The sequence below is a fragment of the Mesoplodon densirostris genome, chromosome 3 (assembly GCF_025265405.1).
Source record: "Mesoplodon densirostris isolate mMesDen1 chromosome 3, mMesDen1 primary haplotype, whole genome shotgun sequence".
Classification (NCBI taxonomy): domain Eukaryota; kingdom Metazoa; phylum Chordata; class Mammalia; order Artiodactyla; family Ziphiidae; genus Mesoplodon; species Mesoplodon densirostris.
This window is the reverse complement of record NC_082663.1, coordinates 25,219,839-25,291,927: the sequence shown is the minus strand read 5'-3', so window position 1 is coordinate 25,291,927 and position 72,089 is coordinate 25,219,839. Positions and strand designations below refer to the sequence as shown.

Genomic DNA, 72,089 nt, shown 5'->3' with positions numbered 1-72,089 from the left:
TGTGCATTGTTGGCATAAGGGAACGTGGGTGATATTTATATATTGATTTTGTATCCTGCCATTTTATTGAGTTATTTTATTAGGTTTAGCAGGTGTGTGTGTTTGTGTGTGTGTGTGTGTGCATGTGCTACCTGATAACAGAGTTAATTTTCCTACTTCCTTTCCAATTTAGATGCCTTTGATTTCATTTTCTGCCTAATTGTTCTGAATAGGACTTCCCATGCTATGTTAAATAGAAGTGGCAAGAGTGGACATCCTTGCCTTATTCCAGATCTTAGAGGAAATTTTTTCAGCCTTTCATGATTGAGTATGATAGCTTTAAGTTTCATATCAATGGGCTTTGTTATGCTGAGGTGCATTGCTTGCATACCTAGTTTGTTGAGAGTTTTTATCATGAAAAGGTGTTAATATTCTTAAATGCTTTTTCTGCATCTATTGGGATAGTTGCATACTTTTTCCCTTTCATTCTCTTAATATGGTATATTGCACTAACTGATTTGCATATGTTGAACCATTCTTGCATCTCAGAGATAAATCCCACTTGACCATGGTGTATGATCTTTTTAATGTTTTGCTGAATTTGATTTGTTAGTATTTTGTTGAGGATTTTTGCATCTATATTCATCATGGATATTGGCCTGTGGTTTTCCTTCCCTGTGATATCTTTGTCCAGCTTTGGTATCAGGGTAATGCTGGCCTAATAAAATGAGTTTGAAAATGTACCCTCTTAAATTTTTTGGAAAATTTGAGAAGGACTGACATTAATTCTTCTTTCAAAGTTTGGTAGAATTCACCAGTAAAACCATCTGGTCCTAAGCTTTTCTTTATTTAGAGTTTTTTGATTATTGATTTGATAAGCATACTACTTTAATATCTCTTCAGACTTTTTATTTCTTCATGATTCAGTCTTGTGGGTTATATTTTTTCTGGGAATTTATTCATTTCTTCTAGGTTATCCAGTTTGTTGGCAAATAATTGTTCATAGTAATCTCTTAGGATCATTTTTTGTGTTATTAGTTGTAAAGTCTCATCTTTCATTTATGATTTTATTTATTTGGATATTTTCTCTTTGTTTCTAGTTAGTCTAGCTAAAGTTCTGTCAACTTTTAAATTTTTTTCAAAGAAGCCACTCTTAGAATTGATTTTTTTCTATTCTTTTTCTATTCTCAATTTCAGCCTTGAGACAGTGAGTGCAAATTTCTTCCTTGACATTATGGACAACATCAGAGACATTGAGATCAAGTGTTAGGGATAAAAGAATCGGCTTTGGTTTTGACAGATTTCTGACACTTACCAGTAAAAGCCATAGTTATGTTATTAAATTTTAAATATATCCTTTTATTGGTCTGGATAGCTCCATATAGAGCAAGGAGAATGAGCATTGCTATTATAGTGACATAAAGAAAGCAAGGAACAAAAAAATGGCTTGGTACTTAGAGAAAGAAATCAACAGTTTCCAGTGATTTTTAAAACATTGTTTAGCATGTGAGAGCAATTATTGGGTGCTCATTGTACCTCTTTCCCTCCCCTGGGATAAGCTGAGAGCTGGAGTTTTTCGACTGCTAGCTCTGTACTGGCCTGGAGGGAATGGTCATGGTGGCTGCCAGTCTGAGCCAACATCTCTCTTCTCACCATCCCTGGGTGGCTACAATATTGACTTTTCCTCTCAAGATTCTGAGACAGGTTAAACAGAAGTCAGTCCTCATGGTAGCCACTGGAAAAGTTGGGGCATTGGACACATGATACAACTCTTTCCCTCCCAAGGATGAGCTAGATCTGTGGGGTTTGCACAGATAGTAGGCACTGTGTGGGAGAAGGATTATGGCAAGAGGGTGTCTGGAATGTCCCTATTGTTCTTTGCTTGTTTGTTTGAATGTCCCTATTGGTTTTGATGTGGCTGGTTTTACACTCACCCAGGGTGCAGGGACCTCTTAACTAGGTTCTGGATTTCTCAAAAACGGAATATGTTTATGCATTATTGTTGAATTGGTGTATTTGTGATGAAAATGGGGGTTGAGGGCTTCCTATTTTACGATCTTGAAAGGTCAGTATCTTTTTGTCTATCTTTACATATTATTTCCAAAATTACTTCACAAAAGTGAAAAATGTGCAGTATGTTTGTGTTTCTTTCATGTGTGTGTATGTATAAAATCTATACTAAAGATAATTAACTTTTTAAATTTTAAAACATTTTCTAACACAATTTTTAAAATGACCTCATTATAAAAACTAGTCTAAGAGTCACCAATATTCAAAGTTTTCATAATTCTCTGCAGCTTAAAATTATTTGTGAATATAAGTTCTCATTAACCATTCAAATCTCACATAGAGCACAAGGAGAGATTATAGTTAAAGGAAATCTGTGTAAAATATTTGGACTTATATTACAGTTAATGACTACATTTTTCTTTTTAGTTGAGTTAAAGCAAACTTAAAAGGCTTTAAATGTCACAAAAATTGTCAAGGAGAATAATTGTGAATGGAATGAATACGGTAGAAAAAATTCATATTCAATAAGGGGAGAAACAAAAGAAAATTACCTGTCAGTGTTAGAGAAAACCCAGAACTAGTGAAACACTGACAAATAAAAACATTAAAGGTTCGAATATATAAATTTTGTCCTGTATATGAGAATGAGTTCCTCTCCTAGCATGTTTTCTGTAGCATCTGTATTTCATTCCCTTTGTATACAGCCCAATACCTACCCTAGTTCTTCCAAGCTGATTCATACTCATAGAGAACACACTTATTTTTGTAACATAACAGCTTCATCTATCTGCTTCTGATGATAGATATGGATGACCCTCATTCAAGTAATTAACCAAATGAAAACTTAACATCATGTCATTAATAGACCTTCTACACCAAAATGAAAGTAAAATCAGTTTCTTTGGATTACATGATTAAATGCTTAAGGAGTCTAAATAGTAACTAAAAAGACATGATTATTTCTACAACAACTTAACTATACTTTCTCTTACAATATACATATATTTTGGTAAAACAGCATGATATATCAATGACTATAATCACAAAAGAGAAAACATTTAGGAATTTAATAACTGACAGACCAATAGATGAATAGAGATGTAACAGCTACATCCTAAAAAAAAATATTCACTGGTACTCCATAAGATGCTTTTAAAGGAAAGATACTAGCTTTTCCAAAATGTATGAAAATGTCTTACTGATGGTGTCAGTTGTGTGTGGGTGTGTGAGAGAGAGATTTGTCTTGAAATTCTTTTAATTATTCTTTGATTTCCAACTACAGTTACAATTTTGGAGTTTGGTTCTTTTCATGGTACTGCTTCCTAATGTGACATTCTGCCTGATGTCTTTTTCAGAGAGTTACCACTTCACAGGTTGTTAGTCACAAGGCAATCTTCTGTTTGCCAGGGTCTGGCAAAATACGAGAATGAGTCACTTCACTGTAAAATGAAGCTTCTGCAAATCTTTCAAAGACTGTGTAAGTGTGTGAAGTGTTTCTATGTGTATGTGTACCTGTGTGTGTATAGTTGGTTAGCAGCTTGCCCAGTTCATTTTCTCAAACACTACTTATGAATCTTGTGGTAGCACAATAACGGCCACCATCACAACCCTCTGTGTGCCTAGTGCTGGGCTAAATATAGCCTATTTTACCTAATTTTCAAAATGCTTTTTCTGAGAAAACGATTATTGTCTGAATTTTTGTAGTGAGGAAAAATTTTGTAGTGGTCATTTGTTCATCATATATTTATTGAATGCTCACTATGTGCAAGACCCTGTATAGGCACTGGAGCAAAAGTGAACAAAAGATTCATTTATGCCTACATGTGTGTTGTCTACATTTTATTGTGACGAGATATGCAATAAACAGAATTAAAATGATTTTTATAGTCAGTTAGAAGGTGATTAAGACTGTGAAAAATATAAAGTGAGGAGGAGAGGTGGCAATCTTATATAGTGTAGTTAGGTTGATTTCAAAGAAAAGGTAGGCAAATTTTGAGAAAAAGCTTAATGAGATGAGGAAAATATCCTAGGAAGAAAAATCACCAGTAGGAAAGTTTTAAGGTGGGAGCTTGTCTGATATTTGAAGACCATCCTGGAAGACAATATATCTAATAGAGTGAACAAGGGAGAGAGTAATAGCAGACAAGGTCAAAGATGGAAGGAATAGGGAAAGTTGTAGCCACAGGTGTGCTTTTGAGTGAAGGGCTGACACAAACTTATCTATGTGCTTTTAAAGGGTCATCCTGGTTACTATGCAGAGCACATTGCTATAAGGAGACAAAGGGGGTGGCAGATATCCACGAAGTAGCTGTTGCAATAATTCAGAAAAAGAAAAAAAAAAGATAACATGGTAGTGGAGAAGATAAGAAAATTGCCCAGTTCCATGGTAAGTGCATTTGAATTCAGATCTGCCTTACTTCAAATATGCACTTCCATTCCCTGTGTGTTTGGTCCAGCAGTACTATAACTCAGCCTTGGGACAGTGAGTGCAAATTTCTTCCTTGACATTATGGACAACATCAGAGACATTGAGATCAAGTGTTAGGGATAAAAGAATCGGCTTTGGTTTTGACAGATTTCTGACACTTACCAGTAAAAGCCATAGTTATGTTATTAAATTTTAAATATTTCCTTTTATTGGTCTGGATAGCTCCATATAGAGCAAGGAGAATGAGCATTGCTATTATAGTGACATAAAGAAAGCAAGGAACAAAAAAATGGCTTGGTACTTAGAGAAAGAAATCAACAGTTTCCAGTGATTTTTAAAACATTGTTTAGCATGTGAGAGCAATTCTTTCACAAAGGGCACACTGCTTGGAATCCTTCTTATTGTTCTGTGGAGCATGGAGACTTGGCAGTTACTATACTTATTTAATTTTTGAGTGAGTGAGTAGATAACATTTCTGCACTCCAGATGAAATTTCAAATCAACACATTTGAAGTGAATAGATCATTCTTGAGAGAATTTGGAAGAGGCTATGGATACTGAGGAAACATTTAAAAAATATATCCTGACAAAGTAGAGCAATACCAGATAAACAGAATAAAATATATTCATGAATAGTTTTACTTGTTTCTGGAGTAGAAAAAAAATAAAATGTTTGATGGATTAAAATCTTCTCATATGAATTTAAGTGTATCTATGTCACCATTTTGTTTTCCAAAAATGAATACTAAATAAGTATTTTTTCAACTAATTTTATATTTCATTAGAACCATTAGGATTGTCTCCTAGAAAATCATAGTAATTAGGCATTTACTATGAGAGCATAGATATGAAATGAAAAGGAAAAGAATGTCTGCATATTTGCCTGATTCAGATGATAGTGAAGCCTCACATTTCCTGACTTTAGACAGACAGCAAGGCGGGGGGGTTACTTTATGTGCTTGTATGCTGTGGCTGTGTAAGTACAAAATCAGCACTCAGTGCATTGAAGCAGGAGATCGTCAGATAAAATTTCCTGTATTCAAAAGACAGAGCAGTTTATAAATGTATCAAGGACACACACATACACACAAACACACAGACACCTCATACTAGAAAATACTATTGGAGAACATCAATAAATACGTGCTTATACAGTTCTCAGAATTTAACTATTATGATTAAACAGAAATTCTTCTCCACTAGCATTGTTAGGAATTTCAAATTAACAATGAAAGAACTGGCTTTGGTTTTCATAGACTTCTGTGATTTAGAGAGGAATGAGAAATATATATTTAATCTCAGTTAAGTAAATAGTGATAAATGATGTCTTATTTTTCCACAGTTGTATATGCTATACATTTTTAATGCAAACTTACACACCTAAATTATTATTTCAGTTTACCCTTCTTAAGACTTCAAGAATTCCAGATCACCCATCACTGGCCTACACACAGCATTTTTTTCTTCAACCTCTATCCTCCTCTATTACTGGTTTAAACGCACCCTTTTCTTCACAGACAAAATCTACCTCCTGTCTTCATTTCCTCATTATCCATCACTACTCAACTCGTTACAGTCTGGCTTTATCTTATCAAGACTCTATTGGGGGCTTCCCTGGTGGTGCAGTGGTTGAGCCCGCCTGCCGATGCAGGGGACACGGGTTCGTGCCCCGGTCCGGGAGGATCCCACATGCCACAGAGCGGGTGGGCCCGTGAGCCATGGCCGCTGAGCCTGCGCATCCGGAGCCTGTGCTCCGCAACGGGAGAGGCCACAAAGGTGAGAGGCCCGCATACAGCAAAAAAAAAAAAAAAAAAAAAAAGACTCTATTGGAACTTGTCTCACTAAATCTCTGGGATTTTCCTAACTGCAAAGTCAGTGAATGCTTTAGTCTTGATTTTCCTTAATTTCTCAGTAGCATGTCCCTCCCCTAGATATTCTCTACTTCTTGAAAAGTCTTTCTGATGAATTTCTTGAAAAGAACACTCCTGATTCTCCTATTATTCTGATAATTCATGTTACACTCTCTTCCTCTTATATACACCCTTTATATTTTGTTTCCCAGATCTCCATGAAGAATCTTCTTTTCCATCTACTTACCCGTCTATTTCATGGGACCGTACCCATTTGTTTCTTTCATTTATTACCAAACTCAGGGAAATCCAAATGTCAATAAACAGCCTGAAGTCTAGTCCTCTAACCTGAGAACCAATATGTTTAACCCTCTGCTTAACAAGGGCTTGTGGATTGTCCCATTACCTCACACACATTTTCTCTAATAATAAATGTATCTGTTCTCTCAGAATGATCATCCTCTGGGTAATCTGTACTATAATGAACAGAAGCCCCCTCAACAATTATCCTAACTAACCAAACCAGAAACTCATCCTTCTCAGTGACCCTGCTGCCTAGTCAAGTCACAAAGTTTTGTGGATTTTAATTGGGTGCTACTCCAATCTCTCTGTCACTGTTTTCTTCAATCTCTCATCTTTTTCTAAAGACTTCTTAGTGGGATCACTGTTTTGAATCTGGATTCTCACTAACCTTTTTTAGCAGCTACACAGTAATTTTGGGTTTTAGAGAGAGAGAAAGAGAAATTGACAGAGAAGAGAGGGGCAGAGAGAGAAAGAGATTGTTCTGCTATAACACAGTAGCTTCATTTCTAAGATCGTGGGTTACCAACAATCATTATGTGAAAAAGTTTTACATTTCGGGGGAAAAAAAATGTGCTAGGGAGTTTCCAACTAGTTAAAACTCCCTTCTCCCATAAGAATTTGAATGACAGAGATTTTTTCCTATCTGTGTAACCACATTGAGAAGATCTTCAAGTTAAAGTAGCAAATGTGTTCTCTAGGGAGGTCCTTATTTGCTGGAATAAATATATTAAGATCCTTGGAATATGTTCTTGAAGGTCATAAGGTCCCCAAAGAACATGTGTTAGAAAATGTTTGTCGTTCTGCTAATCACCAGGTTTCTGTTTGCTAAGTATGCCAGCTGAGAGAGAACAATGAATTGTTTAGGCGAATTCAAACAAAATATTAGCAGCTCTTTAAATGATGAAAGACGGGAATGATAAATTATGTAGCAGAAAAAAGGAACTTTGCTGCTAGTACAGAGATTCTGAATTGGAAACGTCATGACAATTTCCATGATACAAGTATAATATGAACCTTTTACCCCAGTTACTCTCCTTCCTCTCCTCCAAACAAAGTGTTGTTGGTACAACACAAACAGTAGTCTTTACTCATTTGATCTTATCATATCCAGTTAACTTTATGTGTTCTTAATGCACAGGAGAAATACCTGTGCCATACGAGTGCATTCAAAATGGCAACATAAAACCTAGCTTTGTCTCCTCTCAATCCATACTCTGTAGTCCTCTATTTAAATTACTCCCATCTGCTGTGTGCACTTGTCTGATTTTTCCATTATACTGTACGATGCTTAGAGGAAGGACAGAGGCCATACTTTCGTCATGTGTCACACTCTCCACAACCTCCCCACTTGTTCCATCTCTTCAGAATCTAAAATAATGCTTTAGATATAGCACATCAGCAATTTTTATATCATTTTAAAAAAGTGACAAAAACCCAAGTATCTTAACTTTTAAACCCCGTTTTCTCTACTAACTCTGTTACTATTACCTCTTCTGTATGGAATAAACCAGAAAATAAAACATACATTTTCAAGCCCTTAGAATTATCTTATGGTGAAAATCAATCTACCAAAGAAGCAGAGAGGCTTCAAATATACCTTTTATCTGCTTAAGGAATAAAGCAGCCTGAAATCAAATGCTGTTTGCCTAGTTTTGGGGGAACACTTGCAAAGTTTGATGTAAAAGAATAAACATTTGGGGGAGCTGTGGTAAGCCTTAGCAACTAGTATTTCTATACTCCTTATCTTCGAAACATGATTTTTAAAAATGGATTAGCTCCGTTGCCTGCAGTACCACTATTTCATTGCTTCTAGAAATAGATCATTTGCCTGTAAAATACTTCAGAAATGTTCCACAGGTGTTATTTTGTATTCTGCAATTTCTTCTTATTATTTATAGCTACAAACATTGCATTCCCCAAAATGTTTTTTTAAGTCAAAATTCCAGTACCTCTTTAAGGGCTGTAAACCAAAAAGTATCATCACTGTCACAAATTATTGCTTCATAAATTTCCTTACCAAAACACACCTTGTGATTATTATTTAATCAGGAAATAATATGTTATTGGGTAGAAATGTCTACTATTTATTCTCTGATTTTACTAAAGAAAGTCGATTCTGTACAGAATCACATATCAAAATATAAAGAATGGTTTCTGCTCTCATAGCTCTATTACAGTCATTGTCATATATTAAGGTTTATTCTAATTCCAGACCAATACATGGACACTGCACAAAATAAATAGCTTTTTTAAAAACAGAATGAACAACATGTCTTGAAGCATGAATGAGTGATTATCATGCTTCTTCATCTCTTGGAAAATTTCTTACTGTTGCTGTTAAGTCCCAGTGAGTTATAGTTCTCTTATACACATAAAAAAGGATAATGGTTATAATCCCACTATCTGAATTTCCACTTTCACCTCTCTCTAAAGTTAAAAGTTAGCTTCCAAAGCTTTTAGAAAGCTGCTGCCCTTTTCAAACAGCATTTCTAGTACATCAGTCTTATTGATTTATTCATAGTAAATGTTACCCGCTCATTCTTTGTGTGTGAAACTGAAGAAGGCTACATAAGTGCTTCCTACACTCTGGCAACCATCTCAGATGTCACTTGGCTAAACAGTGAAAACATATTCTTTCTGGTCAGGGCAACAGTCAGGCCGGAGAGGGAATATGGGGCTCTCAGTGCCAACCCGGATAAGCCATAAATTCTAGTTTACCACCAATATCAAATGTGAAATGTTTTACCATTCCAGGAACTATTACTTCCAGAAAGTGACAGAGCCTCTCCACTAATGAAAGCATTGATCCTGAACTGAACTCTGAGTGCATGATGTAAATTGGAGGAGTCTTTCTGGAAAAATCCATTTGTGAGTCTCAAAGTCCTTCAGTTTAATATAAGTAAATTCATATCAAAAGAAATGAGTGAGGCAGCTTAATTCTACCACCCAAAGTACAAACTTACAAAGAGGAAAAAAAAAGACCTCTTTGGGTTATACTGAGATATCTCATCTCCCTTTATTTACATATTTACTCATTCATGTTATTTCTAACTTTCTAGCCCTGATTTTGCATTTCCATTTTGGCACATGGAATAAAATGCAATTTTATTCCATGTGCCAATTTATACTGAACTAAATGACTTGCTACCACCTAAAGGTTTATAAGGCAGAGAAAGCCTGCAAAACATTTATTTTTGACCAATAACCAAAGAAAATATGTAAGTTCTCCTTTTTATTGTCTTTGTTGCTTATCCATTGGAAAGAATTAAGTAGGGCCCATATTCCTAACTCCATGAAAAAGCAAGAAGCTAAGATGATTTGATCTAAGTAGTTTGATGCCCAGCACTCATTCTCTAGTTCAACATCTAGAAAGATAACAACCAAACTTATATTATGATAGACACAAATGGTGAAGTTATTATTTTCTGGAAAGCAAATACAACCAAAAATTCTCTTTATTTTTGGTCCTGACCCAATCGATCAGTGATGTGGCAATGGGGCTGGTGTGTAGTGAAGGAAGTTCTAAGCTGATTCTCAGTGCCTCACTGTTAAATATAATTTGCCACGGAGCACCTAACAGTTGAGATAAGCATTTAATATGAAGTTACAGTAACAAAGTCAATATGCTAACATGGGTAACAGAGACAATGTTTGGAAGTGAGGAAAAAATATAAAGAAAATATATTTAAAGGGGAAAATATGGTCTTCTAAGGAAGAAAGAAAAGACAAAATGAAGGTAGGAGGAAAGAAAAAGAAAAAAAATGGAAAAGAAATATAAAAGGAGGGCTTCCCTGGTGGTGCAGTGGTTAAGAATCCACCTGCCATTGCAAGGGACATGGGTTCGAGCCCTGGTCTGGGAAAGTCCCACATGCCACAGAGCAACTAAGCCCGTGTGCCACAACTACAGAGCCTGTGCTCTAGAGCCTGTGAGCCACAACTACTGAAGTCCACGTGTCACAACTACTGAAGCTGCGCACCTAGAGCCCGTGCTCTGCAACAAGAGAAGCCACGACAATGAGAAGCCCGCGCACTGCAAAGAAGAGTAGCCCCCGCTCGAGGCAACTAGAGAAAGCCCACACACAGAAACAAAGACCCAACACAGCCAAAACTAACTAAATAAAATAAATAAATTTAAAAAAATTTAGAAAAAAAAAAAGAAATATAAAAGGAAATTCAGGAAAAAGAAAAACTCTAATATATGTTATAGCAGAACTTTTTTGGGGGGCCGGATAGAGAATTTGGCAGAAAAATTGAGGAACTCCCATAGGAAAGGTAATGAAATATTAAAAACTAGAGAAATATAATTTTCATATTTTTTTTGCTTTATAATATCAGAATAAATATGTAATCTAAGTCTAGTTGTTCAATTGAACTAATTTGAAGTTCTCAGTTAACAATCCCAATAACTAATGTGAACAATGTTAACCATAACATTAGCTGAGCTGATTTTTTTGTTTGTTTCTTCTAAAGATTTCCACTAATTTTATCCTTCAAAATTTAATCCCTGGGACTTTGTTCTCAAGAAATGAAGGGTAAATTACAACCCTTCGTGGCTGTGCCGTGGTCATCCACATGTCCTATTACCACACAAAAATAGTCACATCCTCTTTTATTTTTTTATACAGCAGGTTCTTATTAATTATCCATTATATACATATTAGTGTATACATGTCAATCCCAATCTCCCAATTCATCCCACCCCCACCCCAACCCCCACCACTTTCCCCCCTTGGTGTCCATACGTTTGTTCTCTACATCTGTGTAAGAGTCATATCCTCTTAAGCAGAACAGGAACATTTTGCATAGATTCAGCTTTACACATTCAAAGGACTACAAAAAATTTATGTACACTTAAGTTGATATCATTCTGGGATATCTACAAAGGATGATGCCTCTGTCACAACTGAATGCTTGTAACACCTTTATTTGAAGAAATTCTGCAGAATTGAATTTATACAATATCTTAATTATACAAACCTAGATTGTTGGTACAGAGTTTTTACTTATATATTGTCCATCATTACTAGAACACATAATATATAAGTATTCTGTATTTATGAATGTTAGACTTTAAAAGAATGCTTTATTGGAATGGTGATTTCTTTAAACTTTGTTTACCTCACATGCTATATATATTTGGATCTTAATAAAAAGCTAATAATCAAGAATAGAAAAAGAAAGTTGTAGAGGAATTAAGGAAAATATATTCTGCAGGAACTATGCTCAAGTGAAATGATTTTTAAAATCACTGAATAATAAGTGATGATAAACTTATGTGTAAGCATGTTTTAAAAATCATCAGTGTACAATTAGGAAGAAGAAGGATGGAAATCTGTTCTCCTCTAAGACAGCTTTCTTTATTATGGATAATTCATTAGCTGGTCTAGTTTTGTTCTTATGTAAACAGAATGCTTATCTCATGAATATCATATACTATAACAACATTTTGAACTCTTACTATGTGAATGATACTAAGATCTATTAGGTCCTAAAAGATTTTGAAAATACTTCCATTCATCTTTGGCTGTACTTCCACAATATCTGTTCCAAAACTTTTCCACTTTTCTTAGTTTCATATTCACTGATATTAATTTATTGAGAAATCAAAGTTATCTAAAGTGATGTCTGTCTTCATTCTCTAGTTTCATAGCTCCTTTTTCCTACCCTCTAGCCTCAGGCCCAAAAGCATTTGCACTACTTCCAAAAACTAATTTCTGTACTTAAGTTTTCAGTTATAGCCCAAACTGAGCCCTGTATGCTTAATTTCTGATCCTCCTTTTTAACTTTTAATTTCATCTAACAGGTAAATACTCAACTAACACAGAGATAACGACTTAACCCTGATGCTGTCATTTTATGTTTAAACTACAGCCCTCCTTTTAAGTGACTAATATCTAAGGATTAATATCTCACAATCACTACATTTCCATGCTCTTTATTCTTTCCTTAACTCCCCCATCTTCCAAATTCCTTACTTTCAACTACCAAAACTATCAGGGATTCACAAATCACAAGACTAATAGTTGTTTCCAAGCCCACATTTTCCTTGACTTCCTGGAAGCCAGTTCTGTTTTCTTCTTACTCATTAAACGTCTGAGTTCTTCACGTTTTATTTCTCAGTCTTCACCTCTACTTCCTCTGCTCATGAACGAATGCAAAGTGTGTATTTCTAATTGTCTACAGCTACTTGTATATGGGTGTCTTGTCTTATTTTAACACATTACATTTATATCTAAATTCATGACCATAAAATTATGTCTTTACACTAAGGCCAATGACAAGATCAACTCCTAAGTACTAAGAACCTACTTCCCCCCCAATTCCTGGGACCCAGAACACATTAGGATGATGGCTTGCAGAAAGACACCCTTAGACCCTGACTAGAAGAAAGGCCCAAGTGCCCCTCACATTTATCACCTCTGTTCTCTGGAGGGAAGTGAGTCCTGGAGGCTTTTAGGTGGTAATAATGACCCGCTGAGGGGCAAGGAAGCCCCAGCAAGTCTGGACCCCCATGGCTGGTTCTCCTGCCCTACCCCCTGCAAGCTCTACAGTAGTAGCTGCGGGTCTCCTGCGCCAGAAGTGACCTTGTTAAAAGAGGTGGTCTCCCGAGGGGGACAGCCACCCAGGGCCATGCACATCGGCTCCAAAAGCGGCTCATGGTGAAGAGGTGCTGGTCTCTTGGGGAGCGTCTGAGCAAAGCCTAGTGGAGCGTTTGTCCTTGGTGTGATGGAGATCTTCCTCACCACCTCCATGTGCTCCAGCAACCTGCAGACAAAAGCACTGCCTGACTCAGAAACGCAACAACCTTCCGCTCCTCCTTGGAGAGGAGCTTGCTCTTCGTGCAGTCGTGGCAAAGACGCTCTTGGCGGCGGCTGCGGCGGACTGGGCATGTGCACGGCTTCCACGCAGGCTCCTCAAAGATGCGGGAGGGGCCGCACCACTCTACACGCCGGAGCTGGGCCCCAGCAGAGCGTTGTGCAACGTGTGAGCTCGGTGGACATCTGGACGACGATGTGGTCGGGAGTGCCCAGTTCATACATTTCCACCAGAAGGTAGTTGGGCATCTGCTCGTCCTCGGTGCTGGAGAAGCAGGACGTGCTGGTGGAGTGCTTCTTGCCCACCGTGTGAATTTCGTCAGTGTGCACGGTGCGGGGACCTGGGTGGAGACCTCTTTCCACAGACTCCGGGTGGCTCCTCGCAAGAACAGCACCAGTGCCGCCGGCGCCATCGCCTTGGCTTGCAGTGCCTTCCCACCACGGCCGGCCTGGCAACAAGGGCTGACTCCTTTTCCCATCTTTGTGGCGTCTGCAATCGCGCGAGGAGCCATTTTAATCTGATTGAAAGCACTGATTCCTCCTTCACTTCCAGTTTTTCTAGCCAGACGCAAAACATACCACAGGGTGGCTGAGCCCACTGCTGTCATCCCCAAGGCAGAGAGGGCATTTCCAAAGAAGCCCCTAAGCCTATAGGAAACTGGGATCCTGACGTTGCCTTCGATATTCAGCTCATCTTCAGCTGCTGGAAGCTTCTCTCAAATATATCAGTATTTGAAACCTGCATTCCGTGCATCAAGGCCAGCCGAGGCCACCCAAACACCACGGCTCCGGGGTGCAGGTAGACTTCCGCCACATCACTGTGGGGCACCACCTGGACCTTCTTTCTGTATTTGGTTCCTGGCCAGCATCTCGTGGACAAAGTTGGTCCAGGAAATGGTACCCCTGCTAGTGCTGGGCGAGATCAGCCAGCTCATGAGGACAGCGATGACAAACAAGGTGAGTAGATGCTCCCAGTACACTGGTCCTTCCTATCCTTGAGCCTTCTCTCCTCTTCATCATCTTCAAGGGTCCTCTCCTTGGATTTATCATTGTCCTTAGTCCTCTGCTTCCTACTTGAGGTGTTAAAATAGTAAGTGCCGCCTAGAAGTTTCCGCCTAGAAGTCTGACTGGATTATGGACTACATGCTTTTTCAGCAACAATCCACTGATCCCTTAAAAGGCAGGGGTTAGCAGTTGGCAGTTGCAAGCTCTGTAGCCTCAGCCCCCAGCCTAGGCAAGACCGTCCTGAGGCCTGTGGACAAAATTAAGCCCCCTCCTCACACTCGGGTGAAGAGACCCGGGTTCCAGCCTGAGCCTGGGGCCCTGAAGACACCTAGAATACAGCCCAGACCCTAGGGAAAGGACATTTTTTCTTTCTTCGTTGCAATGCTTTATATTTTTAGAGCAACCAAAAACATTTACTATAAAACCTGTTTTAAAAATGAAAATAGTAGAAATGAAAACCTCATCATGATTCACTAGATTATGACAATCCAGTTATGAGCTGCAAGAATAATCCTTGTTCTTGAAAAGTGAAAAAAAGAGAGAGAGAGAGGGAGAGAGAAAAATAACCTACATCCATGACCTTTGTGATAATATCAGTCTAACATATGCATCTTTCAAATGTAGAATGAGAGGACTGAAAGAAAGGGTCAGAAACACAATGGAAAAATTAACACCAATAATTCTTAGAATTTGGTGAAAAGAATAAATTTATAGATCAAAGAAGATCAGTGAACTGCCAGGAGGATAAGTAAAAGAAAACCACATAAAGTACAGCACACCAGAGGCTAAGGGAAAAATATTGAGATCACTAAAGAAAAAAGACATATTGTACATAGAGGAATAATGATGTGAAGAACAGTCTAATTAAAAGGGGGGTGGGCAGAGAAACCAAGAGAAAGGCCAGGACGCATTCTTAGAAAATGAAAGCATAAGGAAGACACATTCAGATGTACAAAAGTTGAGAAAGTTAAATTATAACATAACTACATAATGAAGATAGTGTGTTATTGCCTGAGAACAGAATAAATCAATAGAGAATAAAGAATCCAGGAATAGACAAACACTTATAAATTAATTATTAATTTTTTTTTCCATTTTATTATTTTTTAACATCTTTATTGGAGTATAATTTCTTTACAATGTTTTGTTAGTTTCTGCTGTATAACAAAGTGAATCAGCTATACGTATACATATATCCCCATATCTGCTCCCTCTTGCGTCTCCCTCCCACCCTCCCTATCTGACCCCTCTAGGTGGTCACAAAGCACTGAGCTGATCTCCCTGTGCAATGCTGCTGCTTCCAGCTAGCTATCTATTTTACATTTGGTAGTGTATATATGTCAATGCTACTCTCTCACTTCGTCCCAGCTTACCTTTCCCCCTCCCTGTGTCCTCAAGTCCGTTCTCTACATCTGCATCTTTATTCCTGTCCTGCCCCTAGGTTCATCAGAACCTTTTTTTTTTTTTTAAGATTCTATATATCTGCATTAGCATATGGTATTTGTTTTTCTCTTTCTGACTTACTTCACTATGTATAACAGACTCTAGGTCCATCCACCTCACTACAAATGACTCAATTTCGTTTCTTTTTATGGCTGAGTAATATTCCATTGTATATATGTGCCACATTTTCTTTATCCATTCATCTGTCGGTGGACACTTAGGTTGCTTCCATGTCCTGGCTATTGTAAATAGAGCTGCAATGAACATTGCGGTACATGACTCTTTTTGAATTATGGTTTTCTCAGGGTATATGCCCAGTAGTGGGATTGCTGGGTCATATGGTAGTTCTATTTTTAGTTTTTTAAGGAACCTCCATACTGTTCTCCATAATGGATGTATCAATTTACATTCCCACCAACAGTGCAAAAGGGTTCCCTTTTCTCCACACCCTCTCCAGCATTTATTGTTTGTAGATTTTTTGATGATGGCCATTCTGACTGGTGTGAGGTGATACCTCACTGTAGTTTTGATTTGCACTTCTCTAATGATTAGTGATGTTGAGCATCCTTTCATGTGTTTGTTGGCCATCTGTATATCTTCTTTGGAGAAGTGGCTATTTAGGTCTTCTGCCCATTTTTGGGTTGTTTGTTTTATGATATTGAGCTGCATGAGCTTCTTGTATATTTTGGAGATTAATCCTTTGTCAGTTGCTTCATTTACAAATATTTTCTCCCATTTTGAGGGTTGTCTTTCCGTCTTGTTTATGGTTTCCTTTGCTGTGCAAAAGCTTTTAAGTTTCATGAGGTCCCATTTGTTTATTTTTGTTTTTATTTCCATTTCTCTAGGAGGTGGGTCAAAAGGGATCTTGCCATGATTTATATCATAGAGTGTTCTGCTTATGTTTTCCTCTAAGAGCTTTATGCTGTCTGGCCTTACATTTAGGTCTTTAATCCATTTTGGCTCTATTTTTGTGTATGGTGTTAGGGAGTGTTCTAATTTCATTCTTTTATATGTAGCCATCCAGTTTTCCCAGCACCACTTATTGAAGAGGCTGTCTTTTCTCCATTATATATTCTTGCCTCCTTTATCAAAGATAAGGTGACCATATGTGCGTGGGTTTATCTCTGGGCTTTCTATCCTGTTCCATTGATCTGTATTTCTGTTTTTGTGCCACTACCATACTATCTTGATTACTGTAGCTTTGTAGTATAGTCTGAAGTCAGGGAACCTGACTCCTCCAGCTCCGTTTTTCTTTCTAAGGATTGCTTTTGCTATTTGCAGTCTTTTGTGTTTCCATACAAAATTATTTTAATTTTTGATGAAGGTGCCAAAGCATTTCAGTGGGGAGGTAAATTCTTTAAGCAAATAATCCTGCATCAACTGGATACACATAGGGAATAAATAAACCTTAATCCCACCTAATAACATATAAAAACATTCATTTGAGATGGAGCAAAACTAAAATGCAACAGTTAGAACCCTAAAAGTTTGGAAAAAACAGTAGTGCATTCTTTATGCACCCTGAGGTAGACAAAGCTTTCTTAGAACATAGAAGGGAATAATAAGAAAGGGAAAACATGATAAATTTGACTTCATTAAAATCAGACTTTATCCAAATAGGAAACAATAAAATACACAAGCAAAATTTATAGTTGACAAAAGCCCTGTATAAAAAATATGTAAAGTACTCTTAAGACTTAACAATAAAAAGACAATCTAAAACAATGGGTAAAAAACTTGGATACCTCACAAAGAAAGATGTACAAGTGTGCAATAAACATGAGAAAAAAGTTCAACATTATTCATAAGGAAAAATTTAATTGAAGTCAAATTTATAGATATTCACTAGAATGGCTAAAATTTAAAAGCCTTTTAACACCAAATGTTGGTCAGGATTCAGAACAACTAGTTCTCTCACATGCTGATGATCATGTAAATAATGCACCCTCTTTTTAAAAAAGAAAGTTTGGTTGCTTATTATGAAGGTATATATCTGTCTCTGAAATTCTACCATAGATTTTTACCCAAGATCAATGAAATTCCGTGTCTACAAATAGTCTGCTGCAAGAATGTCCAGAGATGCTTTATGCAAGAGTCAAAAACGAGAAGTGGCCTTGCCGTCTGTTCATAGGAAAATGCATGAATATTTTGTGGTAAAGTCATATAACAAAATACTACTCATCAATACAAATAAACAAACTACTAATACATATAAAAATAGATGCTTCTCACAAAAAATGTTGGCAAATGAACCCAATTCAAAAAATTATATGCTGTATGATTCCATTTGTAATATATTCTAAAACAGGCCAAACCAATTCATGATGGAAAAAAACAATTATAACATTGTTTACTGCTGTGGACGGTGAAGGTATTTATGAAAAACAGCCACATGTTAACTTTCTGAGGCGATGGAAATGTTCTGTCTTCGCAGTATATGCATTTGTCAAAACTCATCAAATTATACATTTAAGCTTTGTTTATTTCACTCTAATTAAATTTTATTTCAAAGAAATAAAAAAGAAAGGTAAACAGATACTGAGCTCTAGTTAGTAGGTTTCCTTTTTATTTGTTGTTTAGTGGTATAAGTTACCAATTTTGAAATATCTTCTGTTTGCTAAGTTTGAGCAAATGTGTAATGAGGACCAGATTTCTGCCTTTTTGGAAGGGAGTTAAAAATATTAAAAAGAAAAAAATATCTAGAAGATGTACTGATGTGTTGGATAAAATTAGAGACACCAATAAGAGCTCTTCAGTTCAGTAGATAGATACAGAGATATGCCTATTTTCGACTTCTGTTCACTGTTAAGGCGTAGAAGGTATGAATATACCTGGTGCCCAGTTTTGTTTTCTAAGAACTGTTGTCCATATAAAGGGAACAAGAAGTGTAGCCAATAATAGGGCTGAGCCAGAAAAAGTGAGATGCATGCTTGGGCCATCCTGTAGTGCCAGACATTAAAGAAGTGCTATAAGAATCATGGAGATATGTCAGGAGAGGACCCCATACATTCAGAGACAGGGAGAAAGAGAGAATTTTAAAGTAAAAAAGGAAAACTGTCCACAACTGGTGAGTGTGAGAAGAGCATGAAGCAACTTATCTGTAAAGTTGAAATTAAGACAAGGTGAAATGTAATAAACTATATTCCAGTAGATGTCTTAAAAATGATTGAAAGCCACTAGACTAATCTCTTCAGTGTGTCTGAACTCACCCCTGGAATTCTGACTGCATTCTTCTTTTAACAATACTTTCACAATGAATGATGCCTACTATTTCCTACATCCCTGTCACAACCAGTCCCTCAGAATTCACCTGTTTTCTTCTCCATGAGACTTTTTAGCTCACCATCTTTACACCTGACTGGATAGACCACTCAGGTGTAATTTATAAATGCTTTTCTTATGTTACTCTTACTTTTTGCTGTCTCTTGTTTTAAAACCTTTGAAGCCCTAAGGGGCAGAAATACTATTTCTACTATTGCCAACCCTAACTACTTTTCATGAGCCAAGCAGATGCTTAATATTTTCAGTCTGATTGTTTTTCATATGAAAAATCATATACTAGAAAGTTAAGTTTTTTCATGTTTGGAATTTTTAAAAACCGGAACTCATTTTGTAAATGCAAATGTGTTTTAACTTACTTTAGTTAAGTTCAAACATCAGTCAGTTCATGAGCTTACATTTGCTACTCTCTCTTGTAGAATACAGCCTCTATTATTCAGTGAAAATGTTTTCATACGTTGACTCTATTTTAATCACATTCATCAAAACTACCCAATTTCCTGGTCCTTGCCAGATATAACATGGTTTTGGTGGGCAGATAACATTATTATATGAAAGCCTTTATCTTTAGTGGGTTCTGTACTGACAGGAGGAGAGAGTATGAGCAGATGCTTGCAAACTCCAGTGGCCATCTGCTAAGCCCTGAGCAGCACCCCTGACAGGAGCAGTCTGCAGAGAACTTACTTGTAAAGCACCCACATTGTGAATGAAATGGTTTTAGTGGTCTCTGAGGCTATTGCTCTGTCACTCTTTGTCAGCACTAAAATTAATGTGGAAATAAAAGTAAACAAAGCATCTTTCCTTCCTGTGTTTCCAAAAATATATTGACTTGTTTAAACATCTAACTCTAGTGCCAACAAACATGATTTTATTATAATTGCATTTAAATCTTGATGGAAAACAGACACCTCTCCTCAGATAGCTTTTCCTCTTTAAGATTATGCATACAAGCTTAAAACTGAACTCTATTCTACTCTTCAAGGAGAAGATCCAACTTTTAAAATTTTATAGACATAATTTTCTCCCCTAGACATACTAAATGCCACATCCTAATATCTGCATATACTAATATTACCTGATAAAACCTGCATTAGTCTGCTAAGGCTAATCTAACAAAATGCTGCAGATTGTATGGCTTAAACCAGCGGTCCCCAACCATTTTTTGGCACCAGGGACAGGTTTCGTGGAAGACAGTTTTCCATGGGTGGGGCAGGGGAGGGTATGGTTCAGGTGGTAATGCGAGGTAGTTTTTCCACGGATGGGGAGACATGGGGAGTGGCAGATGAAGCTTCGCTTGCTTGCCGGCCCCTCACCTGCTGCTGTGTCGCCCGGTTCCTAACAGGCCGTGGACCACTACGGGTCCATGGCCCAGGGGTTGGGGACCCCTGGCTTAAACAACAGAAATTTATTTTCTCACCATTCTGGTGGCTAAAAGTCCAAGATCAAAGTTGGTTGATTTCCACTGAGGACTGTACAGGAAGGGGCTGGTCCAGGTCTGTCTCCTGGGCTTATAGATGGCACCTTCTCGGGGTGTCTTCACATGGTTGTTCTTTTGTGTGTGCATGTGTTCTGTCTCCCTGAACTCCTTCAGAGCCTCTTTCTCAGTAAGAGAAATAAGAGGCTCTTATTTCTCTTAATCGTGACTTCACTTTATTCCCATCACTGCTTAGGCATTGTATGGGACCACCTTCCTCAATTTCTCCTCTTTCACACATTTAATACTTCACCATTTAATGGACTCCTATTATAAGCTTGAAATAGTGTTAATTTCTGGAGAGAGAATAAATTTACCCTCATAATATATAGTTAGGAGATGACCTCTGATTGTGTTTATAGTTGTGCATCTCAGGTGGTATTGTATAGTGGCTGAAAGCAGTGATCAGTGAGCATTTAAGAAAACTGGTTTAGCTTTAGATGTGTTGAATTTGAGGAGATTGGAGTTGCGGAAAGGGAAATTATACAGAAAGGGAAAACTTGGCAACAAAGTTGCATTTCATCAGCCTACAGGTAGTAGTTGAAGTGATTTAAACACTGAAGATCTTAAAGGATTTCCCCAGCAGTTCTGAGGAGGAAGACGAGTAAAGGGCTAACGATGGAATCTTGGTGATCAGGCACTGTCCAAAAATACAGCAGAGGCTGCTCCTGAACTTTAGAATTTCAAAACTTCTTAGATTTTTTTGATATTTCAAAATAAAAATTAATTTCTAGTGTTTGGCCGATTTTAACAGCTTAGAACCTATTTCCCTGTCCTAAAAATCAAACATACACAGGTGAAAGCTGGTGTAGAATAAGTTCATTCTGATGCCTTGGTATCAAATATACACTCTAAACTTTTATCACTTTACCTTTTACCTTTATCCTTGTCAAGTCTCTCTTGTAACTGCTGAGTCCCAGTGTCCCTTCTCAAGTTTAAATTATCTCCATAAATTTTCTTCTCATCCCCTAATTCAGGACCTTTTATGAAGGCTGCTTTACTCACATCTCAGAGTCCTCCATCACTGACATATTCACTTGGGGATCTAGCTTCTCTCTACAAACTAAACTGAATCTCCACTATTGCTGGTCCCAAAGACAAGCACCCAGACAGTTTTCTTTCATTTTTTTCCCAGCTTTTTTCAGATATAATTGACATATAATGTTATGCAAGGTATACAGTGTGATGATTTGATATACATGTATATTGCAAAATATCTACCATGTTAAGGTTAGTTAATACATCCTTCACCTCACATGAGTACCATTTTGTCATTGTTTTTGTCTTGGTGAGGCCATTACAGCTCTACTCTCATAGCAGCTTTCAAGTAGGCAATATCATGCTGCTAACTATGGTCATCAGGCTGTACCTTAGATCCCTGGACCTTATTTATCTTATAAGTGAAAGGTTGTACCCTTTGACCTGTGTCTCTCTATTTCCCCGACCCCTCAGCCCTGAGCAACCGCCATTCTACTCTTTGTTTCTGTGTGTTCAGTGTTTTTATGTTTTACATATAACTGAGGTAATACTGTATTTATTTATTTTCATAGACAGTTTTCTTATAATGGGTCTAAAGGCAAATCACCGGGGAAACAGAACAATCTAAACAATTTAGATATGGGTCAATGGAAAAGATTAGAGTATTTTTAAGTCAACAGTTCTTGAACTTACATTTCTGCCTTCCATTTGAGATAGTAAAATGAAGGTCATTCTGGCTTTGGATTCTGGCTTCATATTTTTGAGAGTAGGATTCCCACCCTCAAACTTATCTCAGTACTCAAGCAAAGTAAAGGGGTCTTGAAAACTTTGCCCACTGTATCCATTATGTCTGAAAAGAAAATTGAAATTAACTCTGATGACACAAATTAGACAGAATGAGGGGGTTCTCTATCTTTCTCTTTATTAAACAGGAGACTCAAAGAAAATAATTTAATTTTTTTCCCTAAGTATTGTCTCAAATCCTAGCTTCATATGGGTGAAGATTTCTTTGGTCAAGTTTTCTTCTCAAGGAAAAGCTGTGGGTGAGGTGAGATATGGCTGTGCAGTGAGGTGCAAAAACTAAATATATCTCAAATAGACCTTTGAAGGAGAGATCTTAGTGTGATTATAGGAAAAGCAATTCTTCAAAGTTTTATGATCCTCTTTCCTGGTTAGATTGCAGTATGTGTGAAGAAAAAGTGATTGGACATTTCTTCAGATAAAAATAGTTACTTTAACTATTGAAAACCTGATTACAGTTAACTAGCAACTGGTTATTCTTCTCCATGTTATACAAATTCTAGCCCTAAACCAGTCAGTCTCAAATTTTTCATATCTATCAGTGAGTTATCACTAATCCCAAGAAACCTAGGGTTAACTGTATGTGTACACATCCACATGTACAACAACTACGTGGATAAGAATAAGCAAACAAGAACCTCAAAGCATGTATGTACTGGCTCAGTAGTAGTACCTCTCCATATAGTTTTTATCTTTTTTTTTTTTTAAGGCTGGATCTACTTCATTTTTAACACCAAAATAAAGCCAGATGAATTAAAGATTTACATATAAATAGTGAGATAAACTTCATGTATTTCTGTATTGTTTCAATTCTTTTAGCAAGCACACTTCAAAAAATGTTTGAATACAGTAAAATATACATAACATAAAATTTACCATTTTAACCATTTTTAAGTGTACATTTCAGTGGCGTTAGTACATTCACTTTGTTGTGCAACTATCACCACCATCCATTTTTCCAGAAATTTTTATATTCCCAAATTGAAACTCTGTACCCATCAAACAGCTCCCCATTCTACTCTCCCCCGATTCTACTTTCTGTTTCTATAAATTTGACTACTCTAGGTAATTCATATAAGTAGAGTCATACAGTATTTGTACTTCTGTGGCTTATTTCATTTAGCATTAATGTCTTCAAGGTCCATCCATGTTGTAGCATGTGTCAGAATTTCCTTCCTTTTTAAGGCTGAATAATATTCGATTGTAGTTTATTTATCCATTCATCTACTGATGGACATTTAGGTTGCTTCCACCTTTTGGCCATTGTGAATAATGCTGCTATGAACATAGGTAGACAAGTGAGAAAAGACAGCAGAGAGCTCTTTCCCCAAACCTCACCCTACCCCATCCCTGTCTGTAACTCAGGAACAGAGCTCTCACCAGAAACCAAATTGGCCAAAAACTTGATCTTTGACTCCTAACCTTCAAGAACTGTGAGAAAATAAATTTCTGTAATTTAAACCATATGGTTTTGATCTTATTTCACTCATTATTCTATGATGAAATTTTGTATAAATTATCATTAGAATTAGTTTTTTTTTGTGAAGTCTTTAAAAAGGAGTAATTATGGTTAAATGCTCCTTTAATTAATAGTATCTGAAAGCATTTAAAGCACTGTTCACTTATCTGTTTCTCAACAAGACAAAACAAAGCCTAACAACTCTGCTGCTGTAAAAATTAATTTCTTAGGTGTAAATGATACAGGGGCAGTTCTTCTTGATGATTGTATTTGTGTCATTCTTTAGCTTTATTCATACTTTATCTTGAACTAGCTTCTAAAATCTACCATTGAAAACAGCGTGAAAGCTGCTGAATTAAGTTCTCTAGGGTGGCCTGCTCACTTCCTCCTGAGGGAAATGAAGTATGCCTGTGGCTGTTAAAGGATGATGTTCTTTATTTATTTCTTCTGAATGTATTTCCTGGTGTAAATGGGAGAACTCAGTCCTTTCAGAAATTGGCTGAACAAATTAAATCAGAATTTTGTTCTTCCCACCTCCTCGATTTCCCCGATCCTTCTCAAAGTCTTCTTAATGGATGTTGTCCTTTGAGCCATAATTCATCTGCCACAGAACATGCAGTTTCAAGTGAGGGTAGTAATTTCCTAAGGGGACTTGACTGTCAGAGAAATTCCAACAAAAAACCTAATTTTAAACTTAATGTTTCTTATAAATCACACCCAAGAAAACAAGGGGAGTTTTCCCTTTGAATGTTATTGAAACCAAATTAAACTAAAGTAGAAGAAATTTAATGGTTGGAAAGCATGGGTTGGGACTCAGAAGAGAACATCTTGTGTTTATTTTGTTCTATTCTGTGGTAATTTATGAAGTCTTTAGTTTTCACCCCCTTAATATGTAACATCAATAATTTTATCAGGTGAACATTAAGAGATGCTATCCTCTTTAGGGTGCTACCAGTAGGTGGGCTAATGTTTAACCAGCAAAAGAAAAGAAAAAATTCCAGGAAGTCCTCTCAGTTATTTCAAGATGAAGTAAAATGAGTCAGGCATTTTTTTGATGAAAGATCATAATTATTTTATAACCTGAAATGGGAAAATCTGACCATTGATGAAGCCAAAGAGAAGACAGGACCCTCCTCCAGAAACACACATTAAATTGCTTAGGATCAGTACTCCATCTCCTTTCCCCTCCTTCAGGCATTCCTTTCTTAGATCTTTTATCAAATATCTTTACTACAAGGAAAAAATTAGGCTGGACAAATGAGTATACTGACAGTCGTTCATAATTTTTCTATTCTAGTAAAGCTTTCTTTCAAAAGATCAGCTGAAGGATAGCACCTCACCTGTAGTCTATGTAGCATTAGAATCATGATAAAGTACAAAACCTCCAGAATTTATGCATAGCTAGTATAACCCTCATTCTTGTTTTAATTAAAAACATCATACACTGATATTTGGTATTTTCACATGTAGAGATACAAATTAAATAGTTCCAGCCATTAGAAAAATTTTGATATTTGTTGCAATGAATAAGTGTTACATTGAAATACATTAAAATAAACATGTTGTATATTACTGCTCATTTCTATATTCACATGTTTATGCTTAAACATATATGGGAAGCTGTACCCATAGATAGAGACTCTGTTTCTGAGGACTAACAGACTCAGATTTCCATTTATTAGTTATATGCTTCTGGGAATGTTGCTTAGTCTTTCTAAAACTTATTTCACACTATGCAAAATTGGGGCAGTTCCAAAGGACATTTCATGTGATTTCCCTGACGATTACATAAAATCGTGTGTGTGTGTGTATACACACATATATGTAATTAAAATTTTTGTATCTTTTTTAGCCCCCTTCACCTGTTATGCACACTTCCCCCCTGGCAACAAATAATCTGTTGACACATGACAATGATAGGCCCATAGATGATTCTAGGTATAGGTTTCCACCATAGCTGTTTTTGAACTTTCACAGTTTTTAGTATTGTAAAGGATTACAGAAGACAGTCTTCACAGGGAGCTTCAAAATTTGGATACTACTAATAATCCCTTCTCTCCATCATACTTATTAATGTTAATGTGATTTTTAAAATGTTTTCACTCCTCAGTGCAATGCCTTATTTGACGCTCAGGTATAAATCCTAATTAGTTTAAACTCATTGTGGTAATATGGTAATAGGCATATGCACAACAGCATCAGTCTGGCAGTGATGCAGAGAGCAAGTCCTTTGGTAAATTCTAGGGAAATTTTCCTCATTCTCAGAAAAGTGAATCTCTTCCTCCTGCAAACTTTGTCATATTTGAATGTAACATCAGGAAATGGCAAAGTCATCTTAGAAACATGAGGAGAGCTCACTTGAGAAAAACTAAGGGCAGGATCATGAAATCAAGTGCAAAGATTAAAACAACCAACTCTGGAATAATTGTACCTTTGTACATTTTACTATGGGAGATATTTTTGGCCTTAAATTTTAATTATTTTGAGTGAAATTTATCTTATATTGAGTAGAAAGTAATTTCACCCATCCATTATTGGTACAGTTAGCTGAGGAGAAGTGGGGGGAAAAAACCTCAGTATTCGAGGTTTGGAGACTGATAATTTCATTTATCTGGTGTAAAACATTTTAAAACAATTGTTGTATATGGCTCAAAACAGAGTCTATGTAATCATCAAGCCACAGCATTAGGGAAAGTGGAAAGTCAAATTCAAGATGTTGGTGTTTGTTGGCTAGTGCCTGCCAAGCACGTGTATGCTTTTTTTTTTTGGTAAAAGTAAACAATATTTCAGACCGAAATAATTTCCCAATCTTTGGTAAATAAAATATTTTATATATTAACTATGTATTTATAATTTTCATTACCTTGACTAAATTTACTATCATAAAATACTCTGATAATTTTGTGGTCAAACATCTTCCACTCAGGGTGTGTATATATATATATATATATATATATATATATATATATATATATATATATATTTTACTGTTAAAAATACCTGTAGACTTTCGTTTGTCTCAATTAGGTAAAGTACCCATCCTCATACTAAAAACAACTAAAGAATGGTGGTTAAAATATGTTTAACTTAATCAACCAGTTGGAAAAGAGGTATAGAATATTCAGAAGCTAAAAACTAATTGAAAAGAGGATCTAGAGATGTCAGCAGAGAATTGAAGCTTTCTTTTGCCTTGAAAACATTTGATAAACCTTATTAACTTTTAGGCCACTGTGGATAAAGCCCACAGCCTACTCAAATGTGTGGAAGCTCATAAGAGACCCTTTGCCCCATTAAACTGAAATCCAAGAATAGTTCATCTTTACTGTAACAGTTAGCTGTAACTGCCCAGCCTCATTTTGAAAGTACACACAGTTCATGACTTCAAGGAGAACTGCTTGTATAAACCTTGGCTCTCAGGAATAGAATATTTTTTTTCTTTAGATTTCATAACCACAGGTCAACATCACAGCAGGTTTGCATACCAAATTCACACTGTCTGGATATCAGGCAATCTCAGGTGTACAATTTGTTGGAGGTGGTATGGCATCCATATAAAATGTCAGAAGCAGGAACAATTCTCTTCAGAGTAAACTGCCTTCAACACTGGCCTCAAATTTGTCCTCAAACAAGGCTCAAAGAAATGAGCTTATGGTGTAAACAACACAATCAAAAAAATGGGTAAGGGCCTCCCTGGTGGCGCAGTGGTTGAGAGTCCACCTGCCAATGCAGGGGATACGGGTTCGTGCCCCGGTCTGGGAGGATCCCATATGCCGCGGAGCGGCTGGGCCCGTGAGCCATGGCCGCTGGGCCTGCGCATCCGGAGCCTGTGCTCCGCAACAGGAGAGGCCACAACAGTGAGAGGCCCACATACCGCAAAAAGAAAAAAAAAAAAAAAAAAATGGGTAAAAGACCTAAATAAACATTTCTCCAAAGAAGACATACAGATAGCCAAAAGGCACATGAAAAGATGCTCAACATCGCTAATTATTAGAGAAATGCAAATCAAAACTACAATGAGGGATCACCTCACACCAGTCAGAATGGCCATCATCAAAAAGTCTACAAATAATAACACTGGAGAGGGTGTGGAGAATAGGGAACCCTCCTACACTGTTGGTGGGAATGTAAATTGATTCAGCCACTATGGAGAACTGTTTGGAGGTTCCTTAAAAAACTAAAAATAGAGCTACCATATGATCCAGTAATCCCACTTCTGGGCATATATCTGGAGAAAACCATAATTCTAAAAAATACTTGCATCCCAATGTTCATTATAGCACTATTTACAAGTGAGGACATGGAAGCAACCTAAATGTCCATTAACAGAGGAATGGATAAAGAAGATGTGGTACATATACACAATGGAATAGTACTCAGCCATAAAAAAGAATGAAATAATGCCATTTGCAGCAACATGGATGGACCTAGAGATTATCATACTAAGTGAAGTAAGCCAAAGACAAATATCATATGATATCGCTTAAATGTGGAATCTATAAAAAATGATACAAATACTCATGAATACAAAACAGAAATAGACACACAGACATAGAAAACAAACTTACGGTTACCAAAGGGGAAAGAGGGGGGTATAAATTAGGAGTTTGGAATTAACATATACACAGTGCTATATATAAATTAGATAACCAGCAAGGACCTACTGTATAGCACAGGGAACTATATTCAATATTTTGTAATAAACTGTACGGGAAAAGAATCTGAAAAAGTATAGATATGTACATAAATATATATATATATAATATATATATATATAATATATATATATATATAATATATATTATATATAATATATATATATATAATATATATATATAATATATATATATATAATATATATATAAAAAACCTGAGTCACTTTGCTATACACCAGAAACTAACAAGATTGAAAGTCAACTATACTTCAATAAAATTTTTTTAAAGTTGAAAGAAAAAATCAATGAACCAAAATGCAAATTGAAAAAAAACAGATAAAAAGATTAAAATGAAAGATAAGGAAAATGCTATTTATAAAAACTTGTGGTATACAGCTAAATGCTACTTAAATAAAAATGTATATCTTTTATGTATATAATAGGATATATGAAAGTTAGCATATACACAAAAAAACAGATTATTGAAATAAAAGAGAAAAATATAATAGAGAATATCAAAATTGCCTTAACAGTGTCTTCATTGACAGTTACCAAAATAGAAAAACATTTGGTGAGGACTAAGTGATAAAATAAGGGATTTCAAAAGAAAATGGAACAAACGGTGTTCTGCAAATGTAAATATAAAGTTATATTTACTAAAATTGATATCAGTAGAGAAGCTTGCATTTATTTCCCAGTAATTTACTAAAACTGGCCCCCAAAGAAAAAGTAATCTTGTAATAATTTATTAATATTTATATATATAAATATTTATCAATATTCTATTATCTTACAACAAATTAACAGTCCCAGATTTTGTTTCCAGTGAATTCTACCAACTCTATAAGGAGCACCTAGTTTCAAGCTTGCTTAAACTATTTCAGGACCTATATCTTATTGTATGATAAGTATAGCCTTGACCCAAAGACTGATGAAGACATAACCAAATGGAAAATTTTATGCTAATTTCATTCATGGTTATGAATGTAAAACTCTTAAGTTAGACCTTTGTGGTATGAATCATGAATCTGGAAATAAAATTGGATTCATTTCAGGAATTCAGGGTTTATTTAACCTTATAAAATTAAATAATGTAATTCACTAGCATGTTAGAGAAAAATAATTCATAATGTTCACCTAATAGGCACAGAATATATATTTTCATGAAATTTCAATCCATCTGTGATAAAAATTTAATCTAATTATAAAAGGGTATTTCCATTGCCTGATAGTCTTATCAGAATAATTAAATTGTTTAACACATTCAAAAATAGTATAAGTTTATTTTTCACTCACTTAACAGTTCAGGGTGGATTCACATTGTTGAACAGCTGTCCCTTAGTGACCTTAGGGGGCAGTTGCTTTATCTCTCAACATGTGCCTTTAAAATAGGATGACCATATAATGTGTTATTCAAAATGGGATATCTTTGGGCTTCCCTGGTGGCGCAGTGGTTGAGAATCTGCCTGCTAATGCAGGGGACAGGGGTTCGAGCCCTGGTCTGGGAAGATCCCACATGCCGTGGAACAACTGGGCCTGTGAGCCACAGCTACTGAGCCTGCGCATCTGGAGCCTGTGCTCCAGCAACAAAAGAGGCCTCGATAGTGAGAGGCCCGCACACCGCGATGAAGAGTGACCCCCCACTTGCCACAACTAGAGAAAGCCCTCGCACAGAAGTGAAGAGCCAACATAGCCAAAAATAAATAAATAAACAAATAAATGTGGGTTTAAAAAAAAAATTTTAAAAAAAATGGGATATCTTTGACAGTGACTGGCGGAACTATGAATCATTCTTTTAGAATGCCAGGTTTAAGTCATTATTACCTGAGACAAACTGAGGTAGGTGGTCATGCTTCAGAAGGATCCTTCTTTGGGCATAACAATTTGTGTCTTTAGGGTGGGTCATAGAGGGTGAAAGAATATAAATATTTTACCTGAAAAGTTTTAATGGACAGACCTGATATTATATACATCAATTTTAATCAGCTTCATTTGCTGGAACTTGTCACACAGCTTATGGAACTGCAAGGTTGACTAGGAAATTTGGTCAAATTTTTTGCTCATAAAGTAGTAGAGGATAGATTTTCATCAACAGTTAGTGGTCTTTGCTACACATAATATAGCTAAACATGGAGCAAATATTATACTTAATCATGAAATATTACAAGAATGGTAACTCAAGATAAAGAGCAAAGCAAGGATACACAATCTTATTTAATATTGTTTTGGAAATGCTACCCAGAGATAAATGAGGCAAGAGATACAAAGATTGAAAAATTATTCAAAAGTGTTATTACTTTCAGATAATATGTTTGTTTTTGTAGAAACTCCTAAAATACTATATATAAATTATTAGATGTGCAGAGTTTAACATGGATTCTGGATACAAAATTAACATTAAAAATAACATCCACACTCCAACAATAAATGTTATTAAAAATCACATAGACGATTTGCCACAGCAGCATTAATAAAATGAATATACATAACAAAAGCTGTATAAGATCAGTATGGAAATATTACAAGCCTTATTAAAATATATTAAGTAAGACCTAAGTAAATTGAGACATATAATATGTTATATGATTAGATTAGAACACTTTATATTAAGATATCAGTTCTCAAGAAGTTGTCCAATAGGTTCAGTACAATACATATTGAATAAAATCCATAATAAATAAAATCAAACAAAAATCTGCAAAGAATTTCTCTTGACAATCTGAATCATACACACACACACACACACACACACATATGTAGCAATGCATGGAAGAGCACACACACACAGACATACATGTATCAATACATGGAAGTGCAAAGAGCCCAAAATAATTAAGATACTGTTTACTTTTAGTAAAATATTTCACAGGGTTTTTTTCATAAATTACACGTGACTATATTTGTTATAATATTTTTATTCTATATATTTTATTTTCTCTTCCCAATATTTTAGAGAAATAATAAAAATGTTGGCTAGTTCAATACATCAAATATTCACGCCAAACTTCTGCATGAGAATTCTGCGAGAGATTTGACCAGGGAACAGTCAAGGATCCAGATTGATAGTATTCACCTGTAGAAAGAAAAAATGCAAATAGATTTCTCGGTTTCACAGATCTTTATCTTCAACTCATGTTGTTCTCTTGAGTTACAAACTTGTATATCAAGCTCACTCACATCTCCACGTAGAAGTTGCCTGGACACTTAAATTTGTTTGAAATTGACCACATTATGTGTACATCTTAGCTCCTCATTGCACAAGATCTAATTCAACCAGCTGTCAAAGTAGACTCCTGGATATCACTCTGGAATCTTTCTTTTCCTTTCTGCTACCATCTCTCCTACTGTATAAAAATCAATCACTTGGGCTTCCCTGATGACGCAGTGGTTGAGAATCTGCCTGCCAATGCAGGGGACACGGGTTCGAGCCCTGGTCTGGGAAGATCCCACATGGCGCGGAACAAGTAGGCCTGTGAGCCACAACTATTGAGCCTGCGTATCTGGAGCTTGTGCTCCACAACAAGAGAGGCCGTGACAGTGAGAGGCCCACACACCATGATGAAGAGTGGCCCCCGCTCGCGGCAACTAGAGAAAGCCCACGCACAGTAAAGAAGACCCAACATAGCCAAAAATAAATAAATAAATAAAAATAAAAATTAATCACTGCCAGAGGGAGGAACACTCCCAAACTCATTCTACGAGGCCACCATCACCCTGATCCCAAAACCAGACAAAGATGTCTTAAAAAAAGAAAAATACAGGCCAGTATCACTGATGAACATAGATGCAAACATCCTCAACAAAATACTAGCAAACAGAACCCAACAGCACATTAAAAGGATCATACACCATGATCAAGTGGGGTTTATCCGAGGAATGCAAGGATTCTTCAATATAGGCAAATCAATCAATGTGATACACCATATTAACAAACTGAAGGAGAAAAACAATATATGATCATCTCAATAGATGTAGAGAAAGCTTTTGACCAAATTCAATACCAATTTATGATAAAAACCCTCCAGAAAGTGGGCATAGAGGGAACCTATCTAAACATAGTAAAAACCATATATGACAAACCCACAGCCAACATCATTCTCAATGGTGAAAAACTGAAACCATTTCCTCTAAGATCAGGAACAAGACAAGGGTTCCCACTCTCACCACTGTTATTCAACATAGGTTTGGAAGTTTTAGCTACGGCAATCAGAGAAGAAAAAGAAATAAAAGGAATCCAAATTGGAAAAGAAGAAGTAAAACTGTCACTCTTTGCAGATGACATTATACTATACATAGAAAATCCTAAAGATGCCACCAGAAAACTACTAGAGCTAATCAATGAATCTGGTAAAGTAGCAGGATACAAAATTAATGCACAAAAATCTCTTGCATTCCTATACACTAGCAATGAAAAATCAGCAAGAGAAATTAAGGAAACACTCCCATTTACCACTGCAACAGAAAGAATAAAATTCCTAGGAATAAACCTACCTAAGGAGGCAAAAGACCTGTATGCAGAAAACTATAAGACACCGATGAAAGAAATCAGAGATGATACAAACAGATGGTGAGATATACCATGTTCTTGGATTGGAAGAATCAACATTGTGAAAATGATTATACTCCCAAAAGCAATCTACAGATTTGATGCAATCCCTATCAAATTACCAATGACATTTTTCACAGAACTAGAACAAAAAATTTCACAATTTGTATGGAAACACAAAAGACCCTGAAGAATAGCCAAAGCAATCCTGAGAAAGAAAAATGGAGCTGGAGGAATCAGGCTCCCTGATTTCAGACTATACAACAAAGCTACCGTAATCAAGACAGTATGGTATTGGCACAAAAACAGAAATATAGATCAATGGAATAGAATAGAAAGCCCAGAGATAAACCTACACACATATGGTCGCCTTATCTTCAACAAAGAATATACAATGGAGAAAAGACAGCCTCTTCAATAAGTGGTGCTGGGAAAACTGGACAACTATATATAAAAGAATGAAATTAGAACACTTCCTAACACCATACACAAAAATAAGCTCAAAATGTATTAAAGACCTAAATGTAAGGCCAGACAGTATAAAACTCTTAGAGGAAAACATAGGCAGAACACTCTATGACATAAATCACAGCAAGATCCTTTTGGACCCACCTCCTAGAGAAATGGAAATAAAAACAAAAATAAACAAATGGGACCTAATGAAACTAAAAGCTTTTGCACAGCAAAGGAAACCATTAACCAGACGGAAAGACAACCCTCAGAATGGGAGAAAATATTTGCAAGTGAAGCTATTGACAAAGGATTAATCTCCAAACTATACAAACAGCTCATGTAGCTCAATATCAAAAAAACAAACAACCCAATCCAAAATTGGATGGAAGTCCTAAATAGACAATTCTCCAAAGAAGACATACAGATGGCCAACAAACACATGAAAAGATGCTCAACATCACTAATCATTAGAAAAATGCAAATCAAAACCACAATGTGGTATTACCTCACACCAGTCAGAATGGCCATCATCAAAAAATCTAGAAACAGTAAATGCTGGAGAGGGTGTGGAGAAGAGGGAACCCTCTTGCACTGTTGGTGGGAATGTAAATTGATACAGCCACTATGGAGAACAGTATAGAGGTTCTTTGAAAAACTAAAAATAAAACTACCATATGACCCAGCAGTCCCACTACTGGGCGTATACCCTGAGAAAACCATAATTCAAAAAGATACATGTACCACAGTATTCATCGCAGCACTATTTACAATAGCTAGGATATGGAAGCAACCTAAATGTCTATCAACAGATGAATGGATAAAGAAGATGTGACACATATATACAATGGAATGTTACTCAGCCATAAAAAGGTATGAAATTGAGTTATTTGTTATGAGGTGGATAGACCTAGAGTCTGTCATACAGACTGATGTTAAGTCAGAAAGAGAAAAACAAATACCATATGCTAACACACATATATGGAATCTAATAAAATGGTACTTATGAACCTAGTGGCCGGGCCGGAATAAAGAGCCAGATGTAGAGAACAGACTTGAGGACACAGGGTGGGAACGGGAAGCTGGGATGAAGTGAGAAAGGAGTACTGACATATATAGATTACCAAGTATAAAATGGATGGCTAGTGGGAAGCTGCTACATAGCACAGGGAGATCAGCTCGGTGCTTTGTGACCACCCAGAAGGGTGGGATAGGGAGGGTGGAAGGGAGATGCAAGAGGGAGGGCATATGGGCATGTATGTGTACATATAGCTGATTCACTTTGTTGTACAGCAGAAACTAACATGACATTGTAAAGCAATTATACTCCAATAGGGATTAAAGAAAAAAAGAGTATTATATATTTTAGCCAACGACAACAACAAAAATCAATCACTGCCAGAAAATAGATTTGACAGTAAAATATTTTGTCATTCTTTCTGCCATTTTTAAATCCCCATGCACTGGTTCAGGCTATTATCATTTCATGATGATTACTGAGACCCAGATTTGTCTAGAGGTATGCCCCTTTAATCTGTGCTTCTCACTGTGTATAGAGTACAGTTTCTAAATCAGAATTGATGAGATCACCCCCCTTTCAATTTTCTAACACTTCAAGGGTTTTCAGGAAATATATAAATCCAATTATATAGACAGGGTAGATTAGGCTGTAGAATCAAATAAATTCCCCGAAGTATACAGTGGCTTGGTGACAGACTGTTAAATTTCTTGCTTATGAATCAGCCACATGGATGTTACTAGCTTTTTAGATAGATCCCTGCTCTATACTGATTCAGGGACCCACGTTTTTCCTGTCTTCTGGCTCTTTGTAATCTGGTTCAAGCCAACAGAAAAAAAAAATCATGAATAACATAATAAGGCACTGATGCTTTCTAAAAGCCTAGAAATGACACTCATTTTCTGTTGTCTGGAAATTAGTTCCACAGTAACATCTAGCTGAAAAGGAGCCTGAAAAATGAAGTCAGGCTGTGTGCTCAGGAGAAAGAAGAACATGGATTTTGGTAACCACTTGGCTTTGAGGATTTTATGATCTGGTCCTCTGGTCCTGCTTGCCTTACAATGTCTCTTGCCATTTCTGGCTCCCTGCAAGTCTCTTCTCTAGCCGTGATGAATTACTGCAATCCCTTACATCCTCTTTCCCCAAGACTTTTTTTATGTATTGGCATTTTCTTTTTCTTTCTTTTTTTTTTTGATTTTTTACTTTATATTGGAGCATAGTTTATTAACAATGATGTGTTAGTTTCAGGTATACAGCAAAGTGATTCAGTTATACATATACATACATGTATCTATTCTTTTTTAAGTTCTTTTCCCATTTAGGTTATTAAAGAATATTGAGCAGCGTTCCCTGTAGCATTTTCTGATTGAATTTAACTTTCCACCACAGGCCCATTGTTAGGAGCTGAGTTGTGTCTCCAAAACTCTTATTTTGAAGTCCCAAATCCAGTACCTCAGAATATAACCAGACTTGGAGATAAGCTATTTAAAGAGGTGATTAAGTTAAAATGAGACTAAAGAGTGGCGCCTAATCCAGTATGACTAGTGTTCTTACAAGATGAGAAAAAGATACTCAGGAGGCCTGCATATAGAAAGACCATGTGGTGACACACTCAGAAGGTAGCCGAGGAGAAGGTCTCAGAAGAAACCAAACTGTAGCTTTAGCTAACACCTCTGTCACTTCTGTGACTTTATGGGCTGACAGAGATGTGATATATGAGTGTATGGGTCAGCCTAAATCAGGTGAGGGTTGAGGCAAGAACAATGGAAAGAAAGTAAGAAAACAATGTGAAATTCAGACATCTAAATCCCTTGCAACCGATTTCATGACAGGAAGAGGACTGTATCTCAAGATAGCCAAATCATAATGTAAGGTGATGGATAAACTCTGATGAATAAAAGCTAATTGTTTCTACAAACTTTGAACATATACATGGTTAGCTGATACCTTCGCACATTACCCAATACTGATGCATGGTTTTTGCAAAGTGCAATTGCAGTCTTGGGGAGTGGGACCCTAAGAGCTCTGCACTATGCCTTGAAATAACATGGTTGTATTTTGCCTGAGCAGGTATAAATTATAAGATAGACACAGATTTACTAGCACTGGTAATTTAAATGTTGTAGCCATTAATGTTATTTAAGAGGTTTGGTGAATAATAGCTAACCCATTTGTACCTCTTGTCACCAGCCTTCTCTTAATCTGCTGAGTAAACAAGATCATTGAAATTTTGATTGTGAATATTTCTGTGCTACTATATTCTATGGCTTAGAACACAGATAGTTTTTTCCTGCCTGCTCTCTTAAGCAGATAAATGCATGATCTCAAAAGTTATTAGCATATCAGTGTAATTGACTGTAATAAAAAATGAAAAATCCTAATAACGTTCCTATATGTCATTCCCATAGACCTCAATTATTCAGAAGTTTCATAATGCTGCTGCTGCCTAGCAGAGTGTAACCCATTAAATATGTAACTGGGCTAAAATATAAAAGTTTCTCAAATGCTCATAGGATAAAATCATGGTGGTGTTTTAAAATTTAATGTTGCTTAACCTGCAACACAATGAATTCCTCTGCCCAGATATAAAGTTTATGGTGTGAAAGTAGAAATTAATCCATTGTGTTTTGTAAAACTGGTCACACCAAATTTTTATTTTTCTTTCTTTCTTCAACTTTTGATTTCTGCTCTAAATATGCAGTTTGCTCTAACAAAGTTTTAAAGTTTGAAAAGAAGAATGGGCATCTAATAAATTATTGTGTGTGTTATTATCACAGGTGAATAAGATCAAGAAAAATAAAATAGGGAGAAATTAAGTTGTTATATATTTCAAACTTTCACCTATCTGTCTATTGAAAAGCAAAGAACCAAGAGTAACCCAGACACATTTAAAAAAGAATAGAAAAAACTAAAGTACTTCAAAGGTAATTTCTTCATAAGCTTTATGAAAAATAAACATGTTAGTTATTACATGTTAGGTAACGTTCAACAAATTTATTATCTAACAAATATGTTAGGTAATGTGCTTTTTTATCATTTTAAAATAAGCCACATTTTTGTTATATATGCTTAATATTTTATAAAATAAAGTATAGGCAATTTTATTTGACAATGAATATGGATATATACATGAGGAAATATGCAAGTCTACTCTGTGTAGTAATCAAAATCTGTAATTTAAAAATTGTAGAAAAATATAATTATATATGTCCATGGGACTTTAACAAGACTATAGATAATTTGTATTCTAAATATTATTCTTGAAGAGAAGAGCAATATTTCCAAAATGAACTTAAACTAAGAACATTATCATATTCAGAATCCATTCTTTACTTAAAAACACTCTCATCATTTTTAGAATTTATAATGTATTTCATACAGCTGCTTTCCCTCCTTAACCTTTTTATAGATATGGGCATTTTGGAAAACATTCTGAGGGGAGTTATGTAGATGAATTGCTTTGGGCACCGAGTCACAGAAAGGTCAGAGTTCTCTGTTCTCTCCCTCCCTCCCTCTCTCCCTGTCTCTCTTTCTTTCTTTTTTTCTTCCTTCCTTCCTTTATTCTTTTTCTTTTTGTTTTAAATACAGCCTGGAAGCATAGATACGAGGGTGAGAGATGATGAGAAAAGTAAACCATTCAGGATTTGGGAGAGATTTTCTAATTTAAGATGCTCAAAGATAAATTTTCTTCTTTCTAATATAATCAACTGAGAATATCTTAAAACAGGCTAGGACAACAGTTGTTACTGGTTCATGTGGAGAGGATTAAGTCATAGGATAGTTCAATTTAGATTTCAGTAACAACATCAATCTTCATTTTCTACTTTCTTAGAAAGCAATGTTGGAAAACAAGAAAAGCCACAATATCAGTCTCCTTTCTTGGGTAAGGCAATGATATCAACAACTTTCAAATAACCTGGCCTGTGTGTTCCTTTCAAAAAATAGTACGGAATGGTACTCTTTGTATGCATTTCTGTTTGTTTCATTATATTAATACATCTTTACTTACATGGTATCAAAGTGAAAAAATTAAAAGTTATGCCAGTGCCCCAAAGGTGCACATACCTTCGTGTGTGCACATGCACATGCACACACACATGTACATACTCCCCAAATTCTAGTGTGTGAAAGATATTTTATTCCATGGCTTTTGGTTAAATGGAGCAAATCAAAGGGATTGAAGTAATAATTAAGCCCCAGTTAAAGTATTTTTTTCTCATGGAACATTTGGAAGAAATCCACTTGATTCTACCTTCAAAGAAGCAGTCATATAAAACACTTCTTCACTATCCTGGGGGTTGAGACATTTCAAAACTATGAGTAATTCATAGAATCTGTTGGCAAAATACATAAACTTCCAAAATACATACACACATGTGGACACACGTGTGCACATGCTCTTTTACTGTGCTGAAAAAGATTTATCTGAAATAAAGGTTTATGTATATTAACAGTATGCTAACTGAATTTTTTAAGGTCTGACAATACTTTAAAATTGAAATGAGAGAATCAAGGACATCAGGTTAAAATAATAAGTTGGGGACTTCCCTGGTGGGGCAGTGGTTAAGAATCTTCCTGCTAATGCAGGGGACATGGGTTCGAGCCCTGGTCAGGGAAGATCCCACATGCCTCAGAGCAACTAAGCCCACGTGCCACAACTACTGAAGCCCGCGTACCACAACCACTGAAGCCCGCACATCTAGAGCCTGTGCTCCACAACAAAGAAGAAGCCACTGCAGTCAGAAGCCCACGCACCACAAGGAAGAGTAGCCCCACTCGCTGCAACTAGAGAAAGCCCATGCACAGCAATGAAGACCCAACACAGCCATAAATAAATAAATAAATGAATAAATAAATAAATAAATTTAAAAAATTACTTTGTATTAGTTTAGTATGTTTGTGACAATTAAGGAACCAGTATTGATATATCATAATTATTAACTAAAGTACATACTTTATTCAGATTTCTTTAGTTTTGTTTAATGTTCTTTTTCCTGTTTCAGAAAACTACATTATGCTTATTTATTATGTTTCAGACTTCCTTGTTTTGATGACCTGGACAGTTTTGAAGAGTACTGATCAGGTAATTATTAGAATATTCCTTAATTGAAACATTTGTGAAAATTTTATCATGAATGGGTATTGGATTTTTCAAATAGCTTCTCTGTATTCATGAACATGATTATATGATTTTTTTTCCTTTAACTTGCAGATATAGTAGGTTAAATTTATGAAGTTTGAATGTTGAAACAGCCTTGTATACTTAGAATAAATCCTACTTTGTCTTGGTGAATAATTCCTTTTATAGTTTGTTGGCTTTGTTGAGGATTTTGTGTGAATTTTCTGAAAGAGTTTGGTCTGTAGTCTTCTTTCTTGTTATATTTGAATCTGGTTTTGTTTGTGTTGTGCTGGCATCACAGCATGAGTAAGGATTGATTCTCTTGCTTTTATCTTCTTGAAGAGATTTTGGAGAATGAACATTGTTTCTTCCTTAAATATTTCATAGTATTAATTAGTGAATTCATCTAAGTTTGGTGCTTTCTATTTGAAAGATTTTTCAGTTATTGATAGAATTTTTTTATAGGTAACAGGCTACTAATGTTACCTATTTCTCTTTGAGTGAATTTTGGTAAATGTGATATTGGTCCATTACATCTAAATTTTCAATTGTATATGCATAAATTTATCTATTATTTTCCCTTGTTAACTTTTAATGTCCACATATTAGTAGTGATAAACCACTTTTCATTTCTGATATTTGTAATTGTATCTTATCTATTTTTTGTTTGTTAGCCTCACTAGAGATTTATCAGTTTTATTCATGCTTTATAAAAAAAAAAGCTTTTGGTTTCTTAAATTTCTCTTTTTTTCTCAATTTTGTTGAGTTGTGCTCTAATTTTATTATTTCCTTTTTTATTCTTGTTAACAGTATACTAATTGAATCTTTTAAGATCTGAAAATACTTTAAAATTCAAATGAGAGAATCAAGGACATTTCCAGGTTAAAAAAATAAGTTGATAGTAGAGGACAAATTTACAGTTTTTAAAAAATTTTATACTTAATTTGCTCTTCTCTCTCAAGATTTCTAGTGCAGAGCTTAAGTTACTGTTTTCTTATACTTCCTCCTTTTTAATACATATATTTATTTGAAATTGAATCCTTTAATCTGCAGATATTTGGGAATTTCCAGATGTCTTTCAGATGTTGATATTTAGTTCAATTCCATTGTCTGAGCACTTAATTTGTATGATTTCTATTTTTTTTAATTTGTTAAGGGCTTTTATGGCCAATAATACTGTTTAGTTTTGTGAATGTTTCACGTGAGATTGAAAAGAAGGTATACGTATTATGCTATTGTTTGTATGCTGTATTCTATAAACGTCAGTTAGATCAGGTTGGTTGATAATGCTGTTCAGTTCATATCCTTATTGATTTAATTCATGCTTAACCAGTTACTGAATAAAAGGGCATTGAATTCCCCAAGTATAATAGTGCAATTGTCTATTACTCCTTTAAATTTTAACTTTAGCTGGATGTATTTAGAAGCTCTTTTGTCACATGCATACACATTTAAGATTATGATACCTTATTGGAGAATTGATCCCTTTATCATTATATAATGCCCTCTTTAAACCTGATATTCATCCTTGTTCTGAAGTTGATTTTGTCTGAAATTAATACAGCTACTCCAGCTTTCTTTTGGTTATTGTTAGCATGGTATACTTTTTTTTTTCTGTTCTTTTACTTTTAACTTAGTGGATTCTTTGTATTTTAAGTGTGGTTCCTTTACACAATGTATGTTTGGGTTAAGTTTTTATCTTTCTGAAAATCTCTGTCAATGGTGTAGTTAGGACGTTCACATATAAAGTGCTTATTGATATAGCTGAGTTGATATCTTGCATGATCAAATACATTGTATTGCTTTGTGTATAGTGCAGGTAACTTAGAACTGAGAATTCTCAAGTCCTCCCTCCTGTCCCTTGTGACTTTGCTATCATTCATGTCACTGATCTGTGTGATATACTCACTCAATACATTATTATTGTTATTGTTTTAAAGTTATCTTTTTAGATCAATTAAGAGTTTGAAAAATAAAGAATTTATTTTACCTTTATGTACTTCTTCTCCAACACTCTCCTCTTCTTCTCTATGTCATTTCTTCTTCTTTTTCTCTGCTCTTTCTTTTTTTTAGTATTAAAATTATTTTTATTAAAATGATTAAAATTTTATTTAAAAACATGGTACATATTTATTATTCCTTTACAGTGTTTCTTGAATCATCCCATTTTTTCCATTCCCACTGCCAACACTCACATATATATTCTTTTTTTTTTCAATTTGATCCATAGATGTCTTTTTTTTTTTATTGAAGTATAGTTGACTTGCAATATCATATTAGTTTCAGGTGTACAACATAGTGATTCAATATTTTTATAGATTACACACCCTCCAAAGTTACTACAAAATATTGACTCTATTCCCTGTGCTGTATATTACATCCCTGTGACATTTATTTTATAACTAGCAGTTTGTACCTCATAATCCCCTTCACCTTTTTTTTAATTTTAATTTTTTTAATTTTAATTTTTTTATTAGTTTCTGCTTTATAACAAAGTGAATCAGCCATACATATACATCTGTTCCCACATCCCTTCCCTCTTGCATCTCCCTCCCTCCCACCCTCACTATCCCACCCCTCTGCTCTTTCTTTATCTGAAAGCCCAACTGCGTATATGTTACATCTTTTTACAGTCTCACAGCTCTTGGACTTAACCGTTCTGCTTATTTATTTCTTTATTTTTCTTTGCCTTTCAGTTTGAAAAGTATCTATTGACCTATCTTCAGGTTTATGGATCCTTTTCTGATTTGTATGGAATCTACTAGCGATCCCATGAAAGACATTCTTCATTTCTGTTACTCTGCTTTCTATGTCTAGCGTGTCTTTCATTGCTCCTTAGAATGTGTACCTCTGCTTATACTACCCATTTTTGATGCATATTATCTACTTGCAACATCTGTGTCTGAGTCTCATTCTGGTGATAGCCTGGTATCTTCAGAGTATTTGTGTGTGAGTATGCATGTTTGTCCATTGTGTCATGTGTGTGTGTTTTACTTTTGGCCTGCCTTGTAACTTTTTGCTGAAAGCCAGACATGCTGCATCAGGTAAAACAAAGTGAGGGAAGTAGGACTTTAGGGTCCGGATTTTAATTTGATGAGGAACAGCACAGTATATATTGTGAGTTATAGTTATATTTCCTTGGGGCTTCATGTTTCTCTAGTGTCCTTGATTTTGTCTTTCTTCCCTTTTGGATTTCCCTGAGTATTCTTACTCAGAAAGAATATGTATTGTATCTGTAATCTTCTGTTACTACATTGAAATTTTACTGATGTGGGTAAAATATGGGTGGATGACAGACTTCTATAGTCTTCTGAATGAATCTCAGTCTTTTCATGGACCTGTATCTTAGGCCTGTGACCCTCACAATTGTTTATACAGTGGCGTAGCATTTATTCCTGTTTCCTTTTCCTTTCCCTAACTGAAACATTCCCATTCTATTTACTTAAAGCTCTCACTGCTGTTGACTATTTTGCTTTTCTTGTTAGGTGAGACAGAAAGTCTTGAGGATAACGGAATGGAATAAAACTCCCTTTCTCCTAGCTACCATAAGGCTCTGACAGAGTCTTTTCTGCTAAAGAATAAACCTTTGTCATGGAAAATGCCCTTGGACTACTTCACAATGATACTCTCCTCTCATTGCCAGAGCTATGAAGGAATCTTTCTCCAGTCTTCACTGTGAGAATTTGATGAGGTTCCTGGAGGGAGAAAGCCCATGAAGCTGTGGGCCCTTGTAAAACTCTAGCTCCCTTCACTTTCTCATCTGCATGCTACTCTACACTTATCTTCCAGCAGTTCAACAAAATTGCCATTTAAGTGTTCCTACCGGTTATGGCTCTAGTGGCTTTTCCCCCAGGTAAGCAGCTCCAGGTTGCTCTATTACTCTGGATGTAACTGTCCTCCATATTTCAGGGCAACAGTTTGTTCTCCAACTTTAGTTCTCTGATGGGTCCAAGAAAAGTCATTGATTTCCAGTTTGTCCAGACTTTATTCTTAACATAAGGGCAGGGCAGACAATTCTAAGTTCTTTACATGTTAAAGCTGAATCCAGTCAATTTGGTTACACAATGGAATATTACTCAGCCATAAAAAGAAATGAAACTGAGTTATTTGTAGTGAGGTGTATGGACCTAAATTCTGTCATACAGAGTGAAGGAAGAGAAAAACAAACACCGTATGCTGACACATATATATGGAATCTAAAAAAAAAAAAGGTTCTGATGAACCTAGGGGCAGGACAGGAATAAGAACACAGATGTAGAGAATGGACTTAAGGACACAGAGGGGGAAGAGTAAGCTGGGATGAAGTGAGAGAGTGGCATGGACATATATACACTACCAAATGTAAAAAATAGATAGCTAGTGGGAAGCAGCCACATAGCACAGGGAGATCAGCTCAGTGCTTTGTGACCACCTAGAGGGGTGGGATAGGGAGGGTGGGAGGGAGATGCAAGAGGGAGGAGATATGATGATATATGTATATGTATGGCTGATTCACTTTGTTATACAGCAGAAACTAACACACCATTGAAAAGCCATTATACTCCAATAAAGATGTTTAAAAAAAATAGGCCTATTTGGTCAAGTCATTCACTTCTCTGATTGCATATTCATTTGCAAAATGTGAAACAGCACATCTTGTATAGGTATATTGTGAGAGTTAAATTCAATGATCGATATGAAAGATTTTTGTGAATTAGTACTATATAAGTACAAAACATATGTCTTGATATTAGTGCCTTTTTATTGCATTCTGAGTTCAGAATAAGCTCTTGTTTTGTGATAGATCTATTAGATATAGATAGAAAAATCTACTTTCTTAACTCAATGATTTTATATACTATGGTATGCTGAATAGTGGCCTCCCCAAAAGGCCACATCCTAATATGTTACCTATATGGCAAAAAGAGACTTTGCAGATGTGGTTAAGGATCTTGAGATAGCGGTATTATTCTGGGTTAGCCAGGAGGGTATGATGTTAATCACAGAAGTCCTTGTAAGAGGGAGGTAGAAGATCAGAGACACTGGAAAAGAGAAGGCAATGTGATGGTGGAAACAGAAATTGGAGTGATGTTTAGAGAAAGTGACCATATGTCAAAGACTACTGGAGGCTTCTAAAAAGTAAAAATGACAAGGAAATGAGTTTTCCCCTAGATTCTAGAGGAAACCATCCCTGCTGACACCATGACTTTAGCCCAGTGTTACTGATTCCAAACTTCTGATCTCTGGAACTCAAAGAAGATAAATTTGTGCTGTTTTAAGGCACTAAGTTTGTGGTAATTTGTTACAGTGACAACAGGAAACTAATATATATACTCAGAACTAAGTAAAAACATGGTGTGGTAAATGAGTTCTGTGAGGTTTCCTGAGGCCCACAGGAATTTTCCCAAGGGTCAGTGATTTGGGGAACTTGAGCTCACAGAGTTAGGAAACAAATATCTGTATTTGGAGAAATTCTTCAAACAGAACCGAAAATGAGTTCTATTATAATATTCTAGCAAACGTCATGCTCCCCTCTCTCTCCTCTTGTTCTCTCTCTCTCAAGCTCTCAAGCTCACTTCTCTCTGTCTCTCTGTCTGTCTCTCTCTCTCTCGCTCTTTCTCTCTCTCTCTCGTCCTCTCTCCTCTTATCCTCCTTTCTTCCAAGACACACACACACACACACACACATGCATGCAAACTACCTTTTTTATAAATCCTCTCTGTGAGGGAGGCTAAGCGCTGGACTCAGGCATTGTGATGCTTTATAGGGGTTAAGTGGGGTGTTGCTAACTCTGCCACCTGTTCCCACCAACTGTTTTACCTTTGGAAGCATGGATATCTGACCCAACTATACATACAAGTATTGAGGATGGGTGCAGGAATCAAATATTTTTATATACTTGAAAAAAATCAATGTCATGAGTAACATTAATTATTTTGGTATACTCTAGCCTGCCTTTCCTTGAGTATTTTTGCCCCGAGATATTTTGATGATTGAAAAATGCACAACTTTCCCTGCTCTACCTTCCTCAGGAAAATATTTTTAAGTGCATTGCCTTAGTGACTAATCAATCATATTTTATACAAATGATCAAAAGCCTTGGAAGTTTTATATGTATATATACATATACATGTAATGGCTTTAATGAAGCAGTAACAGATATGTGAGATATCTGCAAAACCTGTAGACTGTAATTCTGTGACCTATGTTCATTTGCAGTGTTCATAATATAAATATAATTATAATGTACTCCACTTATATTATGCTTAAGTACAACACTCCCAACAAAAATATCTGCAAAGTCGACATATCAAACCCAGTGTATTTTTTTAATTACAATAAGGCATTCTTGAAGGATGACTAGTGCCCCCAAGGAATAAAATGAAGATTAGGCAAGTGTGTGATTAAAATGGAGGCCCAAAAAAGATTACATTCTCTATGCATTTATTCTCCATAGGGTGCACAGCCCCCTAAGAGTAAAACAAATACTTTCTAGAGCTGAAAGTCTTCCATTTGGAAAGAAATGCTTAAAATAACAAATTGTGTTTGTTTTATCCTCATATTTCCTTGACATATAGAAGAGTTATATTTCCTCATCACATTTCAATAAAAAGCTTCTTTTGACAAAAATTATATTTTGTCACTGCAAGGTGTATTGGACTAGAAAAATAGGACACAGAAATATATTGACACTAAAATCTATTGAAAATAAAGGGGGAAAAAGGATTGAAAAATAATGGTGTTTTAATGTAATAGTTTATTTAGAAAATTAAGTAGATCTTATTTAAATACTAATATTATTATTAGTATGTCTTTTTGTTGTTAAACATTGTAGATTTAACTATAATAGTCACCAAATGCATTGTCTCTTTACTATTCTTATTGCCATTACTGAACCATATGCTGTATCTGTACCTTGGCATCTCTATCTTTGTAAATTTCTTAATCATCTGCACACCTTTTTCTTTCTCACCAAAACCTATACTTCCTACTGCATACACTGTTTACATTATCATCTCCTGTATGTAGCTAAAGAAGAAAACCATAATTGGAAGTATATTTTTTGTTAAGTTTTTCTGTTTCTTAGAAATGGTTCATTTAATGTTCCTTCATATTTGTTATTTTTAAGATTGTTTCATGTGCTTTTCCTCTGGATTTACTTTTCTTCTAGCTGAAGTACATCTGTTTCTAGTTCTTTAAATGAGAGATCACGTATTCTAAGGTTTCAGTTTTTATATATCTTCAAGTGTCATTTTGCCTTTATTCATGAAAGGTAGACTTCTGGGTATAAAATACTGGGCTAACTATCATTTTTCTTCTCTACTTTATGCTTTGCTGTTTTTTGTTTGGTTTTTGGCTGTGTGGCTATATACTTTGAAATTATCACTTAATGATCTTCTGGTCTTGTTTTTTTGAAAAAGTTAGTAAGTAAAGTTATTCATTGGTAGACATTGTGTTCTTTATTCTTAGTATTGTGAAGTTTCATTAGGATTTCTGTATGCAAGAATTGCTTTTTATTTATTCTGCTCACTAATTAGCATTTCTTTCAAGTGTGAAAACTTGTGCTTTTCTGTAATTCTGGAAATTTCTAAGCAATCTTCTTTTCAAAAATTGCTGCTGTATATCCTCATTATCTTGTTTCTGGAAGTCCTATTAGATGACTACTAAATCCTATCATCTGTGCTCTTATTTTCTTGTTATTCTTTCAAACATGCACATACATACACATCCATATTTGAATGTGGTATAGAGTCCTGTTGGAGTTGCTCAATATTATCTATTAATTCATTTATCCTCCCATTGACCATATCTAATAGATTAGCCATTTCTTAATTTTTAATTTAAATTGTATATATTTTTAAATTCAGGGAATTTTATTGCAGTCTTTTGCAAGAGCCTTAGAATGTTTCTGTGGTTGAACATGGCTAATTTTGCTTTGATTCTAAAACTAATTTTATCATAAATGGTGACTACTTAAAATATCTGGACAATTTTGTAAAAGTCTAGTATGTAATAATGCAGAGTTGCAATCTTGCTGGTGAATGGAATTATAAAGTGTAAAGAAAAATCAGAACCTGAGTGTTTTTTAAGGAGCCCTGAAAATATTAACCTCATCTTTTGTTTTGTGTTTATTTGTTTGTTTTATAAATATTAATTTTTCAGTGTTACTGAGGTATAACTGAAAAAGTAGGGTTGTAAGGTTTTTAAAGTATACATGATGATGATTTGATATACATATACATTGTGAAAGGATTCCTCCCATTTAGTTTATTAGCACATCCATAACCTCACACATACACACACATTCAGTGAGGATATTTAAGTTCAACTTTCACGAAATTTCCATTTACACAATAGAGTGTTAGCAACTATAGTCGTCTAATGCATGTTATACATTAGATCTTCAGAACTTATTTATCTTATAGTTAAAAGTTTGTACCTTTTTAACCAACCTCTCCCTGTTTCCTATACCCCTCCAGTCCCTGACAACCAGTTTTCTAATCTCTTTCTCTGTTTGACTTTTTTTTTTTTTTTCAGTTTCCATGTGTAAGTCATACCATTCAGTATTTATCTTTCTCTGTTTGGCTTATTCATTTAGCATAATGCCCATAAGATCCATTCATGTTGTCCCAAATGGCAGTGTTTCCTTCCTTCTCATAACCCAGTAATATTCTGATGTACATATAAAGTACATCTTCTTTATCCATTCACCCACTGAGGGACACAGATTGTTTCCATATCTTGGCTGCTGTGAATAATGCTACAATAAAAATGGGAGTACATGTATCTTTCAATATCATAATTTTTTTTCTTTGGAGTATGTACCTAAAGTGGGGTTTCTGGGTCATATGGTAGTTCCCTTTTTAATTTTTTGAGGAACCTCCATATTGTTTTCCATAGTGGTTGAACCAATTTACATTCTCACCAACAGTGTAGGAGGGTTCTCTTTTCTCTAATTCCTTGTCAACATTTGTTATCTCTTGTCTTCTTCATGATAGCCATTCTGACAAGTGTGAAGTGATATCTCATTGTGGTTTTGATTTGCAGTGCCCTTATGATTAGTGATGTCGGGCATCATTTCATGTACCTCTTGGCCATTTGGATGTATTCTTGGAAAAATATCTGTTTAGTTCCTCAACCCATTTTTAAAATGGATTGTTTGTTTTCTTGTTACAGAATTGTACGAGTTCTTTATATATTTTGGATATTAACCCCTTATCTAGTATATGGTTTGCAAATATTTTCTCCCATTCTGTAGTTCATATACAGACTTCCTGCCTCTAAAATCTGTGGTGTTAACCATTATGTTACCCTATATCAAAGATTGGTTATTTGTTCTAGTTAGGCTCATTTTATGTTCAGACGTTGTTTATCAAAGCCATTGTTGGAGACTAGAAAAAAAAATAGAGTCAGAATACTTGATATAAAGCAGTTGTTTTTGACCGTTATTAATATAAGAATCACCTCTATAGCTTTAAGTAAACTGTAGTCCCTAGGTCTTGCTTCCAGAGATTCTAATGGCATTTTATATATGCAGAGCATTGTTGATAATTTTTATGTGCTAGTGGGTGTGGGGAGTGGTGGAGGAATGGAGAGAACCACAGGTATAAATGCTTGTCTGTACTAGTTGACAGGTTTTAGATTTGGGGATTATAATCCTACAAAGCATGAGGTTCCTAATCTGTGAAACAGAAATGACCAACACCTGTCTTATTACCTTGCATGATTGTGGTAATAAATAAATGAAATAATGTATTTACGACACATTTTACCAATTAGTACATACTTGCAAATAAGTTACTGTTCTTACATAGCTCCTAGATCCCTTTATCATAAAATATCAGTGTTGCTCCCAATTATGTAAGTCTAAAGCAACAAGATATAATACTCAAAGAAGATCAATACCATACTGAAGGTGTTGTTTCAGCTCTGTTAGGCATTCCTCCCTACATCTTCAACATAAATAATGCAATAGCCCCTGTTGTGGCTGCCCTTTTGAAACCTTTTCCTTGTGCTTTTTACATCAGACAAGATTCATCTTTCAAGTGTGAAGCTTCCCTATATGAAATATAGTATATGGAAGTAATGGGCAGTTAATCATATAGGTAAACTCGGTAGTTATTCTTAAACTTACTTGCTGTGATTATGTGCCAATTCTAATGTGACTCAGAATGTCAGTGTGGTAGCGATTATCACAAATTTACATTCCTTTTTTGTCAATGACTGACAAGTAGGGCACATTGTAGAAAACTGTAAAGGAATATTTATCTTTTTAATGAACTTTTTGGTGGTGTCACTCTTGAAGAATGGGTGTATTCTTTTACATTATAACTAATCCATTGTTTTACTTTTTAGCATTTCCATTTCCTTCCTAATTTAGCCTTAAGGTAACTGGTAAACAATCTTTCAATACAGATAAAATCAGCAGTGTAATCTTTTCTGTTCCTTGGTTCATTGAACAAACCATCCTTAATTTTTGAGCAAAAATCAGAGACTTTCCACTCATGAGATAACGCAAAAATTTCAATAATATATCTACTTTATTATATATGATTTGCAAGTAAATATTATAAATGCCTTCTGATCTATGTTCAAGTAAGTATAGTAGTCATTTTATCATCTTTCTAAACTTCAAGTTAGAAGATGTACACTTGTGTTTAGAAAACCACCATTGCAGATGACAGAACTGGCTTTATTTGAATGTAAAATATGCAGATATACAATTGTCCATGTCATTGCTTTAACAGGAAAGATATGTGTCATGTGTAATTGAGAATTCACATGAGCCACATTTCTGTCCAACTCATCTTTACCTATATCTGGCCCTTGGCATTCTGGGTAAAACAGTTGACTCTCTCTGTATCATTCTCTCCCAACCCCATTAGCTGTAGTATTTTGCAAAGCAGCCTAAGAGCATAAGAGTTATCAACAACATAGCCTCTGCTTCTATCACTGATTCATGTGTGTGCTACTTCATGGCAAAGCTTACCACTTTTACCATCTCATTCTCAGTTCTTCATGTGTTGAAAGCTGGCCTTTGGCTTTATTGTATAATAATGGCCAATATCAAGACTTTTCTTCCCCTATTTTTTGAAAATGCATTTTCTGTTGGCCTGTAGCCATATGCTCTTCCTGGATTAACTGAAGAAATTTCCTTAGCAATTTGAAAGCTTACTGAGCTGATTTTGTGAAAGTGCTTCATTCAATGTGTCAAGTACATGATACCGTGGGTCTTCTGGATATGAAATGTGGACTTCTGATTTGCTTTCATGAGAAGTTCATCGAAGAATGTTTCTGGGTGTTGCTGTTGTTGTTTTGTTTTGCTTTATAAAATGTGCTGATCATAACATTTTAGATAAGTGCATGAATCATGTTTGACTAAATTGCTAAAAAGCAAATGGGAGATGGCAACAAATACATGAACATTTTGTGAACAAGATGCTCCCTGTGTTAAGCTATTTCCAATGTAAATTATTCCTCCTTGGCAGTATGATTCTGTTCAGTTTTAAATTATGATGGTACTATAGAATTTTATAGTTAGCAGAGGACTTTGAAAACGTTATTTTTAACAATAAGGAACCCAACAGTGAAGAAAGAAAGCATTCAACTCACATAAGAAATACAGGTAATTAATAACAGACTGAGAACTAGTACCCAGGTCTTGTCATTTTCTGTTTAGTTTCCTGCTTTAACTTTTAAACTATTTAGCCAAGTAATCTATTTTAGAGACATATAGGAGCAACTATTTCATAATGACTAAAATGTCACATTTAATTCATTTGCTTGTTGCTTTTGCAAAACACACATACAAAAATAAAATGAAATCAAATAAACAAACAAGTATTTTGTTAGCAAATACTAACATTTGGTTCAGGGCAAATGTTTCTTGTTTTCTGTTTCATCTAAAGTAAATGTTGGCTTAGCTATATTTTGTGTAAATGGCATGTTTTTAGCACATCAATAAAATTTTATTTAATTTATGTGCTGCAGCTGTCAACTACATGCAAATCCTGTTAGTGCAGTGAGATGGAAACCTTTCCCTGAAACCTTGTTAAAAATACCTCTGGGAATTCATATTCATATCCGTTTAAGAGAGTGGATAAATAGAATCTGCCTAGCATAATTGGGGGAAAAATCAATAAGATTCTCTTATCAAATGTCCTCTTTGCTTTCTGGTTATTGTTAGCACAGTAACTATAGAGAAGGAACTATTTCTAGTCTTTAATCTGTTCTATTTATTTTCAAAATTGTATTATAGTTCTTTTAGAAAGTAAAGACAAATATCCTATGAATTTTGGATACAGATCCATTACTTCAATGGATCATCAGCCATTTCATAAGTTATCTAAGAGATGATATTGTAAAATTAACCTCTGATTTTATGGGACACTGGAGTTTAGAGAGAGTAAGTCATTACTCAAGGCTGCTCAGTGGAGAGCAAGATGAAATTTTAACCTAGGGATCTGATGCCTCCGTGCACTTTGACACTCTACTTCACCGTCTTTGATGACATACACGTCTTTGATCCATTCAGAAACATTTGATCACTTAAATAGTGCGATTGATTCAAATTGAAAGCATCTGTTGATTAAAAAGGCAAATGTATTTTTTTAAATTAAAATAAATATTAATAAATATAAATGAATAGAACACTTTTAAAGACAAATTTTAATGATAGCAAATTGACTGTATCTTGTTCAAAATTCAGCAGGTATTATTGACTTAGCTTGTGCTGCTATAAGATACCATAAAGTGGGTGGCTTATCAACAACAGAAATTTATTTTTCACAGTACTGTGGGCTGGGAATTCCAAGATCAAGGTACAGGCTGATTCAGTGTCTGGTGAGAACTCTTCCTGGTTGCCGACAACCATCTTATTGCTGTGTCTTTACATGGCAGAAAGCAAGCTAGCTCTCTGGCCTCTTCTTATAAGGACACTAATCCCATACATGAGGGTTCCACCCTCATGATCTAATTATCTTCTAAAGGCCCCACCTCCAAATACCATCACACTGGGATTCGATTTTCAACATATGAATTTTGGGGGCGACACAAACTTCAGTTCGTAACATCATGGACAAAGCTGTAGGTGAGACAAGTCCTTTTCTCTCACACCTTGAAATGGTTTACATAATCATTTAGAGACACAGCCGACAAATACCTGTGTGAGGGATCAAATAGCTCCTCTCAGAAGCAGGTGCTTTGGTGCTACAGGCCTGAAAAAAGGCACAGGTGGTTGAGCCAAAAGAGCAGGAGAGATACTAATTCTATGAACTGAAATGCTAAATAAATATGTATAGATGCAAATAAAATATACTAAACTAAAATATTTGAAATATTTAGACTTTTCTTTCACCCCATTGATAATCCCTATCGAAATAGTGAGTTAAATGATCTATTTGGAGTGTAAAGTAATGCAGTTATAATGCCAATCACTTTACCAAACTCAAATTCAAAATTGGGAACTGAAGATAGGATTTGTAAATCAGTTTTAGAAGCCTCCAAAATGCTTTGATTCTATATCTCTCTATTCCAAAATAGCCACTAAATTTGCTGAAGGCAGAATAAAAGTCGCTTAAATAGTTTGGGGAGCAGGATATATCAATAAAACTATTTTAGGAGTAGATAAATAATGTCTTTAATGTTGTGACTGTTTCTTTTTTTGCGGTAAGCGGGCCTCTCACTGTTGTGGCCTCTCCCGTTGTGGAGAACAGGCTCCGGATGCGCAGGCTCAGCGGCCATGGCTCATGGGCCCAGCCGCTCCGAGGCACATGGGATCTTCCCGGACCGGGGCACGAAGCCATGTCCCCTGCATCGGCAGGCGGACCCTCAACCAGTGCGCCACCAGGGAAGCCCTGTGACTGTTTCTTGATTATGGTGTTTTGATTATAGTGACACTCAAAAGATCAAAAACATAATCTTGTGGATATAATCCTGCAAAGTTATGTCTCCTGGTGTAATTTCTGACAGCTTTCCTTACTTAAAATAGACACTGTTATCAAATAAATATATTCCATTTCAATTACTTAATTTTTATAATATCCTTAAGAAAACAATGTGAAACATTTGATCCTTTAAATGGGTACATCATTTCTGTAGATCAAGTTGAAATAGATTAATTTAATTTTAAAATATAGTTTTAAAGTTGTAATTCAGAACTGGATATCCTTAAGTGCATTTCCGCTAATTAAAAAAAACACACAATTTTAAATGTTGGCTTTTTTTTATGATTCTGCTGATGAGAATGAAGAAAGTGCAGTTAAATGATTGTTAGCTATGGAGGCATAAAATTTGATACTATCAACTAATCAGTATGCTCAGTCATCTGTTCTCTCTTTATGTCTAAAAATGTAAAGGCATTTCTGTAATACTGCCTTCTGTGTTTATCTGAAGGTTATATTCAAATTCTTAGCTTTCTAAAAATCAAGTACACATCAGAAACTCAGAGGAATATCCCATCTATCACCACAGTTTTTATCTTCAGCAAAAGCATGTATTTTTCCTAATAAGATATTCATAGGATCTGTTAAATTCATTTTTTGAGTTCTAGATTACATCAAAATATGGCAGTAGATTTGAGTTTTGCAGATGACTGCATCAAAGAATGAATGACTGGAAACCCAACGTGCTATACTATTCCATGTCTCATGTTTTAAATAGAGAGAGGAATGCCGTAATCTATAATTTAATTCAATGAGCTTTGAAGTAGAATGGTACATACTGCTCTTCCTAGTTTAAGCAATACAGCCACAGAATTTTTATTTGACAGGGATTGGGACACCATCCCATTTCTTATTGATTTAAGTTTAACAACAGATAGACATATCATAAGAAAGGAAAACAGAGAGGGTGATAGAAATGTTACCTGGGGAAAGAATGTGTCAAATGCTCTCAAGTAAATTAAAACTATAACATTTGAGGTTTTGTCTTGTTTTGGTAAATGCTATTTTTGTTACTTTTTTTTCAAGTCTCCACTTTATAATGAAAAAAGAATTTGAGAACCTAGGCAACCTGTTAAGTCTCCTAAAGGTTTTGGTGTTTAGAACTCCCTGGTTATACTATGCACATAATGAATTGTCCCCCTTGATGTGATAAATTATGTATTAGAATAATGGACATATCAATCAGTGGAGCTGTGTAAGTGAAACACACAGCTTTTGGCAAAGCAAATTCTGCATGTTTACATTTATCACCCAAATGCCTTGACTTTGATGTAGATCTTTGAGATGCATTTATTAATCATGATTTCATTAAAAATGTCAGTAAACTAATGACTTTTATTTGTCAGAAATATTGCTGATGATATACTGCTGGTATCCAAAAACACTAATCTTCTTTTTGCTACTTAGCCTTCTGTGTGATTGTTAAACAGTAACTTGCATGAGACATCGTATTTTAGATTACTAGAAAGGTCTTGGTGTCAGAACTAATCAGATTGTTTATTTGCTGATAGCTGAATGGTGTGACTTTTTCAAGTACAGTTCCAGTTAGATGTTCACTTACATCTGTTGAAGAAGGAAGAGTTCCACTCTATGAGAAAATGAATGCTTTTACTGTTATTATGAATGGAATGATTAATGGTACAAATTGTTAACATTTTAATATATTTCAACGATTATGAAAAACTTGGTTTGAGTAAACTACTCAAAATAACCAAGTGTATTTTCCTTTATGACCTCTTTTTCTTCTATAAATAAAAATACCTATTGTGATACAAAATCTAAGCAAGTTACTCTGTGGGGAAAGAAAATTGAACTTTTCCATAGTCCCAAAGAATTTACAGTCTACTTGGCTAGACAAAAATTGTTATTATGGAAAGTGATAGACTAATAAAATACACTATATATTTGTGAAATACCTATAAATAATAAAACAAAAAATGGGAAAATGAATAATACAAAACATAGTACTGTTGCTTTAGAAAAGGAGAGAGATCTTTGTGATTTTTTTCTATAAATTATATTTAGTAGATACAGTTTATAATTAGACTAATAATTTGAAGTTCCCCAGGAGAATCTATTTCCTGGTGTTTAGAAAACAATCACTGAAGTACATTATTGAGTCAGTTTTAGGGTATGATATTAACTTTGTAAGTTTGTTTTTCTATTTTCATAAAAGGTAAATTATTATAGCTTTATTTACTAGAACTTACTTAAAGAATGACTCAGTTAATTTTCTAGGTAAAAAAATAGGTGCTTTGTGTGGTTTTATTGCTAATTAAAATCACCCAGGTGAAAAGGTTCTTAGGGTCCACGTTAAGTATCTAAGAGTCCTCAATCTGGAATTGGTGACCACATATTTTTCTGAGTAACTAGACATACACTTGGCACTTGTAAGAGCCAAGTCTCTTGCTGGATCCTGTCTGTTTCTCTCATACATTCTCTTGTTGATTTTCATAAAATGGAATTTCCTTAACACACATTTCTTTGTTGTTACACATAGATATAAACCAGAAGAAACTTATAAAGTTGAAGTGAATTGCCTCTGAAGGCAGGTCTTTGTTTTCTTTATTATAATCATTTTAATACATTTCAAGTTATAAATTAGGGGTGTGTGTGTGTGCATATATATATAGATATATATGTATATATATCTATATATATATGACTTTGATTAAAAAGTAAATACCTGCTTTTAAAAGGAGCCAGTAGAAGAGCAAGCCAGTCAGAAGGAAGAGAAAATAAAAAGGCCTGGAGGCAGGAATAAGCTTAGTGTGTTCAGGTAATTGTGATGGGGAAGGTGGGAAAGAGATTGCTAGAGTATAATGGATGTGGAAGAGTCATCGCAGTAAAAAGAGGAGCAATTGAAGAATAGGAGAGCATAAAACGACTCCTGTGAGGTGTGTCTCTTCTTCCAGGTTGCTTTCTGAAATCAGTTGTTATCTGGAGATGGTTGACTACTCCCATGTTCAGTCCACACTCAACTATATCCTTCCCAATTGATTCCAAAGTCCATCTGGGAAAAAAAGATGGTTTCATCTTTGTCCTAGGTTTCCCCTGTCCTAGCAAAGGATCTGAAGCATAATAAGTCCACAAAATGTAATTTGCTTTCTTTTTGTTAATTGGAGATCGAAGAAGGCCTTAGAGATGTAGTTGCAACCCATAATTTTATAATGAAAAGATGAAAACAAGTAGTAAGACAAATATCATTTGGTAGAGTTGGGATTATACCTTATGATTCTAGTCTCCTAATGCAGAGTTGCAACCTTACCTGACATTGTTATTAAGAGTCTAAAGGGAAATAATGCCATTTGCAGCAATATGGATGGACCTAGAGATGTCATACTGAGTGAAGTAAGTCAGACAGAGAAAGACAAATTTCATTCAACTTATATGTGGAATCTAAAAAAAAAAAAAAAGAAGGGGCTTCCCTGGTGGCATAGTGGTTGAGAGTCCACCTGCTGATGCACAGGACACAGGTTCGTGCCCCGGTCCGGGAGGATCCCACATGCTGCGGAGTGGCTGGACCTGTGAGCAATGGCTGCTGAGCCTTCATGTCCGGAGCCTGTGCTCCGTAACTGGAGAGGCCACAGCGGTGAGAGGCCCGCGTACTGGAAAAAAAAAAAAAAAAAAAGAATACAAGTGAACTTATTTACAAAACAAAAATAGAGTCACAGATGTAGAAAACAAACCTATGGTTACCAGAGGGAAAATGGGGGGGAGGGATAAATTGGGAGATTGGGGTTGACATGTACACACTACTATATATAAAATGGATAACTAATAAGAACCTGCTTTATAGCACAGGGAACTCTACTCAATACTCTGTAATGACCTATATGGGAAAAGAATCTGAAAAAGAGTGGGTATATGTATATGTATAACTTATTCACTTTGCTTGTACATCTGAAACTAACACAACATTGTAAATCAACTATACTCCAATAAAAATTTTAAAAAAAGCACACAGGAAGTGGAAAAAAAAAAGTCTAAAGGGATGAAGCCAAAATATCCCTAATAAGCCAAATAAAATTTGGGAGGGTCCAAGAAATTTTGAAAGGTCTTGAAGAGCTAAATTTAATATTAGAATTTTTAAAAAAGAACAGTTTTAAAAAAGGAAGTTTTGTTGTTGTTGTTTATTTAATCAGTTTAATGATTATCAAGTGAGAATCAGAGAAAGATGTGTTTTTCAGTTTTCATCTTGGATGAAATGCACATCATCTTGACCCCATAATTCTATTTTTCCTAAATGAATCTATTATGTTTTGTGATGAAAATATCAAGTCATCAAGAAATTAAAGAAGTATCAGCAAAGGGAGACTAGGACAGGGGTTCATTCATGGTAAATTTTCATTTTATTTGTCAGATTTTAGAAATCAGCTGTTGTAATGCATATAAAGAAAAAAAATAAATGTTTAAATATTGTAAGAATTTAATTTCCGAGAGTGTGCACTCTTACTTTTTTGGGTATCATCCTATATGTAATTATCAACCAAATGAGAATAAAATATTATTCTTTTTTTTAACATAATTTCCATGCTTGCATCATGTACAATGTAGTAAAATTAACCACCTTAGCATGTGTTATGTCTTACTAAGTATTTCATTTAAGTGTAATGGCGTAAGGAACATGACATTAGGTTGTTATAAGGGTAGTTTATGTAAACGCTTTCCATGGAAAAAAAATTTAACCTGGGCCTGAACTATGGATCAGTAAACTCCAGGTTATTTGGAAGAATATGCTTCTTATCTTGAGGCAGAAAATGCACTTTATCTTCAGGAAGCCTACGTAAGTTTTTGGCTCATATTCCTAAAGTACCCTGTTTCACTTCTGTTCTATTTGCTTAGTCTGCCTAATTTGAAAAAAAGTTTCCCTTTTCAACACAAGTGCTATTTTAATAACTCCCTTAAGGATCCAGGGAGAGAGAAAATCATCAGTCCAACTTCCTCTATGGCTTCTGTGGCAGAGAGATGAGCCTGTTAAACACTCTATGTTGATACCAAACACCTAAGGTCACTGACAGGGATTAGAGCAAGAGAAGGAGAGGAAGACTGTCTCTAACAATGTGGGAGGTGGCGGCTGTGAATGAGGCCTGGGGACTCATATCTTTGTCAGCCACACATTGTTGAAAGTGGGAATCTTGGGATGAAGCTAGAAAGAACTTCTTCAGAGCAAAAGCTGTCAGAGAAACTGAACAGTAGAATCCCTCATTTATAAGTAAGGAAATTGATGGCCGAAGAAGGTATGTTTTATATGACAAGTTTGTGACAGGTATTATACAGTTCTGAATTTATAAAAATCTGAGCCCATTGCTCTTTTATTTTGTCCATCCAACTAGTTAAAATTTAAATAGCATTTATTTATCAGGAGTCTATTTTGTGCCATTAATTTCCTTATTGGAAATTGACAGTGAGCCACAAAAACCCTGTTCCTACCCTCTTAGAAGTTACTTTATGTGAATTAGATCGACAGATATTTGTGTAGTAGCTATTAAATAGAATTTTCAAAGAAGACTTTAAAATACTGTGAATATTTTTCCTTCAAACAGATGGTACGTTAAATCACCAACAGTCAGAAACTCATTTATCCATTTTCCTCTAACCCTTAGGCCAGTTGAAAAAACAAATCTTGCAATAAAATTATGCTATTATATTCCAAGTTTAAAATTTAAAAAAAAAATCTATTTCTTGAGAAGTCCAGAATTGTCTTCCAGTAAAACCATTATTAAAACCAATATGATAATGAAAAAATTGGTAAAGACTTCGACTTCATGGAAGTTTTTCCTCCATTGAGCATTTGACTCCCATGCATAAAAGACAGAATGATAAGGAATGAATAATAACATCTTTGGAGGATGTTGCATTGCTTGAGTAATATAAGAATGCAAATTAAAAGCATGCCTCAGTTTTACACCTCACAAATTATGGTGGTGGACACAAATTCCCTGGCTCCAAACAATGAAAATTTGGTCACTGTGAATCAAATGAGGAATCAAAATATCCAAAGCTGAATTTTCACTTAGGCAATTTTGCCTATAAACTGTTCAAATTACATAGAAAGAATGATCTCAGAATTGAAAGCAATGATTTTGTCCTTAATTACTTTAATATTTAGCTTAATTTTCTGTTTTCCTTGTCCTCTAAAGATAATTACAATGAACTACCCACACTCTATTCCCACCACAAACATATGGAAACAAAGCAAAGATTCACAACTCTAAGGAAGGAACAGAACCCTGAATTAGCTTCCCACTTTCCACTGATATATTAGCCCAGTGATACTGACCTCAGTTCCAATGTTGTGTGCAGCTTTGTATGTTCTGCTTTTGTGTATTTTCTTAGACAATAAAACCAGGGTGTTCCAGATGCTCCAAAGGAAGGCTTGATAATATATTTACAGCATGCAGCCTGGATAATAATGTGGTTTGTGGATGAGAAAATGTCCAAAATTGTTACTATCATGAAGAAAAATAGAGCGGATCATTATCAGAATCACTGATGCTGCTAGAAAAAAAGAGTAGAAGGAGTATAAGATTTTATTTGCATCCGTATTTTACTTCCTGTTGATGAGTATATTATATAGGAACAAACTATTCATTTTAAGATTGCTCAGGCATTTTTGGTGTTTCACTGAAAGAAACAATACAAAGCAGGTAATTGAGAAATGTACCTATAAGAAAATGATTTATATCTGGGATATACTTAATTCTAAGTAGTACCTGATCAAGTGTTATTCCCATAACACTTTTTAAAATAATGATAACAGATGGAATTATGATAATGATTCTACACTAAAGACATATTATTTCCCTTAATAATCTTTAAACTTCCTAGAGTGTAACGCACAGTGAACAGTAATCTTTCTTAGGTTAGACCATGCACAGTGTTGTTTTCAACTTGTTTGCCCAATTTGGCAATATTATCCCTACTGCACATATCAGATGTGATCTACCAAATAACAATTAATAATATTAGGAATGCTTCTTAATGAGGAGGTTAATGAAACTGTTAAGGGAGAAATCAATGGGAGTCATATAATGAAATACAATGGATATAAATTTTCTATAGATTAAGACAAAAAAATTTAATCTAAGATAGTGGTAGGACCTAGATGAATATTTTATTAGTAAATCAATCCCATATGCACAAAAATGTAAATGATAGGCTTTGGGGGTTCAAATACTAATTTTTAATTTCCTCCTAACTATGACATTTTAAAACCCTGCACTAGCTCTGTTCTCTTTTGTTTTGAATTTCTCTTCTATTACTGATCCTCTTGTGCCTAATTCACACTATTCATGTCCACATTATCATGTTCTTGGCTGACCATGCCCTTTAATTAGTATCCATATTACTATGCACAGAGAATTCGAAGTCTCTAAATATTCAAAGTTTACAATAATTATATGTTTTTCAGTCATACTTTTCAAAAGGGTTATTTTGCTCTAAACACCATTTTTTAAATACTGCCATCAGTATTTTTGTGTGTGTTAAGAGGGACAGTTCATAATTTCTCTAATAAAAGTCCCCCAAATCTCAGTGTCTTAAAACAATTTCTAATTTCATAGTTTAATGAAGGTCAAGTGACTCTCTGAGGCATCTCCTCTATCCTTTTTTCCAAATGTTACATTTCATCTTTCTTTTTATACATAGAATGCCCTCACTTTTGCCCTAAGAGTGACAACACAGAATTTCATCATTCAGTCTCCACAGAGCAAATCCAGAATATCCAGTTTATCCAGTTTTTCTCATCAAGTCTAGATAGTTCTTTCCTGAAAAGTAACATATGAATAATTATAGACAAATTATTGCATGCATGTGCATTCATACACACACCCTAAATATCCAAGAATGTAACAGGGGAAAAAAATAACTGGAATGAAATCTCCTGCTTGGAAAGGGAAAGAATGAAAGGCATGCAGAGTTTCAGCTCACCTGATTCTTGAAATCCACAGAATCTGTATAATGATACAAGTATCCAGACTTCTTCCACTGTATGGCTTTGTCATATTGTAACTCTTTGAATAGAGAATAGAGGACATTTCAGAAATCAGACTTAAAATGTCATATTCCTGTGGCCAGAACAAAGTCACACTTAGCAGCATGAGGTAACTGGTAATATATTCTTCTTGTGTGATGAGTGGAAAAATGAATTGGTTTGAGAAAAATATAATTATATCTGCCACACCAGAATCGCTTATGTTTCTTCACCCAGGACTCTACAGTTCTGCTCTTTTTTTAATCTGAAATCAACATATTGTTCCATCTATACTATGCTTTCTTCATCAAAATGAGAGTAATATCTTTAATGTTAACTCTTTATTGCTGGAGTAATAAATTCATGATTGAATCTAAACTGGAGTTTAAACCTAAACTTAGGTTCTTAATCCCGCCTTAGACAGTAACAAGAAAAAAAACAGGATGCTTTTTGTGTAACATCATCAGTATCTTCTCTGACTACAGTGGCAAAGGGGATTTTAGAATTTGGAATTTATCTGCCCTTATCTGGAAAAGAGCAGAACTGGTTAGACAGGTTTCTTACCTGAATGCTATTATCCAACGTTAAATTTATCTAGAATTATATCTGACAAAATGTTAGTTTAGTCTTTTGGGTCAGACAAATATGCTCTTTCTACTCCACACGTGTGTTTTTCACCCAGTGTTGAATGCATTGGCTGTGAAAAGTGTATCTACAACTTGGTCCAAACCATTTCCTCTCTTATAATCTTTCTTTATGTTAAAAGATAAACTGAGCTAGATTAGAATTTTCAAGAGTTTACAAAGCTAGAGAGAGGCATGGACATATATACACTACCAAACGTAAGGTAGATAGCTAGTGGGAAGCAGCCACATAGCACAGGGAGATCAGCTCAGTGCTTCCTGACCGCCTGGAGGAGTGGGATAGGGATGGTGGGAGGGAGGGAGATGCAAGAGGGAAGGGATATGGGAACAGATGTATATGTATAACTGATTCACTTTGTTATAAAGCAGAAACTAACGCACCATTGTGAAACAATTATACTCCAATAAAGTTGTAAAAAAAAAAAAAGAGTTTACTTGATTAGATAGATTTTAATCCTGCAGTGGCCAAATCAAAAGTGACTAACAGTGCTCTGCCGACTGGAGTTATGGGAAATGCTTTCATAGGGCAGAGCAGACCCGGAGGCACAGCAAGGACGTTGATTGGCTGTAGCTTAAGTCATTGCCTTATTTAGGAAAGCCTAGTTTGCTGTTTGTGATTGGTGGTTTTTAATTTTTTTTTTTTCTGAGATATGAATGCATTTACGGAATTGACTCTGGTGTAGGTTTCGATTTGCTTATATAGGCCACCAAGGCATTAGTGCCATCTCAGTCTAATGACTTCTTGTTTAATCACTTTAACATGCAAAGATATAGGCACAATATTAACAACAAGAAGAGATGAAATCATTATTTTTAAGTTTGTTCGTATTGATCACATGGTTATGTATAGAGACATTTCCTAAGACATTTAAGTAACTGTGATGCTCTATAAAATACATGCTCTTCTGTGTTGAAGTGTAAAAATGAATGAGTGTAATCTACTGAACCAAAAATAATTTATCCCTAGACAACAGACCAGGGGTCATTACTTGATGTCATTCAGTCATATGCATTGTCTAGCACAGGATTTTCTGAATTGAGCAGGTGTCCCATCTTTGAAGTAGGGAGTACACATCAGGATTAAGTGCTTTAAAAACAGCAGTGACAAGAAGAAGTCATTTTTATACCTGATTGGAAGTTATATCTTGGAGAATGCAATGTTGAAATTAAGCTTTGTTCTGAAATTCTGAATGTAGAATCACAGCAGATCTTAATCCTGTGCTAAAATTCTCTACAGTGCTTTGAATTGAAACACTTTTGCATTTTCCAAAACATTGAATTAAAAAAATAATAAACTTCTAAATGATATTTAGATAGCTAAGTGATATCAAAGATAATCTGAAAATTAAACCTACTTCTTTATTTATATTCAGTCCATCTGAGCATAGCTTAAATTTTTCATCTAATGTCCATCCGACAACCTCAACCCATTCTGAATAAATCTCACTGTGAACAAATATTTATAATCTCTGGTAATAGCATGAGACAAATCCATTGTCTTAACCCACCATTTGGATAGTATGTCCTTGAAATTACTATACTTCTTCAAAAAAAGATCTGAAGATATTTATATACTTTCTACTTAGGAGAGTTTACAGTTTTAGTTGAAAGAAATAAATTCAATAATTAAGCCTTATCCATTTTCCTACATATTTATTTAGTCTCTAGAAATTTTTGTATTATAAAATTTGTCATTCAAAAACCTTAAGTTTCAAGAAATCAAAACATACATTGGGAAAAGGAGGAGAGTCTATTAGGAAAATACAAGGGTGTGGGACCAAGGAAGATGACACATTTTCTTTTTCACACACATGTTCCTTCTTTCCTTGCTCGGTCCATGAAGGAACTTTTTCTACTTCACAGTACACATGGTATGCGAAAAGCAACCCAAACCATGGCTTATACCTCAAATTCACTTTATGTAATCCCAGCTAACTAGAAGAGCTAGGGAAGAGATTTTACAAGAAGGGACTGTTTTGGATAAAATTTGTTCAAAAAAAAAATGAAACAAAAACAAAGAAAAAATCACTTTATTTTTCCATAGAAAGCTTGAAACTCACTGTCAAAAGCAAATCTAATTTTGTCTTCAGTTCTTCTTCCTCATAATACAAACTTTAAAGACTGCACAGATTTTTTTTATATCTACATCTATATGCAGTCTTACATAGAAGCACATATACATGTCAGTTCTAACCAAGAATAGCTTTGAAGGAATTTTCCTGGAGTGAGAAATAGAAAGTTTAGTTGGAACTAAAATTAAATAAAAGAAATGGATTAAATCTATTCTGGGCAATTTTTTGAAGCAGTTTGTTTATTTTATTGAAAAATGTCACATCATAGCTCAACAGATTGTTTTGTGTTAATCTACCATATTATTTCAACAGAGGTACTGGTTTCAAAAAATATTGCTCCATTTAAATGCTAATATAGATACCGCTATGGAGGTCTCTTAACAATTATGGGTTCTGAATACTCTAGTTATAGAATATTTGGCCTTTATAGATAAAGTTCCTTTACTTCAGTTAAAACACTGTATCTATAAAGGGAAAGTGACTTTGTCACTCTGTTGGTTCCTAATATTATTAAATATTTATTAAGATCCAACAGTACATTAAACATTTATAAAGTAAGAATAGAATAATGTTTACTTTAATTAACCTAGTATCTGAAGTCTCTTAAGGGAGATGGATGTACATTACACACTCTTATGTGTAGCTTTTCTGGTCATAGGATTCAGAATCACAGTAGCTCAGGTATGTCATCTTTTATTATTATGGAATTAGAAAAAAACACTTAACAATTTACCTAAGTCCATGATAGTAAGCTCCTTAAATTGTAGACCGATATGTCTTTGAGATTGCCCTTACTGCTTGCACAGTTGTGTTCTTTCTAATTTTTATTTTGATATTTATTCCACTAAACATTGTTGATATCCACATTGATCAAAAAGCAGTATGTATATTTATGGGTCACATTAAGATGATATAATTTCTGTGTAATGTATTGAATCACCAACTGTTAGAGCCTCATGAGACTTCTAAGATAAACTCATTCACTTTGCCAGAAAAGAATTTATGGCTTAGAGAATTTAAGATCCATTGACAGTCCAATGCTTTTATCAACCTGTCAGTTATGAGGACAGACAGACAAGTGATCTTCCTTCTATTGTTGAAATATTTCTTATACTTATATGGTAGATAGTTCACCCTTTAAAGTGAAACATTTCTCATTGATTTCAGGGTTAAATGTTACTGTTTTAATGTTAATAATATACAAATACACATAGACCAAAGACTAGAAATAAATTTCTATTCCTACTGTTTCTAACCCAATAATGGGAGAGTGGGAATGACTTCAATACTACCATGTGCCAAGAGATGACTCAACATTCTCCTAACAGTCTTCTCTTTGAATCACTGTGAAATCAGTGTGATAAAGCATGATACCATTTGGCCTCCACATTACAGGAAAGGGTTATTTGCCTATTAAGTTTGCCTTTGTTCTTTTCTTATCAGGCTGTGATATGTCCAGTGGAACTACTTGGTATCCAAAGGCTAATATAGAGACGGAAATCACCTGTTGTACTTGGTGGTGAAGATGGTGATGATGATGATGATAATGATGATGATGACGGATGTGGTGGTGGGAATGATGATCATGTTATATAACATTGATCTAGGACCTCCTATAGGCTAAGCATTGTTCTTATTATTTTAAATGTATTATCCCATTTATTTGTCACAATAGCTTTATGAAGTAGCTACTATGGTTATCCTCTTTTTTATCTCATAGAGAGAGAGGGAAAGTACCTATATTCAAACACTGCACATCTTACTGTAACATCCTCATTCATCCATTTATAGAGTGTACACTCATATTTATTAATACTCTTATCAATATATATAACATATATCTTATATACTTACATGTTTATATATATAATATATCATATGTTTATTTTAAAGAGTTTACAGTTAATTTGAAGATCTCAAAAAATAAGTTATTGAATTCCAGTTTGAGATCTTCATTTTTATATCACCAGTAGAGAGCATCTATGTGTACTATCTTGAAGTGATCACTCTTTTTTGTGTGTGTGTGTCACTGATTTTTTTAAAATAGATCTTTATTGGAATATAACTGCACAATACTGCACTAGCCTCTGTCACACAACAGAGTGAATTAGCCACATGCACACATACATCCCCATATCCACTCCCTCTTGAGCCTCCCTCCCACCCTCCCTATCCCACCCCTCTAGGTTGTTGCAAAGCACCGAGCTGAACTCCCAGTGCTATGCTGCTGCTTCCCACTAGCTATTTTACATTTGGTAGTGTATATGTGTCGATGCTACTCTCACTTCACCCCAGCTTCCCCCTCCTCCCCGTGTCCTCAAGTCCATTCTCTATGTCTACGTCTTTATTCCTACCCTGACTAGGTTCATCAGTACCATTCTTCTTTTTCTTTACATTCCATATATATGTGTTAGCATATGGTATTTGCTTTTCTCTTTATGACTTACTTCACTCTGTATGACAGACTCTAGGTCCATCCACCTCACCAGAAATAACTCAATTTCGTTTCTTTTTATGGCTGAGTAATATTCCATTGTGTATATATGTGCCACATCTTCTTTATCCATTCATCTGTTGATGAACATTTAGGTTGCTTCCATTTCCTGGATATTGTAAGTAGTGCTGCAGTGAACATTGTGCTACATGTCTATTTTGAATTATGGTTTTCTCAGGGTATATGCCCAGTAGTGGGATTGCTGGGTTGTATGGTAGTTCTATTTTTAGTTTAGGAACCTCCATACTGTTCTTGATAGTGGTTGTATCAATTTACATTCCCACCAACAGTGCAAGAGGGTTCCTTTTTCACTACACCCCTTCCAGCATTTATGGTTTGTAGCTTTTTTGATGATGGCCATTCTGACCAGTGTGAGGTGATACCTCATTGTAGTTTTGATTTGCATTTATCTAATAATTAGGCACATCCTTTCATGTGCCTCTTCACCATTTGTATGTCTTCTTTGGTGAAATGTATATTTAGATCTTCTGCCCATTTTTTAATTGGATTGTTTGTTTTTTTGATATTGAGCTCCATGAGCTTCATATTTTGGACATTAATCCTTTGTCCATTGTTTCATTTGCAAATATTTTCTCCCATTTTGGGGGTTGTCTTTTCATCTTGTTTATTGTTTCCTTTGCTGTGCAAAAGCTTTTAAGTATCATTAGGTCCCATTTGTTTATTTTTGTTTTTATTATCATTACTCTAGGAGATGGGTCAAGAAAGATCTTGCTGTGGTTTATGTCAGAGTGTTTTTCCTATGTTTTCCTCTAAGAGTTTTATAGTGTCTGGTCTTACATTTAGGTCTTTAATCCATTTTGGGTTTATTTTTGTGTATGCTGTTAGGAAGTGTTCTAATTTCATTCTTTTACATGTAGCTGTCCAGTTTTCCCAGCACCACTCATTAAAGAGGCTGTCTTTTCTCCATTGTATACTCTTGCCTCCTTTCTTGTAAATGAGTGGCCATATGTGCATGCGTTTATCTCTGGGCTTTCTATCCTTTTCCATTGATCTATGTTTCTCTTTTTTTGCCAGTACCATACTGTCTTGATTACTGTAGCTCTGTAGTATAGTTTGAAGTTGGGGAGCCTGATTCCTCTAGCTCTATTTTTCTTTCTCAAGATTGCTTTGGCTATTTGGGATCTTTTATGTTTCCATATGAATTGTAAAATTTTTTGTTCTAATTCTGTGAAGAATGCCATTGATAATTTGATAGGGATTGCATTGAATCTGTAGATTGCTTTGGGTAGTAGTCACTGTGAACGTGTTGATTCTTCCAATCCAAAAGCATGGTATATTTCTCCATCTGTTTATGTTATCTTTGCTTTGTTTCATCAGTGTTTTATAGTTTTCAGAGTACAAGTTTTTGCCTCCTTAGGTAGGTTTACTCCTAAGTATTTTATTCTTTTTTTTTTTCCCTTGGTGGTACGCGGGCCTCACACTGTTGTGGCCTCTCCCGTTGCGGAGCACAGGCTCTGGACGCGCATGCTCAGCAGCCATGGCTCACTGGCCTAGCCGCTCCGCAGCATTTGGGATCTTCCCAGACCGGGGCACGAACCTGTATCCCCTGCATCGGCCAGTGGACTCTCAACCACTGCGCCACCAGGGAAGCCCAGTATTTTATTCTTTTTGTTGCAGTGATAAATGGGAGTGTTTCCTTAATTTGTCTTTCTGATTTTTGGTTGTTAGTAAATAGGAATGCCAGAGATTTCTGTGCATTAATTTTGTGTCCTGCAACCTTACCAAATTTGTTGATTAGTTCTAGGAGTTTTTTGCTGGCATCTTTAGGATTTTCTGTGTATAGTATCATGTCATCTGCCAACAGTGACAGTTTTACTTCTTCTTTTCCAATTTGTATTCTTTTTATTTCTTGTTCTTCTCTGATTGCCATAGCTAGGATTTCCAAAACTATGTTAAATAATAGTGGTGAGAGTGGACATCCTTATCTTGTTCCTGATCTTAGTGGAAATGCTTTCAGTTTTTCACCATTGAGTATGATGTTTGCTGTGGGTTTGTCATACATGGGCTTTATTATGTTGAGGTGGGTTCCCACTGTGCCCACTTTCTGGAGAGTTTTTATCATAAATCAGTATTGAATTTTGTCAAAAGCTTTTTCAGCATCTATTGAGATGATCATATGGTTTTTATTTCTTAATTTGTTAATATGGTGGATCTCATTGATTGATTTGCATATATTGAAGAATCCTTGCATCCCTGGGATAAATCCCACTTGATCATGGTGTATGATCCCTTTAATATGTTGTTGGATTCTGTTTGCTAGTATTTTGTTCAGGATTTTTACATCTATGTTCATCAGTGATATTGCTCTATAATTTTCTTTTTTTGTGGTACCTTTTTCTGGTTTTGGTATCAGGGTGATGGTGGCTTCACAGAATGAATTTGGGAGTGTTCCTCCCTCTTCAATTTTTTGGAAGAGTTTGAGAAGGATGGTGTTAGCTCTTCTCTAAATGTTTGATAGAATTCGCCTGTGAAGCCATCTGGTCCTGGACTTTTTGTTTGTTGGATGATTTTTAATTACAGTTTCAATTTCTTTACTTGTGATAGGTCTGTTTATATTTTCTAATTCTTCCTGGCTCTGTCTTAGAAAATTGTACCTTTCCAAGAATTTGTCCATTTCTTCGTGGTTGTCCATTTTATTGGCATATAGTTGTTTGTAGTAGTCTCTTATAATCCTTTGTATTTCTGTGGTGTCAGTTGTGATGTCTCCTTTTTCATTTCTAATTTTACTGAATTGCATCCTCTCACTTTTTTTCTTGATGAGTCTGGCTAAGGGTTTATTAATTTTGTTTATCTCCTCAAAGAACCAGCTTTTAATTTTATTTATTTATTTTTCTTATTTTTATTTTTATTTTTTTGGGGTATGCAGACCTCTCACTGTTGTGGCCTCTCCTGTGGCGGAGCACAGGCTCCAGACATGCAGGCTCAGTGACCATGTCTCACGGGCCTAGCCGCTCTGCAGCATGTGGGATCTTCCCAGACTGGGGCATGAACCCGTGTCCCCTGCATCAGCAGGAGGGCTCTCAACCACTGCACCACCAGGGAAGCCCCAGCTTTTAGTTTTATTGATCTTTGCTATTGTTTTCTTCATTTCTCTTTCATTTACGTCTGCTCTAATCATTATGATTTTTTTTCCTTCTACTGACTTTGGGTTTTCTTTGTTCTTCTTTCTCTCATTGCTTTAGGTATAGGGTTAGATTGTTTATTTGAGGTTTTTCTTGTTTCTTGAGGTGAGATTGAATTGCTATAAACTTCCCTCATAGAGATGCTTTTGTGGCGTCCTGTAGGTTTGGGTCGTCGTGTTTTCATTGTCATTTGTTTCTATGTATGTTTTTATTTCTTTTTTGATTTCTTCAGTGATCTCTTGGTTATTTAGTAGCACACTGGTTAGCCTCCATCTATTTGTTTTTCACAGTGTTTTTCCTGTAATTGACTTCCATTCTGATAGTGTTGTGGCCAGAAAAGATGCTTGATACGATTTCAATTTTCTTAAATTTTCTGAGGCTTGATTTGTGATCCAAGATGTGATCTGTCCTGGAGAATGTTCTGTGTGCACTTGAAAAGAAGGTGTATTTTACCCCTTTGTGTGGAATGATCTATAATTATCCATTAAATCTATCTGGACTATTGTGTCATTTAAAGCTTGTGTTTCCTTATTTATTTTCTTTTTGGGCAATCTGTCCATTGGTGTAAGTGAGGTGTTAAAGTCCCCTACTATTATTGTGTTAGTGTTGATTTCTCCTTTCATGGTTGTTAGCATTGTTTTATGTATTGAGGTGCTCCTATATGGGTACATAAACATTTATAATTGTTTATCTCTTCTTCTTGGATTTATCCCTTGATCATTATGTAGTGTGCTTCCTTATCTCCTGTAACAGTCTTTATTTTAAAGTCTATTTTGTCTGATATGAGTATTGCTACTCCAGCTTTCTTTTGATTTCCGTTTGCATGGAATATCTTTTTCCATACCTTTACTTTCAGTCTGTATGTGTCCCTAGGTCTGAAGTGGGTCTCTTGTAGACAGCATATTTATGGGTCTTATTTTTGTATCCATTCAGCCATTCTGTGTCTTTTGGTTGAGGCATTTAATCCATTTACATTCAAGGTTATTATCGATATGTATGTTCCTATTACCATTTCCTTAATTGTTTTGGGGTTTTTTTTGTGAGTCCTTTTTCTTCTCTTGTGTTTCCTGCCTAAAGAAGTTTCTTTAGCATTTGTTGTAAAGCTGGTTTGATGGTGCTGAATTCTCTTAGCATTTGCTTGTCTGAAAAGCTTTTGATTTCTCCATGGAATCTGAATGAGATCCTTGCTGGCTAGAGTAATCTTGGTTGTAAGTTTTTCTCTTTCATCACTTTTAAGTATATTCTGCCATTCCCTTCTGGCCTGCAGAGTTTCTGCTGAAAAGTCAGCTGATAACCTTATGGGGTTTCCTTTGTATGTTGTCATTTTTCCCTCACTTCTTTTAACATTTTTTCTTTGAATTTAATTTTTGTTAGTTTGACTAATATGTGTCTTGGTGTGTTTCTCCTCAGTTGTATTCTGTGTGGGACTCTCTGTGCTTCCTGGACTTGGGTGACTATTTTCTTTCCCATGTTAAGGACGTTTTCCTCTATAATCTCTTCAACTATTTTCTCAGACCCTTTGTTTTTCTCTTCCTCTTCTGGAACCCCTATAATTTGAATGTTGTTGCATTTAGTGTTGTCCCAGGGGTCTCTGAGATTGTCTTTAATTCTTTTTGTTCTTTTCTCCTTATTCTGCTCCTCAGCAGTTATTTCCACCATTGTGTCTTCCAGCTCACTTATTCATTCTTCTGCCTAAGTTATTCTGTTATTGATTCCTTGTAGTGGATTTTTCATTTCAGTTATTGTGTTGTTCATCTCTGTTTGTTTATTCTTTAGTTCTTCTAGATCTTTATTATTTCTTGTATTTTATCAATCTGCACCTCCATTCTATTTCTGAGATTCTGGATCATCTTTACTATCATTTCTGTGTATTCTTTTTCAGGTAGATTGCCTATTTCCTCTTCATTTATTTGGTTTTGTAGTTTTTTACCTTGCTCCTTCATCTGTGACATATTTTTTTGCCATCTTATTTTTTTTTTTGATGAGTTGGATTGTGTTTCCATCTTACTGGTTGTTTGGCCTGAGGCTTCCAACACTGGAGTTTGTAGGCTGTTGGGTAGAGCTGGGTCTTGGTGCCGAGATGAGGACCTCCAGGAGACCTCACTCTGATGAATATTCCCTGTGGTCTGAGGTTCTCTGTTAGTCCAGTGATTCGGACTTGGAGCTCCCAATGCAGGAGCTTCGGACTGACCCCAGGTTCATGAATGAAGATTGTGCAAGCTGCACGGAG

General features: G+C 35.3%; 1 pseudogene; it reads right to left on the bottom strand.

The window, feature by feature from the left end:
- Window positions 1–13,309: 13,309 nt before the first annotated feature.
- Window positions 13,310–65,809, bottom strand: LOC132486723 (paraplegin-like; annotated as a pseudogene).
- Between the last annotated feature and the right edge of the window lie 6,280 nt (window positions 65,810–72,089).